Genomic DNA, 72,089 nt, shown 5'->3' on the forward strand with positions numbered 1-72,089 from the left:
CCAACCCAATCGAATCACTAACGATTAAATGCATGGGAAAGCGAACTAAAAACTCCCAATCACAACAACAGGGATAATCAGGGAAACACAGCTCAATTTAAACAACATCATCAGCAATACATCGGATTAATATATTACAAGTCCGCCACGTGGACCTTCCCGATTGCCACCACAAAAGGCAGGGGGTTAACCTAGCTCCTCTATCTACGAGGACAACCTCAACAAATGTATCCTCTCAAAACAGCTAGTTTCCAAGGAACACCGGTCACTACCACTTCGGTTACGACAACCCGAAGCGGACCAAACGTGTACTCATATCCGAGGACCTGAAAAGTGGTTAACAACAACGAATGAGAATAAATCTCAGCGAGTTCACGACCTAAGCCCCGACTAGGAGGTCAACTCATCTTGGATGTACCTAACACATGCAACGATACATTGACGGCAGGCAACTCAATATAGTACATACAGGTACGCTACAATACAATCACAGGCAGCCTTACCTTGCCTTGGCACATGCACACACCCTGCACATTATAACATCATGTACCATAATAATGCAACAAGCATATAATGCAATCAGAATACACAGCAACCTTCCCATGCACAATGCATTCACATGAGTCCCAATTATAAGGTGAAACCACTTCGGCCCGTCCCATACTGTGCCTCATAATTTCATTCCATAATCAAACGCAATGCCACTATAATCTTTCACGCATATTCCGATTACTACAGCCACACTTAGGGCACGGTACAACCCGCGATATTCGCATCAGGTTGGCGGTCTTCCGGTATAACCGGGCATCGTCTCGCCCCATCGGGCACGGCATCATCTCACCCTACCACAATAACGGCATATCCCATAAATGGGTTCATTCCGAATTTGATTCGCGAATGACTACGTCTCCCCTGCTACCAACGACGGCTTCCAATTACCAAATTGGGGACACCCATTAGAGCCACGACCAAACCCTAGGTTGGCGGTCATCCGGTATAACCGGGCACAAAGGAACCTTTAGGTGATCATGCACACATAGCAACCACTCAAGTTCCATCATTATATTTATCAATAGCCAATGCAAACATGATCCGTGCTAATACGTTGAAATATTACAACTTCCACACGTAAAAATGCACGAAAATAATCACACGTGATCATGCACATTTTATTAAATCACCAAACTTGGCATACTTCCATATTCAATCATCCACAACATATTTATCTCATAAAACTCAGCAAATAAACCCGACACCTCAGGGTTTATTAATTAAATTCCCACAATTCTATATTTAATAATACTTAATCAATTCAATTCAACATACAAACCAATATATAAGGCAAAATTCCATCTTAGGCATCACAATTTAAGCCTAAAATAACCACAATTTAATTTCGGAATTTCCACAAAAATATTAATATTTTAATTCCTAAAATTCATTTAATTAATAATTAAATATTTATTATAAAAATAATCCGATAGCTTATCGTCCAAGCCTCGATAGCTTATCACATTTTTCCGATAGCCTATCACCGAATATCTCGATAGCTTATCGCATAATTACCGATAACCTATCACATTTCTTGATAACCTATCAAGTCTACTTTTCACTTAACATGATAGCTTATCAACTAATCCCTAATTAATTAATACTAAATATACTTAACTTAATCTAATCCATCCTAAGCAAGTTTAACATACTAATCGAAGGATTAGTGCGAAAACTCACTCGTAGCAATTCCGATTACACGGACGCGATGGCGGCGGCAAGGACTATGCGTTGCACGGTCTGAAAACGACACGGAAAGACAACGGCGGCTGGGTCTCGGCTGGACAGCAGCTTTGGGGTGGCTATTTTGCCTCGGCGAGGCCCGGTTAACGGCGGAAATGGCTTAGATGAGCGGCGTTCGGCTCCGGGGCGGTCACGGCTTGTCACGGGGCTCGGCGGTTGGCTCCACGGCAGGAAAAATAGCAGCCTAGGGGTTGTTCTTGCTGCTCCAGCCGAACCAAAGAAAGAGGAGGGAGAGTTGGACGTGACTGAGGGGGGAGGAAAGAGAGAGAGAGAGAGAGAGAGAGAGAGAGAGAGAGAGAGAGAGAGAGAGAGAGAGTGGCCGGTTGGGGAGGGGGGGAAGAGAGAGAGAAATGAGAGATATTTTCTCTCATTAAAGCATGTCTCAAAGTCTTCTTTCATGATCTAAAAATGCACAAAAGTCCTCTCTCTTAAATGCTTTTGTTTCTTTGTCTTAAAAGCAAGAGGGTAATTTGGTAATTTCACAAAGTATAAAAATACTTATACACGTATACGAGTTGGAATTTTGTACGGACTCGTATAAATCAAGTTTGGGCTCAAACGGATTAGGAATGGGCTTGAAAATGCTAATGGGCTCAAACTTGGGCTTGAATTGCAATTGGGCTGAATTGGGCCCACTTGGGCTTGCCTTGGGCCCAAATGGCCCAATGTGCCTTCGTCCGGCCCACTTCCTTCATGGGCTCCAAATCTCGGCCCGTTAATTCCTTTTCCGAGAATTTCGAGCAAACCGATGAATGAGTAAATCAATGAGGCGATGTCCAATATTTTAGTCTTGAAATCCTCGAAGATTCGACACCCAAATTCGGATTCTAATTCGTGGTAAAAATCAATCAATTGCAACTTTAGTATATTTCAAACTAACGGGCGGCTTTTAGAAGTTATGCGTATTCGACCCGTGGTTGATTCGGTATCAAACCACGTTTAAGTTTTCTCGAGCCATGGATGATCCCAATTGTCATGTAATTGCGAGGGGTCAATCGCTAATTCCGAAGTACACGATCATTAGGAATTAGTTTAGGGTTGTTCGCAACACATACAACGGTCAAGTAGAATCACCTGCGATCCTATTGTATATTATTAGTGAAATATTCTATAACCGTTTCATGATCGGTCTATAATGGCTCAAAATTGTCCCTCGTCAATCCTTATGGTCGAATTGTCAATCCTTGGTCGAGTTTTCGGATCGTGCGAACTTAATTCCTTAATAGCCTTTCCCTATCGGTTAGTCTCTCATGAGTGATCAATTCAGAGGGAGATAAAACTAACAGTGCATTGATTAATATCATCATTTCATTACATCTGAATAGGGTCGAAATTGAGGATGTCACACTAGTGATGGGATGTATGTGGGACGTTTGAGCGAAAAATCCGTATCGGACCCTAGCAGCCCATTCGGGGACAGTTTCCCCATTCGTGACAAGTGGAAGTACCTCCTTAGCGTGTCAAAAGCGCAGCGCGACACTGACATTTCATTGGTCGACAATGGCATAGACCTGTTGGTGGATTGGTCCGATTCAAGCTCTTTCATCTGTCTCTCCATCCTGCTCTGGAGGAAGAAGGCCAGTTGTTAGGACAATGCAAGACTAATAGAGTAGCTATTCAGCATAAGGACTATGTTTGCCATTGTGGGTTTATCCATTGGATCTTCCTGAACACATAGTAAACCAATGTGGAGGCATCTAAGAACTTCATTCCTGGAATACGGGTCTCCAATAGCTGAATCTAACACTTCCAATGGCATATTGTCTCTCCAATTTTTCCAAGCCTAAAAAACAATTCATTCGAAGAAAATATTTCAGTATGTCGAGTTTGCTTTGTTTAATAATATTCTTATTAGTTATAGTCAATTTGTGCAACTTACATAGCTAGCGAGAACTTCGCCCCATCTGCTTGGTAGAAGAAACTATTCTTTTTACCACTAATGTAACAGCCTGAATTTCGATGTAATTCCGGGATCAATAAATTAACCATATTTCGCATTTCATTTTAGTAAGTCTCGCCCAGAGCTGATCACTTTCGGGATACTAATCAATGGGGTATGGCTAACTAGGAAAATGGTACGTGGACCAGGGACTCAATCGTGAATTGGGCACCGATCTCGAGAAATGACGAGAGAATATTATGAACCAGTATGGACCGATCTTAGGAAAGGTAACGGATCTGGTTTGGCCAAGGCCAACGATGTATCATCGGATCGCAAGTGATTCTGCAAGACCGAAAGTACACGTGGCCAACCAGTCTTGAACTTGAACCGAGCAATCGTGACCTCTGGAACTAATGATAATTTCTCATTCTCTCAATGATCGAGACCATTACGATATGGATAGCCCTAGGTCGATACGCATAACTCCTAAACAGCCGCCCGTTAGTGAGAGACCCTGAAATTGAAAGTTTAGCGAGTTTTGTTCACGGAATTGAGCCCGGATTTCGAGGTCGATTTTCGAAGGCTTAAGAGACTATTTTTGGGAATTTGACGTCATATTACGCTGGCCACACACGTTTGGGGTTAGTACGAGTGAAAATTGGAATTTCGGTCCAGGGGTGAGAAATTACGGTTTTGCCCCTGTGGGCACCGAGGCCGGATTCGGAGGCCGTTTGAGGTTATTTTTAGTGGCCAATGTCATTTTGGGGTGGCCATGCACATTTAGAGTGGTTTTGGCCAAAAAGTGGAATATCGACAAAAATTGGAAAAATAATATTATTTTATTCCCGAAACTTTGCAGTCAGTTTTCGAGGACTTAAAAAGTGAATTTTGCGATTCCGACGCCATATTATGTTGGCCACCCACATATGGAACGCGGGTGTGCGAAAATTGGAATTTTGACCCGGGACCGAAAAATTACCAAAATGCCCTTGGACCCATTTTTGGTAATTCCGAATTTTGGATTTAATTAGGGGACTAACCAAGGTGAGTTAGGGCTAAACCAGGTCTGGTCAGCTTGGGTTAAGGATCAATGACCATTTTACCCCTAAATAATTGGATAAGAAGGAATTATAGCCATTGGATCAAGGGCAAAATTGTCCAATAGCCCTAGATCTTGACACTTGGAATCCACTCACCCATTGTTGACTCACTTGGACCAGACCATTTCTCTCTCTCGTGAGATTCATTCGGTCATTTCCCCAGAAAATCTTCTTCTTCTCTTCCGTTTCTGGTTCTGCAGTTCACGTTCTGCATTTTCTGGTACTGTTCACGCCGGAACAGTACCAGCCGGAGCTGCTGGCCACCTACCACCGCATGCCACAGTACCCTTGGACCTTCCTCTCACCTGTTCGGCCATCCACAGTCCCATTTCCAGCCCAAACAGAACAAAACCAGCAGCAAATCGCCTCCGCCGGTGTCGCCGCGGACCGCCGGCTTGCACCCGGAACGCCGCCGTCGATCCTTACCGCGCGTCGGTGATCGACCGCCCGTTCCCGTCGTCCCGAGTCGTTAATAGGCGAGTATAAACCCCTAAACCCTTAATTAGTTTAATTGTGCATTTTTAGGGGTTAATTAGGCCTAATTGAGGGTTAATTAGGTTTAATTGTGCGTGTGATGTTTTGTATGGGTCATTAGGATCTAATGAGATGTTTTAATGGTGGATTAAGGCCCAAAACAGCCCCTGTTCTGGTACTGTTCACTGAGTACCGAAATTGTGTATTTTTGTCTAAGTTTTGTACTAATTGAGTTCAATGGTTAATGACTTAGAATTGGACATTTTAGGGGCTAATTAAGCTTATTTGAAGCTTAAGTAAGTGTATTTGGTAGTTGGGTGATTAGGGTATGTGATTAGGCCTTAATGTGATTGTTTAAGTGTGAACTAGTGACTAAGGCTTAATCTGCCCTGGTACTGTTCATTAGTACCGAAATTGCACAAATTTGTCTAAGTGTGGCACTAATTGAGTTCAATGATTCAAGACTTGAAATTAGGCAATTCAAGTGTTATTTGGACTTAATTGAGGCCTAATTAAGTGTATTTGGTTGTTGGGTGATTGGAGTTTGAGATTAGAGCCTAATGAGGGTGTTTAATTGTGGTTTAGTGGACAAAATGTGTCCTCCCCTGGTACTGTTCATTGAGTACCGAATTTGTGCAATTTGTCCAAGTTGAGTACTTAGTTGAGTCATTGGTTGATGGCAAGGAATTAGGCATTTTTAGGGGTTATTTAGGACTTAGATAAATCCTATCTATTGACCCCGTACCAATGAGAATGAGGACTAAGTCTAATTTGCCAAGGCGGGCCTTAGGCGCATTACATTGAATTGTAATAAATGTGCGGAATCAATGTTGAATGGGTTGGGTGAGAACGGAAATAAATTGATTGTATTGAGGATGAGTTGAATGCGTCTAAATCGAGCATGAGTATGTTTGGTATATTAGTGTGGGAGATCGACCTTGAGTGCCTTGGCTTGTATTCATCTCTCGTGACATTGTGTGGCTGATTTTGTGGAGTGCGATTGGCCAATGATTGGTTTGAAATATGTGTTTGAATTGTGAATCGCACGTTGGGCCACACGGTATTAATTGGGCCAATTGAGCACGTGCTGTGATATTGAGTGATTGGATTTCATTGGCGCTCATGGTACATTGCATTGCATAACATGGACACGCATTGTGTATGCCAAGACTGTGGCATGTGGTGAAATTGTGCGAGAATGCGTGTCTGCCATGAGCATGTGATCACCTAAAATACCCTGAAGCGTTATACGCTGGGTTCAGATAATAATAAGTTGTGTGATCACCTAAGGACCTTCGGGTCGATACTATCCTCATGCACTTTGAAGCAGGACGATGCCCGGTACGTCCGGAAGGCGACCATCCTCATGCACTTTGAAGCAGGCTCTGGTTCGCAAGGAGACAGTGTTGCACCTCATGCACTTTGAAGCAGGCTAGAGACACTGGGCCAGATCGGTTGCTGCGCCTCATGCACTTTAAAGCAGGCTAGACGCACCGGGCCGTGAAAAATTGATGACTCGAGTCGTAATAATAATGAATTGGGCAAGTGTGCCAGCGTGGGCCAGTGGGCCAGAGAAATACGCATGACATGTCGACGACATTTGCATACATCAACATCCATAGACTGGCATACAAAGGTGTGAGAATCAGTGCATGAGCATGTAATTGACATACGGGTGATCATGCGTGCCACGTATGTGCCGTGATTATTATATGTTGATCTGTCTAACCTGCAGGGTCTGAGAATGGTTTGATTATTGTCGTGTTGTGATTATAAATATTTGTTTCCGGTCAGGAGATTGCATGCTAGCCTAGCCTAGGTTTAGGGGTTGAACTCGCTGAGATTCGTCTCACGGTTGTGTAAACCGAAACATTTTCAGACCCCCAACCGTAGGATGCCGAGGACACCACCACTTTTTGGGATGTTGCATTTCATCCGGCGGTCGTTGAGCGTGCACCCCTGTGGAGACGGAGCAGAACGGAGAAGTGGCTGTTTGGGTTATTCCCAGCTGTTGGTGTTTCCTTTTTGGTTGTCGTGAACACTGTAAAAAGAGTTTTAAAATAGTAATATAAGTATGTACATATTTTCTGCGTTGATCGTTGTTTATTGGATGGCTATCCTTGGCTCATATTGTAATTGTCTGGGTTTGTTTATTTTATACTTCCGCTTGTGCTTGATCTCTGTATGGGCGTGGGTCGGCGACGCTTCCTGGGACGTCGCAATTTATCGACCGAAGGTGGGATGCTCACGCTTCGTGGGGGTACGGGGCGTGACAACTAATGAGCTCAAGAAGTAGGACACCAAAACTATAGACATCGGACTTCACAGAGAACTGCCCATGCACTCCATACTCGGGTGCCATGTAACCACTGTAAATGTAATACATCAGAAATATATGTATATACAAGCATAAAAAGTAGATAACAAAGCATAACAATTCTTACAAAGTCCCCACAATTTTATTGGTGTTTGCCTGACTTTGATCGACTCCGAAAATCCTTGCCATGGCAAAATCTGCAATCTTTGGGTTCATTTCACTGTCCAACAAGATATTGCTCGCTTTTAAATCGCGATGAATGATACTAAGTTGAGATTCCCCATGTAAATAGAGTATTCATCGAGCAATTCCATATACTATTTTGTAACGTCTCGACCAATCCAATTGCCGACTCTTTTCAGGGTCTGCATGTATGCACAATTTAGATGCGGGTATCTTCACTTAATACATCCTCTTGAATAGATTTTATGCAAACCAACATTCTACATAATTATGGGGCTAATCACATACTCCCTCAACAGGGAAAGCAACAGCTTTGGAATATATTGAAACACAATGTACCAAATAAAATGTAGTCGAGACTTTTGTTCAGCACAAACTCAAAGACAAGCAGTTTTTCTTCACCCTCCAAGCAGAATCCGAGCAGCCGTACAAGGTTTTGATGTTGAAGCTTCACCACCAGTATGACTTCGTTCTTAAATTTTTCAGCACCCTGTCCCAAGCCTTGAGATAGTCTCTTCACGGCTATTTGTAGTCCATTAGGAAGCCTACCCTGGAAGGTCAGCATTTTGATGTCTAATACACATGAATAGCTCTTGATGACAACTTTTCAAGATTACCAAATAAAAGATCTTCAAATCTTTTCACACTAAAGATCTTTCAAGTATATTTAAGCCATTCCCAATCTAGTTTCTGACTAACCATACCTGGAAAACTTCACCGAATCCGCCCTCGCCCAACTTGTTTTGATGAGAGAAATTGTCTGTGGCGGCTTGTATGGTGGCTAAATCATACTGCAAGGACTCGGCGTTTGTAATGTCACTTAGGCCTACACGGCGAAACAACATGAGATGGTCCTTTCACCAAAAGCGTACAACAGTACACCCTGCATATACGGTTTCATCATCCTAGCCAAGTATATTGCACAGGTACATATTTCATACCGCTTTGACATCCTTGGACGACTTCGTACGTCTTGGTCTCTTTCTTCCGCTTGATAAAACAAGCAAGGAAGAGAAGCACCACGCCTACGCCAACAGGAACGGCAATGGCGACGATTATCACCATAGTTTTATTGTTTTTTCCTACATATGTGCAACCATATGTCAATAGCATCAGTATGTGTTTGTGACTGTATGAGATTAGAATCTAGAATTGCTACCATTAGCCAAGAGACAAACAAAATGAGAACGCTTATAGAGTAAATGTCCAAAAAAAATTAAGCTGTAATCCATAACTGTCCATCTCTCAAAATTCCATTCTTTTCTTTATTCCCATGTGGGGATTATCACTAATTCAATCCTAAATATATTGTGCAGATGTCAAATTATTCATAAACTTTTCAATTTTGACAATGTAGTCTCAAACCTTTTTCACAAAATTCTAATATAGTTTTTCCAACCAATTACCGTCGGAAATCACTGATATGGCGGTTCACGTAATACATCGTTTTAGAGCACAGTTGTCCAAGTTAGCATGCCATGTGGGATGCCCAACGAGGACTGGTCGTCATGTTAACAATTGGCCAGAAGGATTACATTGGCAAAATTGGAATATCTAGATCTCAATTGGCATCCATTTAATAAGTTTGGTACTAATTCGGTAATCATCCCTCCCATGCGAGTGCATCAATTGTTTGTAGGGGATCAACCATTAATTGATTAAAAGCGACATTTAACCAATTGTTATGTAAAGTCTAACATGAGTGGATGTGGAACCCATTTTTTTTTTTAGGATAGAACCCACCATGTTCAACCGGTATGAGATTGAGATATATAATTTCCCGTGATCGACCTAGGAAATATTTCTCACCTAAATTGCACCACATCTTGACTTTATGGAACGAAAGATATGGATGAAGTATTAGTTTGTCTAACTTTGAGCACTTACTAATAATATCTTTACCACAACCACTCAATAGCTTCTTTAACAAATATTTACAACAAAAACACCTAACTCATCACTCAAAGTGAAGAAAAGGACCGGACCCCACTAAGACCAGAAAATGTGCGAGCCACAAAATTTACAATAGATAAATAAGTTAAAAGTGGAATTTATTCCGAAAGGAAAAATGAATATAAGTAAAATTCAGAAAAAATTCAGAAAACAGAGAAACCAATATTAGAAATTTACATCACCAATCAAATTAAGAGGACAGCGAAGGAGAATGAGACTCAGAAAAGCCCCTAGAATAAATCCCAAAACTTGATTTATCACAGATATGTATGAACCGTTGACAGAACTTCAAGTTTTATTTTTGTTAAAAAAAGTCGAATCTGAGAATTTAAACTATTAAGTAGAATAACTAGTTTACCAAAAAATTAAATAGATCACATACTTCTTGTATAGGAGGAAGACAAATAATAAAATCAAACACTTTACCAAAAAAAAAATAATAATAAAATCAAACACTTACCTTTACGTCTGGTCACGGGAACCGGAGGAGGCAGAAGCTGGGACGGTGGAGGCGCCGGGGCCACCACGGCCGAGGCATTATAAAACGGGTACAGCTCGAACCTGACGCCGCAGTTCATAGTGAACCTCCTCCCACCTTCGTTCTCCTGTGGGAGGCCTGAGATCAGCGTCCGAAGGCACGAGTTGCAGTCCAATGCCGTCAAGCCCGGCGTGCACTGCGTAAGGGTGTACAGTGTCTGCAAGCTTGTGAAATTCACCTCCTTAACCGCGAATTTCTTCCCCGACCCACTGTTGGAAGCCCTTGTGGCGATGTCATCCATGGTCTGTCCCAGGACTTGCGAGAACTGGGTCAGATCGGTGATGTTCGTAGTGTTGGCCATCGTGCGAGTAGGCACCTGTTCCATGGTTGAGAAGAAGGACCTGTTGGCGTAGCTCAACATGCACTTATCGTACCAAATCACAGAGGCTCCCTGGTTCTGGCATTTTCGGAGGATTTCCTGTTTTCCAGTGGCCACGCAGTTGCTGCACGTGGAGGTGCTGACGTCGCCACGGTAGAGAAATAGCCCATAGGCCCAGTCGGGAGGGTTCTGGCCAGCGGTGGCGTTGGCAAAGCCGTTGGTGCTGTTGGTGGCGGCGGGGGAGAGGGAAGAGAGGAGGGCGTTGAGGTTGGACTTGTTAAGATATGAAATCTTTTTAATATCTTTTTGAATTTCAAATTCGCTTATCAATTATAGATGAGTTGGCATTCCTTGATTTTTGCAACTATAGATGAGTTGGCATTCCTTGATTTTTGCTCTACTAAAGATTGTACTTTTTCTTCTCTTTATAAACGTGTACAATATGTAAATGTATAGAAATGAAAATCATTCTTAAACATTGAGCCTTTATATGGTATCAGAGCATTCTGCTCCTAAGAGCCTTTTTGATCCGGCCATTTTGCATTTTTTTTCGGCAACCTTCTGCATCCTCTAGCCATGGAAGTCACCTCAGAATCAGCTCACACTACCTCAAATTCTGGTTCCAATTCCATTGGGACAGCCGCACTTAAAGGTCTGATTTCAATCTCGGCGGCCGTCCAATTGCCATTCAAGCTCTCCACTGCCAATTATCCCTGTTGGCACGCTCAATTTCAAGCGTTGCTCATTGGTTATGATTTAATGGGATTCATTGACGGGACTTCCGTCTGTCCACCTCTCACCGTTTCAGCTGAAAATCAAACGGTGTCAAATCCAGCTGCAACAACCTGGATTCGCCAGGATCAGCTCTTGCTTCATGCAATTTTTGCTTCCGTATCAGAAGCTGTGATTCCTCTCATTGCCTCTTGCAATTCGTCACACACTGCTTGGACAAAACTCATGAATTTATATGCAAATAAATCATGCTCAAGAGTTATGCATCTCAAGGATCAGCTCTCTACCGCTCACCGAAACTCACGTTCTATTTCAGATTTTTTACAGGAACTTAAAGCCCTTGCGGATGAATTAGCAATCATTGACACTCCTCTCTCCGATGATGATTTAGTCATTCATGCACTTCGAGGACTTGGAACCGAATACAAAGAAATGGCAGCAGTGATTAGGGCTCGCGAAAACACAATCAGCTTTGAGGAAATGCATGACAAGTTAGTGGCCTATGAAACCCAACTGAAGTTAGAAGAAATCAGACTTGAAGCAGCACCAGTCACGGCCCACTACAGCAACAAAACCCGTGGTACAGGAAGCAACTCCCGCTGGCCCAACAATCGCAGCAACCGTCATCAAAATTATTCTCGATCTAACCAGCATCGTGGATCCTCACACAGAAGGTATTCTGATCGGGCAGCAGAGAGCCTCGTCCGACATGTCAGTTCTGCGAACAATATGGACACTCAGCCAAATCTTGTTTTCGAATCCGAAACAGTCTCCGCGAGCCTACTGCTTGATGTTGCAACAGCTCCACGTCAAGAAAACGGCTAGTTACTAGACTCGGGAGCATCACACCATGTCACAAGCAACCTCAACAATCTCACCACTCACTCAGAGTAGGAAGGCCCCGACGAGATCGTCATTGGTGATGGCACAGGTTTGCGTATTAGTCACGTTGGTTCTACTCGTTTATCCTACCCGAACCAAACTTTTAAATTGTCCAATGTTTTATGTGCACCTCATAGTGCAAAAAATCTAATTTCCATCTCACAATTTTGCCGCAATAACCACTCATCTATCGAATTTTTTGCCAATTATTTTTTGGTGAAGGACCTTCGCATGGGGGCGACGCTGCTTCGAAGAGGGCTTAGCAATGGTGTGTATCGGATGCCTCTCACAAACACACATCCAAAATTCACAGCTTTTGTTAGTGAGTGGACAAAACCAATGGTTTGGCACAATAGACTAGGTCACCCTTCATTTCATATTCTAAGTCATGTTCTTCATAATTTTCCAACTCATTCGTCTTCTGAGTCAATCGTAGGTTCTAAGTTATCATGTGATGCTTGTCAGTGCAATAAAAGTCACAAACTTCCGTTTGGAGTATCAACTCTTGTGAGTCATTTTCCGCTTGATATTATTTTTTCCGATGTTTGGGGTCCCGTGTCAAGTGCTTCAATTGATGGTTTCCGTTATTATCTTATATTTGTTTATCACTATACGAAATACACTTGGCTTTATCCTATAAGAAAAAAATCGGATGTTACCCAAATTTTTTTACAGTTCAAAAGCTTGGTCGAAAAAGAATTTTCTGTCTCTATTCGAAACTTATACTCGGATGTGGCGGAGAATTTCAAAACCTAAAACCTTTTCTTGCAAAATACGGAATTTCCCATCTAACCACACCGCCACACACACTGGAACACAATGGAACCGCAGAAAGAAAACGCTGACACATAGTTGAAACCGGACTCGCCCTATTACACAAAGCAAACCTACCACCCTCTTTTTGGTCATATGCGTTTCAAACTGCTACATACCTAATTAATCATTTGCCAACACCCGTTCTAGACATGCACTCACCATTTCAAACACTATTCCAAATGGCTCCCAATTATAAAAAACTTCGCACATTTGGTTGTTTATGCTATCCGTGGTTACATCCATACAATACAAATAAACTTATGCCCCCATTCTCGACAATGTATATTCTTAGGGTATTCGTTGTCACAAAGTGCGAACAAATGTTTTGATCCACAAAATAATCGTCTCTATATCTCGCGTCATGTTATGTTCGAAGAAAACACATTCCCGTACCAAACACTTCTCAATTCTAAGAGTGTCTTGTCATCCTCTCAAAGTTCACCTCTTCAACCTACTGTTTCTCTCCCGGTCTTATTGCCAAACACCGAACCACCTACACAAGCGCCCCCTTATAGCAGCATTCTAGCCCGTGCTGTATCCCCGTTGGCTTCCCAAACTTCAGATCAATCTCAACAAATGCCACCTCTTGGAAACCTACCCCATGCATCCACATCTATTGCCCCAAATCAACATGCAACAAACACCCAAAATTTTACTCTTTCCAACTCACCCGAAACCCAACTTGCCACTATCAACAATGACCAAACATCAGAACCCATAAATCCACCTACACGAACTCACAAATTGACCACTAGATCCCAAAATAATATTTTCAAGCCCAAACAAATCAACCATATTTCCACCAAACATCCACTTCCACCGACTATAGAACCAACGGGAATTACACAAGCTATGTGCGATCCTCAATGGCGTGAAGCAATGTCGGCTGAGATCAATGCCCTTATTCGTAACAGGACTTGGGAACTAATACCTTTTGATCCATCTTTGAATGTTGTAGGTTGCAAATGGGTTTATCGGATAAAAAAACGTGCGGACGGCAATATTGAGAGGTACAAGGCACGTCTTGTGGCCAAAGGTTTTCACCAATGACCGGGCCTTGATTACACCGATACATCTAGCCCGTTCATCAAACCAAATACCATTCGGGTGGTCTTATCATTGGCTCTAATGCGTGGATGGACATTGAGACAAATGGATGTTAACAATGCCTTCCTCCAAGGAACTCTCCAGGATGAGGTCTACATGTCGCAACTGCCTGGTTTTAAAGACCCAGAAAAACCAATACACATTTGCAAACTTCGGAAAGCCATATACGGGTTAAAGCAGGCTCCGCGGGCTTGGTACAATAAGCTAAGCTCATTCCTTCTCGCAAATTCATTTGTAAATTCAAAGAATGACAGTTCACTGTTCATTTACTCTCATGGTGGCATTCAAGCTTATTTTCTAGTGTACGTAGATGAACTCATTACCACAGGAAGTGACCAGAATTTTGTTTCGGACTTCATCACTGCTCTCTCTAATCGGTTCTCAATTAAAGAATTGGGGCCACTGAATTTCTTTTTGGGAATTGAAGTCATTCCTACAAAGACCGGCTTACTTCTTTCTCAACATAAATATATCAGAGAGCTACTTGAACGCTTCAAAATGGGAGACGCAAAAGATGTCGGGACACCATTAGCCACGGGTCAGTCTCTTTCAGTCCATGACAAAGAACCACCAGCTGATGCTACAGAATTTCGAAGCCTCATTGGCGCACTTCAATACCTCAACATTACTCGCCCGGACATTGGTTTTGCGGTAAACAAGCTATCTCAATTCATGCATAAGCCAACCACAACCCACTGGGTAGCCGCTTAAACGGCTCTTATGCTATCTTAAGGGAACATTATTCCATGGGTTGCACTTGAGACACAAAACAAAACCTGTGCTTCATGCCTACACTGACGCAGATTGGGCAGGAAACATTGATGATCGCACATCTACTTCGGGTTTTGTCATTTATATTGGGGCCAATCCTATCTCCTGGAGTTCTCGGAAGCAACGATCGGTTGCACGGTCACCTACTGAAGCAGAATACCGAGCCATTGCCACGGCCTCGGCAGAACTCGTTTGGGTAAAATCTTTGTTTCATGAACTTGGCATTCACATGGACACGGCACCAAGCTTGTATTGCGACAATATAGGCACTACTTATGTTTGTGCAAATCCCGTCTTCCATTCCCAAATGAAACACATTGAGATAGATTACCATTTCGTTCAGGAACTTGTTAAAGCCGGCAAGATGCGAGTCTCCTATATTTCCACCCATGATCAACTTGCCGACATTCTCACAAAACCGTTATCAAGGCCGCGGACAATAAAATTACGAGACAAGATGGGCGTTTCTGATGGAACGTCCATCTTGCGGGGGCGTGTTAAGATATGAAATCTTTTTGATATTTTTTTGAATTTCAAATTAGCTTACCAACTATAGATGAGTTGGCATTCCTTGATTTTTGCTCTGCCAAAGATTGTATTTTTTCTTCTCTTTATAAACGTGTACAATCTGTAAATGTATATAAATGAAAATCATTCTCAAACATTGAGCCTTTATAGGACTCATAGGTGGAGTTGGGAGTGAAGAGAAAGACGTTTGGGCAAAAATGATATAGGTAAGTGGGGGCAGCTTGAGTACTGAAATTCTAGACGAAGACGAAGAAGAAGGAGGAGGAGAAGGAGAGGGAGAGGGAGATGGTGAAGCAAGAATTCATTATTTGCTAGGTTGATGAATTGATTGGGCTTGCGCCACTAGAACGGGCAGAAGATTGTAGGAAGAAGAAGAGCATGCGGAGAATCAATTTTGATGAACATCAATTCTTAGGGTACGTGATTGCAGCATGAACAGTACCAGAGAAAAATCAATACACGAGATTTATCCTAGTTCAGCACTTAAATTAGAGCTACATCCAGCAAAGAATTCCACTATAATTAACACATTTTACCTCTTTATTACAACTCTCAATTACAAGAGAAAGAAATTATATATACTCAGTAGTTATTCATGGGTCAAAGCGCAAACTACCAATAAAATACAGGCCCAAACTATAAATTCATTCTGGCGTCATGGAAGCGTTGCCCCCTACTACCCCTTCCGAGGTGGCGCCCCGAATCCCTACCCGCTCACCATGGAGCGAAACTCTCATATCTTCCTATCGATGAGAAGTATGAACCACACCCAACATCGTTCTCTTAAATTAATAAAGGGGCACAATTGCAAATCAAAATTTGAGGATATGAGTTTTGAAAATTATAAATTTGAAATATTATTCCTCATGACATATTTAGGAGTTCTGGAACATTTAAATTGATATCTAAAATCATGAAAGGCTGTTATATTATATAGTTTTTTGCTAGGTAAAGCGGGGTTTTTGATGAGTCAAGACAAACTGGTGTGAGATTTTCCTTAAAGTAAAAGAACATTGAAGTATGATCCCCACCCCCCCACCCCCCCCAAAAAAAAACATTAAAGTCCATTCAGTGATGTTAGTTAGGTGGGCAGGGGAACGAATGGACGGTGAGGATGGAAGACAGCATTTGCCGTCGTACGAGGCCGTTGACCTAAGTCAATTCCGTGACTTGCGTTGTAATTTGAAAATTGATTCGCATAATTTGATGCGACCCCGAAAGGAAGAATCCAACCCCTCCAAAACGTTCCGTTTGAGTTACGCCTCTTTATTTGGGAGAGAAAATGCAATTGACTGTGTAACACTCTATCCCAATTGACTTGAGATGTTGCCCTAATTAATCTATCGTATACTAACTCTTTCTATAAGGCTACTAGACTTAATTGCGCTTTCAATTAGTCACATTTAATATTGTAGTTTCCTTCTAACCAAAGAAAAAATATTGTAGTTTCCAATGCTAAATTGTATCATTTCTTCAAAAGGTACATCTTACAGATTAGATTTGAATTCATATACATTGTCCGGAGACACTATCACCTCCTCCGTGGGCGAGTTCATTTATTCTTACCTCCATTGCCATTCTAGAAGTCTAGCGAAGAAATTATTATACATACAATTCAATTCGCAAGGGGTGAGCTCACAAGAGAGCTATCGGATCTAACAGTCCATATATATATACGCACACTAAGTTTTATGAATGATTTTGTTCACATGAGCGTTGACATCGATGCTCACTTGACTCGTGTCATGGATTGAATTGGACGCAATTCTAGCAACGTTGCCGTGGGTTTGCGAAAGCTGAATGATGTTGAGTGAGTTTGGACTGTTTCGTCCTCAACTCAAGCGGAGACTTGGAAAAAAAAGTCGAGGAGGATGTGGACGTAACTGAAGGTTAGAGAGAGAGAGAGAGATGGAAGACATTCATGCTACTTTCAAACATAATAGTCAATTTACATAAGTTTTCATCAACGTAAATAAGGATGCTCAAAGAAAATGAATTCTCTACGTTGAGTTCCATGTCATTAGAAATTACTACATTGAATTATGGGATAAGTGTACTGAAAATTCTAAAATTTATCACGAAAGTATAACTGAATCCTAAAACTTATCTCGAAAGTGCAATTAAGAAAGTGCAATCGGGTCCTAAAACTTTCAAAAGGTGCATTCAAGTTCTAAAACTTGTCACAAAAGTGCAATTAAGTTAAAACTTTCAAAAAGTACAATCAACGGAAGGACTTGATGACGTAGGCTAGCGATATCACCTAAAGGGGGTGAATACGTAATTTAACAATTCTTGACAAATTTAAAGTGGAAGTAAAGAGGTCAAGATAAGTGTTGCCAAATTTGAGTGAAATAAGAATATGAACAAATAAGAATATGAACAATAATAGTGGTTTGATGAAATTCATTATAGCTCAAAAGTCAAAGTCTGAATGGAGATCAGATACAATATATCAATGTGCAAAGTAATCAATAAGAGTTAGGGGATAAAAGAATTTGCACATAAAATTTATAGTAGTTTGGCTTAGAGCAAGCCTACGTTCACTCTCTCACGCTGATTGTGACATTCCGAAATTTCGCTCATTTGGGATTTATGAAATGAATTATTTTATTAATGTACTTGTAACTAGTTCTCACCCGGAACTGATCATTCCTGCGATACTAACCAGTAGGGAAAGGCTAATTAGGGATTTAAAATTCGTACGACTAAAGATAATTCAATCGTGAATGGAATTTCGACCATAAAATCGTCGAGGTGATATTTTGAGCAACTGTTGGCCGATCCAAGGATAGTTAGGGGTCAGCTCGCCACTGTCATAGTAGTGGATCGCGGGTGATTCCGCTGGACGGCGAAATGACTTGACGAATGATCCTGAACCTATACCAAACGATCATGCCCCTCGGATTTAGCAATTGATCCTCGCGATTTTAATGACAACCGAAGTCATTACGATCTGAATAAATTGTACGTGACTCGATTTAGTATCAGTCACGGGTTGTATAGACGAATTTCCCAAAAGCCACCCGTTAGTCTGAGAAACGCTCGAGTTACGTTATGAATATATAATTGGAATATTGAGTAGAGACCAAACCGAGCGTTAGAAAATTCGGAAAATCACGGCAGGGCCTTTGGACGACGTTGTAATTGGAACGTGCAACTCTGGATTTCTTCGGATTTTTCAGAAAAGTTCGATTTCGGCGAGAAACGGAGAAAGTGACCATTTTACCGTTGGGATTTATTAAAGGGTTAGTTATAAAGGGCAAGGGCATTTTGGTAATTTTGCCCTAAAAGTTGGAAAAGACAATTTTGCCCTTAGACTTTTTGAGAAATTACAAGATTGCCCTTGGATATTTTTGATAAGATTCGATCTGGGCCGTCGGTTTCAAGATAAGATCGAATCTGGACCGTCGGATGAAAAAATTAGAGAGGGGCATTTTGGTAATTAGCCAAAATTGGGTCAATTTCACTATTTATGTCTAGAAGACCCTCTCTCTCTCTCTCTCTCTCTCTTCTCTCTCTCCCTCACGGCAATTTCCCCCCCCCCCCCCCACCGTGAGCATCCCTTCGACCGCCTCCCCCTCCCGCCGTCGCCTCCGCACGATCGCCGCCGTCCGTACGCCCGCCGGCCCGCCGCCGTGCTGCGCCGTCCTCGCCGCCGTGCCACCGCTAGCCCCACGCCGTCCGTCTCTCTCTCTCCTCTCCTCCCCGTGTGGCCGTGGGTCTCGGCCAAGGGAACCGCGCCGCCGCACGCCGCCGATCATCGCGAGCCGTGTCGCCGTTCGCCGCCGTTCCCGATTAAGTGCCGCCGCTTTCTGTTCTAGCTGCGTGAGTCTAAAACCCGGTAAGTCGCGCCCTAAACCCGACTTAGGATATTGGGTATCGACGGGTAATTTGGTTGGAATCGGGTTTAGTTGGGGTGCGGATTCGTATGGATTATGAGTAAAATAGATTGGCGGGCCTAGGATTGAATTCGGGAAATTTTTAATGGAGAATTCGAGAACAACAGTGGGCTGTGAGTGGCTGAACAGTGGGCTGTGATGGGCCGATCGGGACGCAAATTGGATTTTTAGAACCGGCAATTAATTGTGAGAAAGTGTCGTGAAGGGCCGGAATTGATTTGACGCCATTTGGTTGGAGAAAAATGGCAAATTGTGCGTTTATGTGTGTTGAACTGTGATTTCATTGTGGTGATGAATTTGAGTACATGGTTGTGTAATTGAATGGTTGACATATGCCTGTCAGGTGCACGCTTGGGCCAGATTAATTTAATTGTAAAAATTGGCCATGTCAAATGCTCAGTGAGCATGTATTATGTGTGAATTGATGCGTGCACGGGCCACGTGTGATTGGCCAGTTGAGTGTGGTAAATGCTTGTTGAGCATGTGCATAAATGAAAAGTAGATGTGATATGACACGAGTTCGTGGAAATTGTGCCGTCCTGAGGCGTGTACGTTTACGCGGGACGATGCCCGGTATTACCGGAAGACTGCCAGCCTGAGGCGTGTACTTCAACGCGGGTTGTGCTATAGGTGGTAGGTGTTGAGCCTGAGGCGTGTACGTTTACGCGGGCAAGAAACATGGCCTGAGGCGTGTACGTTTACGCGGGCCCGGAAGTGTTGTGAAAAGTTAGTCGCAATGTACCTGAGGCGTGTACTTCAACGCGGGTCACTGGCGAGGTATGTGGAAAGGATATGATATGAACAGAATGAGTGCACGATATGAGATTGGTACATGCATGTGATCGTATATAATGTGACTGCTGTGTGATGAATTAGTGCGTGTGATTGTGTTTGTGAAATTGTCTGGAGGTACGTGGTAGCCTAGGTGGGGTTTAGAGGTGAACTTGCTGAGATATGATCTCATGGTTGTCTCAACCAATATTTTCAGAACCCCGACCTGAGCCATGAACCCACCGCCACCGCCACCAGAACGTTTTGGGGTACCAGTGCACACCGAAAATGAAGTTACAGAGTTTCCGATGGGTGATGGAATGACCTGGATTAAGCATACCACGACCGTTTTCGTAGAAGTAGGATTACCTCTTTGGGAGACCCACGTTTATACTGCATGGTTCTTCCGGGATGCGGACGGGGCTGAGTTCGGGCCCGTTAGAGGTTTTGATGTTCCGTTTGATCTAGTTGGGGATTGGGACCCGACTGCCATACCTCCGATTGATAGAGAGTTGACCAGTACGGAGGTTAGCGTAGCGCAATCTGGGATGCATCCAGCACCCGCCGCTCAGGGATCTTCGGAGGCTGAGCATGAACCTGAGCCTGAAGCATCGCAAGCTGAGGATGACCCGATGGACATAGACTTAGAACCAATCCTCGAAGAGGAACCAGAGAAAGAGGAACCAGAGGAGGAGGAACTAGAAGAGGTGGAGCCCGAGGTAGAGCCAAATGACTAGTCTGAGGAGTCGGAAGAGCCTGTAGGAGACCCGGAGTATATACTCCCGTTTGAGGAATACATAGATCTCAATTACGTGTCTGAGATTAATTTCTTTGATTTTCTAGCTGAGGAGTACCAGAACGCTATTCCAGCTGAGTCAGGTGACATTGATCATCTGATTGAGATCGAGGCGGAGCCGAAGTCTTCGGAGGAGCAAACGGATCGAGGGAGTTCAGACTCCGGTGATGATGAGTCAGATTCTGAATGGACGCCGAGTAAGGGGCGTAGAGACTAGTGTTGGGGGTTCAGAATCGTAGATTTTAGGAAAGTACCATTTTTGAGGTCTGGATGCCAGGTTATCGATCTTTTTGTATATCAGTAGTTTGTAATACGGTGTGCAAGGATTTATGGTGGCTGTAAATTACGGTGGTTGTAAGTGCTGTGAATGTTGTATAAGATTGTTAATGAAAATGTCAATGTATATTCTCCCTGACGTTTCCCCAGTTTATATTGTCCGGGTTAATTGTGGTTTCCGTCGTGCGTTATATCCCTGACGATTGTATTTGTGGTCGGCGATAATTCCTGGGGTGTCGCATAAATCGACCAGTGGCGGATGTCGCGAGCTCGATAAGGTTCGGGGCGTGACATCCCCGTTTGAATTTGTATCAGAGCAAGGTCAGCTCGATCTAGACTGGTCAAAGTTTGGAGTGATAAGGAGCAGAAACCCTGGGGTAGTATTTAGGGAGACTTTAGTGAGTTGTAAGGCGGAATAAGCTACACGTGCCTCCGGATTGTTTGTTATGATTGATTGGGTGAATTGTATGTTGTGATGATGGAAATGCAGGTGCGTCTGGACCTGAGGTAAGTGTTCGGACCTTTGTGATTGTGATCTCGTGATTGGTAGTGAGGGGTTGCCTGTTGAGTGAATTGTTGTGCTAATTCACTGTTTAGAATCAGATTAATCTAGTAGGCCTAGAGTGCTAATTCCTAAATGGAATTGTAGCAGGTAGGAGAGTGGTAGAATTGCGATAATGAGCAGTGAAGGAAGAGGCGTAGGAAGAGTCCCACGTAGGGGCGCAGGTAGAGGAACAAGGGGTAGAGGTCGTGCTCGAGCCAGAGCCATAGAGGACCTGGGTATGGGTGCAGGAGCGATAGAAAATCTTGGGGTCGATGCTGGAGCTGTAGCGGAACCCAGAGTGGAACCTAGACCTGATGAAGATCCTAGAATGGAAGCCGTTATGAGGACCTTAGAACAGATCGGAAATCTGTTAGGACAGCAGACTCAGGAAAGAGCTGCTGCGGATGCCCAAGCTGCCGAGGTCGTTGTGGCCGCTGTTGCTGTTGATGATAATGAGAACCAAGGGCAGGGGCATGTGATTGTAAATAGACCGATGCATCAACTGGTAGAGCAGTTTATAAAGTTAAAACCGCCTAAGTTCTCTGGGAAAGGTGACCCTGAGGCTGCACCTCAGTGGGTAGAGGAACTCGAGAAGGCTTTTGAGGTGTTAGAGTGCAATGATCATGAGAAGGTAACTCTGGCGGTATATCAATTGCAGGATAATGCGAACGATTGGTGGAAGGCCACCAGAGATAGGGTTTTTCCGGAAGGTACAGCCCGGACTTGGGCTGCTTTTACTGAGAGCTTTTATGAGAAGTATTTTTCGGCTAGTGCCAGGGAAAGAAAGTTAGCCGAATTTTTGAGACTCTGCCAGGGCCAGATGACAGTAGATCAGTATGAGGCGGAATTTGCGAGGTTATCTAAGTTTGCGCCAAGAATGGTGGAACATCCTGATGACAAGGCGCGAAGATTTCGGGACGGATTGAAGGCTGATATTCGCAGCCAGTTGTTATTGGTAAATCTGAGGACGTACGAGGAAATATTCGATAGGGCCCTGATTCTCGAGCGAGATCAAGTGGATAGGGCCGCCGCTTCTGGATCGAGATTCGTCCAGGGAAGGGATAATCGTAATCTGGGAAAAAGGCCGATGATGGATAATAGGCGCTTTACCCCTTCTGTTAAAAGGAATATTGGGAAACCAGTCAGGAATTTTAATGGTCCGTGTAGAATTTGTGGAGGTAGACACGGAAGTGGACCTTGTCCAACCAGGGGTGAAGCATGTTTTGGATGTGGGGGTTCGGTCATCACATAAGGAATTGCCCCAATCCTAGACAGAATAGGCCGCCTGCATTGCCGCCACCTCAGAATGGGAATCAGGCTGGAGCGGCCCAGACAGCAAACCAGAATAGGCCTCAAGCGCAAGGACGAGTGTATGCTATGGCCAGACGAGAGGCTGAGAACGCACCAGGGGTTGTCACAGGTACGATTTCTCTGTGCAACCATGCTGCGTATGCTTTGTTTGACCCTGGGGCGTCACATTCTTTCGTATCAAAACAGTTTGTTGATTTAATTGGTTTGGAACCGCAATTGCTTGACGTGGTATTATGTGTGACAACTCCCTTGAATGATAAACTGCTGGTTTCGTTGGGTTGTCCAAACTGTAAGATTGTGATTGGGGATAGGGAGGAAATGATTGATTTAGCGGTTCTAGATATGTACAACTTCAATGTGATAGTGGGCATGGATTGGCTGTCTAAGCAGAGGGCCGTAATGGATTGTGGTAGTAGGGTGATCCAATTTAATCCCGTTGGACATCCGGAATTTAAATTTGTGGGAAGTCGAGGAGGACCCTCGATTCCATGGATTTCGTCGCTTGAAATGACGAAGTTGCCGAGTGAAGGTTGTCAAGGGTTCCTAGCGGCAGTAGTTGATTCAACGGCTGAAGAGCCGAGGCTTGAGGATATAGCTGTGGTGTGCGAGTATCCCGATGTGTTCCCTCAGGAATTGTCGGGACTGCCACCAGCGAGGGAGGTAGAATTTGTAATCGAATTGGCACCTGGAACCGAGCCAATTTCGAAAGCACCTTATAGAATGTCATTGTCGAAGTTAAAAGAGCTAAAGGTGCAGATGCAGGAATTGTTGGATAATGGATTTATTCGTCCGAGTGCGTCTTCGTGGGGAGCGCCGATATTATTCGTGAGAAAGAAAGATGGATCATTGAGGTTATGCATCGATTATAGGCAGCTAAATCAGGTAACGATTAAAAATAAATATTCCTTACCGAGGATTGATGATTGGTTTGATCACTTGCAAGGGGCTTCGGTGTTCTCTAAAATCGACTTGAGAACGGGATATCATCAGTTGAGGATTAGGACGGAGGATATCCCGAAGACGGCATTCAGAACGAGGTATGGACATTATGAGTTTACTGTAATGCCGTTTGGATTGACAAACGCCCCCGCTGCCTTTATGGATCTGATGAATCGGGTGTTTAAGGAATTTTTAGATCAATTTGTGATTGTGTTCATAGACGATATATTGGTTTACTCGAAGAGCCTAGAGGAAAATGAATTTCACTTGAATCGAGTGTTGCAGACTTTAAGGGAGAATGCGCTATATGCTAAGTTTAGCAAATGCGAATTCTGGCTCAGTCGAGTAGCTTTTCTCGATCATGTAATCTTTGGGGAAGGAATCTCAGTTGACCCAATGAAGATCGAAGCTGTGATGAAGTGGCCTAGACCAACGACGGTAACCGAGGTTCGGAGTTTTCTGGGTTTGGCTGGATACTATCGTCGTTTTGTGGAAGGATTTTCGGCAATAGCAACGCCGTTGACCCATTTGCTGAAAAAGGAAACGAGATTTGAATGGACAGATAAATGTGAGCGGAGTTTTCAGGAATTGAAGTGTAGATTGACAACGGCACCGGTGTTGACTATTCCATCAGGACCCGAAGGATATGAGATATATAGTGACGCGTCGTTGAAAGGATTGGGATGTGTACTCATGCAAAATGGGCGAGTAGTAGCTTATGCGTCAAGGCAGTTAAGACCGCATGAGTTAAACTATCCGACGCATGACTTGGAATTGGCCGCAATTGTATTCGCCCTGAAGATTTGGCGACATTATTTATGCGGAGAGAAATTTCAGATTTATACAGACCATCAGAGCCTTAAGTATTTGTTTTCCCAAAAGGAGTTAAACATGAGGCAGCGTCGGTGGATGGAGTTGTTGAAGGATTTCGACTGCGAAATTTTATATCATCCCGGGAAGGCTAATCGGGTAGCTACTGCTTTGAGTCGTAAGTCGAGTATAACACATTTGATGGTCAAGGAGTGGACACCGTTGGAAAAAGTACGAGACTCGGAGTTCAGATTTGAAGTGAGTCAAGTCTCGAGCTTGCTGGCTACGTTTAGGATTGAACCGGAAATTCAGGCTAAGATCAAGATGTTGTAATCTTCGGATCAGGAAATTCAAAAGATTGTAGAAATGGAAGATGCCAAGAGAAAGCCAGATTTTCAAGTGTCTGAAGACGGGATATTAAAGTTTCGTGGACGGTTATGTGTGCCGGACGATGCAGGACTTTAGGAAGAGATTTTGTCTGAAGCGCATCGTAGCAGTTACAGTATTCATCCGGGTGGTACTAAAATGTATCGAAATTTAAGGCAATACTACTGGTGGAACGGTATGAAGGGAGATATAGCCAGACATGTAGCCAAATGTCTGACGTGTCGACAGGTGAAGGCACAACATTGTAAGCCCGGGGGATTATTGCGACCTTTGGAAATTCCAGAATGGAAGTGGGAGCACATAACTATGGATTTTGTGTCAGGATTACCTAGAAGCCAAAGAGGCCATGACACTATTTTGGGTGATTGTCGACAGATTGATCAAGTCGGCACACTTTTTGGCTGTGCGAAAGGACTTCGCATTAGATCGATATGCTGAGTTGTACGTACAGCAGATAGTTCGATTGCATGGGGTACCCGTGTCGATAACATCATATCGTGATCCTAGATTTACCGACGATTTTGGAAAAGTCTGCAGACTGCGTTAGGATCCAAGTTGCAGTTCAGTACAACTTACCATCCTTAGACAGATGGCCGGTCTGAGAGGACGATTCAGACTCTAGAGGATATGCTCAGGGCGTGTGTGCTAGATTTCCAGGGTAAGTGGGAAGAACAACTACTCTTAGTAGAGTTTGCTTATAATAATAGTTTCCAGCAGAGCATTGGAATGGCGCCTTTTGAAGCACTATATGGTAGAGCTTGTAGAACGCCCGTGTGTTGGGACGAAGTGGGAGAAAAGACTATAACCGGGCCAGAGTTAGTGGAGCAGTCGATTGAGGCGGTTAAGATTATACGCGAAAGACTGAAGACAGTGCAGAGCCGTCAAAAGAGTTATGCAGACAGAAGACGAAGACCTTTGGAGTTTCAAGTAGGGGATCACGTGTTTCTTAAGGTATCGCCCATGAGAGGACTATCCAGGTTCGGTAAGAAGGGTAAGTTGAGTCCAAGGTACGTGGGACCTTTCGAAGTTTTAGAAAGGATCGGGGATTTGGCATATCGTCTTGCACTTCCGCCAAATCTATCGCAGGTGCATAATGTGTTCCACGTATCGATGTTAAGGAAATATGAACCGGATCTGACGCATGTGTTGAAATATGAGGAGATCGAAGTTGATGACAAAGTGTCTTATGTCGAGAGACCGGTAAGAATCGAAGATCGTAAGGAGAGAGTTTTGAGGATCAAGACAATCCCGATGGTCAAAGTTATTTGGGAGCACCATGGAACTGAAGGCGCAACTTGGGAAAGTGAAGAGATGATGCAACGTCAATGCCCCCAGTTGTTTGAGCAGTAGTAAGATTTGTAAATATTGGGTAGTGGTGAGATTTGTAAATTTCGAGAACGAAATTTTTGTAAGGGGGGAAGATTGTGACATTCCGAAATTTCGCTCATTTGGGATTTATGAAATAAATTATTTTATTAATGTATTTGTAGCTAGTTCTCACCCGGAACTGATCATTCCTGGGATACTAACCAGTAGGGAAAGGCTAATTAGGGATTTAAAATTCGTACGACTAAAGATAATTCAATCGTGAATGGACTTTCGACCATAAAATCGTCGAGGTGATATTTTGAGCCACTGTTGGCCGATCCAAGGATAGTTAGGGGTCAGCTCGCCACTATCATAGTAGTGGATCGCGGGTGATTCCATTGGACCGCGAAAAGACTTGACGAATGATCCTGAACCTATACCAAACGATCGTGCCCCTCGGATTTAGCGATTGATCCTCGCGATTTTAATGACAACCGAAGTCATTACGGTCTAAATAAATTGTACGTGACTCGATTTAGTATCAGTCACGGGTCGTATAGACGAATTTCCCAAAAGCCACCCGTTAGTCTGAGAAACGCTCGAGTTACGTTATGAATATATAATTGGAATATTGAGTAGAGACCAAACCGAGCGTTAGAAAATTCGAAAAATCACGGCAGGGCCTTTGGACGACGTTGTAATTGGAACGTGCAACTCTGGATTTCTTCGGATTTTTCAGAAAAGTTCGATTTCGGCGAGAAACAGAGAAAGTGACATTTTACCCTTGGGATTTATTAAAGGGTTAGTTATAAAGGGCAAGGGCATTTTGGTAATTTTACCCTAAAAGTTGGAAAAGACAATTTTGCCCTTGGACTTTTTGAGAAATTACAAGATTGTCCTTGGATATTTTTCGTAAGATTCGATCTAGGCCGTCGGTTTCAAGATAAGATCGAATCTGGACTGTCGGATGAAAAGATTAGAGAGGAGCATTTTGGTAATTAGCCAAAATTGGGTCAATTTCACTATTTAAGTCTAGAAGACCCTCTCTCTCTCTCTCTCTTCTCTCTCTCCCTCACGGCAATTTCCCCCCCCCCCCACCGTGAGCTTCCCTTCGGCCGCCTCCCCCTCCCGCCGTCGCCGCCGCACGATCGCCGCCGTCCGTACGCCCGCCAGCCCGCCGTCGTGCTGCGCCGTCCTCGCCGCCACGCCACCGCCAGCCCCACGCCGTCTGTCTCTCTCTCTCCTCTCCTCCCCATGTGGTCGTGGGTCTCGGCCAAGGGAGCCGCGCCGCCGCACGCCGCCGATCACCGCGAGCCGTGTCGCCGTTCGCCGCCGTTCCCGATTAAGTGCCGCCTACTTTCCGTTCTAGCCGTGTGAGTCTAGAACCCGGTAAGTCGCGCCCTAAACCCGACTTAGGATATTGGGTATCGACGGGTAATTTGGTTGGAATCGGGTTTAGTTGGGGTGCGGATTCGTATGGATTATGAGTAAAATAGATTGGCGGGCCTAGGATTGAATTCGGGAAATTTTTAATGGAGAATTCGAGAACAACAGTGGGCTGTGAGTGGCTGAACAGTGGGCTGTGATGGGCCGATCGGGACGCAAATTGGATTTTTAGAACCGGCAATTAATTGTGAGAAAGTGTCGTGAAGGGCCGGAATTGATTTGACGCCATTTGGTCGGAGAAAAATGGCAAATTGTGCTTTTATGTGTGTTGAACTGTGATTTCATTGTGGTGATAAATTTGAGTGCATGGTTGTGTAATTGAATGGTTGACATACGCCTGTCAGGTGCACGCTTGGGCCAGATTAATTTAATTGTTAAAATTGGCAATGTCAAATGCTGAGTGAGCATGTATTATGTGTGAATTGATGCGTGCACGGGCCACGTGTGATTGACCAGTTGAGTGTGGTAAATGCTTGTTAAGCATGTGCATAAATGAAAAGTGGATGTGATATGACACGAGTTCGTGGAAATTGTGCCGTCCTGAGGCGTGTACGTTTACGGGGGACGATGTCCGGTATTACCGGAAGACTGCCAGCCTGAGGCGTGTACTTCAACGGGGTTTGCGTAGTAGGTGGTAGGTGTTGAGCCTGAGGCGTGTACGTTTACGCGGGCAAGAAACATGGCCTGAGGCGTGTACGTTTACGTGGGCCCGGAAGTGTTGTGAAAAGTTAGTTGCAGTGTACCTGAGGCGTGTACTTCAACGCGGGTCACTGGCGAGGAATGTGTAAAGGATATGATGTGAACAGAATGAGTGCAGGACATGAGATTGGTACATGCGTGTGATCGTATATAATGTGACTGCTGTGTGATGAATTAGTGCGTGTGATTGTGTTTGTGAAATTGTCTGGAGGTACGTGGTAGCCTAGGTGGGGTTTAGGGGTGAACTTGCTGAGATGTGATCTCATGGTTGTCTCAACCAATATTTTCAGAACCCCGACCTAAGCCATAAACCCACCGCCACCGCCACCAGAACGTTTTGGGGTACCAGTGCACACCGAAAATGAAGTTACAGAGTTTCCGATGGGTGATGGAATGACCTGGATTAAGCATACCACGACCGTTTTCGTAGAAGTAGGATTACCTCTTTGGGAGACCCACGTTTATACTGCCTGGTTCTTCCGGGATGCGGACGGGGCTGAGTTCGGGCCCATTAGAGGTTTTGATGTTCCGTTTGATCTAGTTGGGGATTGGGACCCGACTGCCGTACTCCCGATTGATGGAGAGTTGACCAGTACGGAGGTTAGCGTAGCGCAATCTGGGATGCATCCAGCACCCGCCGCTCAGGGATCTTCGGAGGCTGAGCATGAACCTGAGCCTGAAGCATCGCAAGCTGAGGATGACCCGATGGACATAGACTTAGAACCAATCCTCGAAAAGGAACCAGAGGAAGAGGAACCAGATGAGGAGGAACCAAAAGAGGTGGAGCCCGAGGTAGAGCCAGATGACGAGTCTGAGGAGTTGGAAGAGCCTGTAGGAGACCCGGAGTATATACTCCCGTTTGAGGAATACATGGATCCCAATTACGTGCCTGAGATTAATTTCTTTGATTTTCTAGCTGAGGAGTACCAGAACGCTATTCCAGCTGAGTCAGGTGACATTGATCATCCGATTGAGATCGAGGCGGAGCCGGAGTCTTCGGAGGAGCAAACGGATCGGGGGAGTTCAGACTCCGGTGATGATGAGTCAGATTTTGAATGGACGCCGAGTAAAGGGCGTAGAGACTAGTGTTGGGGGTTCAGAATCGTAGATTTTAGGAAAGTACCATTTTTGAGGTCTGGATGCTAGGTTACCGATCTTTTTGTATATCGGTAGTTTGTAATACGGTGTGCAAGGGTTTATGGTGGCTGTAAATTACGGTGGTTGTAAGTGCTGTGAATGTTGTATAAGATTGTTAATGAAAATGTCAATGTTTATTCTCCCTGACGTTTCCCCAGTTTATATTGTCCGGGTTAATTGTGGTTTCCGTCGTGCGTTATATCCCTGACGATTGTATTTGAGGTCGGCGATAATTCCTGGGATGTCTCGCATAAATCGACCAGTGGCGGATGTCGCGAGCTCGATAGGGTTCGGGGCGTGACACTGATAGTCTACTGGCTGGATTTCACTAATAGATCAATAAGAGGCTATAAAATATGAGTGTTCACTTCTCAAGTGTGTGTGATTGATCTTAGGATCTCACACTATCGCTCTTTACAATTCCTCTCAAAGATAACAATTTTAGCTCACAAAAGACAAGCATGAAGTTCTCTTGCCTTCGATGTCGTCTATATTCTTCTCAATACATCGATCTCCTTTTATACTCCTCCATTTCCAAACTTCCGGTAGCACAATATTCAGAGGATCATTTTCCAATTTACCCGTTAGACAGTACTATATCAAAAAGATTACGTAGCCATTGAGGGACTTAAATCTAAATCTCTGTTTATTCTGGTCGCCCATACAACCAAAATCACCAGCTTCCATAAGTAGAGATCTTTAATTATGGAATGTTTCTTGTCTCGTGATTGATGCCAATTAATCAAGATGTCTTGCATATTAAACCGTTGCGAAACAATCTTTAAGGATAAGAGTCAATCAAATTTTCTTAAGAAGGAAATCCAAATCCAATTACTAACTATTGTGGGTCTTGAATTTGTGTCTGAATAGGATCATAAGTAGCATCGAGAATATAAAGTCTTTCTTCAATGTAAAGTCTTAGCAGCTTTCTCGGATTAAAGAAACTCGGTTTGTAGTCTTTAAGTCTGAATACATTTGGAGATATCCATGCATAATTATTTCGATATTCATTTGTTACTTGATGATGTTCAAACATTATCTTCAATAACATCCTCAAAGTAATAGTCCATATAATATCTAGATAAACGTAGATTTGAGTCTGAACCAAGTCTCATAGAAAATCATTTGCTGTATCACCAAAAACTTCAAGACATTTATCAAACTTAAAACCAACACATAAATAGTTTTGTCAACTTCAAAACTCATTAGGAGGTTTTCTCAACAATTTCTCCCTTTTTTATGGTGATAAATTTAAAATGTGATCAAAATAGATAAATATGATAATATTAAAGCTATGATAAGGAAGATAACTACTACAGATTTTTGGATATGATGTCCATGCATTTGCAGTATAGGTACAACCTACAGTATAATACTGTATTTCTTCAATATATTCCCTGTATAATATTTCTCTCCCTTTTTGTCAGCAAAAAAATTATATATCCATAATAAACCATATTATATGACAAACATAACCAAATAAATTATCCAAAGATAGTCAAAGTTTGAATAATTAAAAAAAATTCAAAAACTTAATAACACATTAGAACTTAAAAGAAAATCATTTGGAGGATGAAGGCTAGTTTGGATCAGGGGTCTGAACAGTGCTGTCAACGGATGAGACTATGTTAAATGTTATGCGCACAAGCTGAAAATATTCCAGTTTCTTCAGGTTGTCCTCCAATTTGGTCATGCATCGATCAAAAGCCTTGTCAATTGCTGTCAAATGTTGTTCTGCTTGATGGTTGACATGCTGCATCTGATTTTCCGCCATTGCTTTTAAAAACTCTATGTCTTTCTCCATTGCAGTCTGTTTTCCCTTAATATCATTGAGCAGCTGAAATATGATGGCAAGGGTTTGATCATTGGAGTGTCACCGATAGGGGCTTGAGTCTTTTGAACCTGTAGAGTCTGAATGTCAACAGGTCTGAAACTCTCTATTTTGTTTGAAGCTCCCTCGCAATCTAAGCACCCTTAGGAAAATTTTCCATCGTCTTTTTAAAAACATCATCTTTAGCAAATGAAGATTTGCTTTCCTGGGTAGCAGCCTGAGAGTTTGTTGAAGCAATTCCCATTTCCATGGGTGTTGCCTCTTCCCTTTTATCCAAAAGTCCTGCTCATAGTTCATCAAGCATTCATTCTCAAACCTTCTTCATTCTTCTTCTTGGTCAAGTTATTCTTCAGAATCAACTTCCATATTCTCATCTCCTTCCTTCTCCTTAGCCTCTTCATCCTTCTCAACCTCTGTATCAAAAAACTTTTATGGGTCACTTTCTTCTTCTTCTTCTTCTTCTTCTTCTTCTTCTTCAGGTTTTTTTTTCTAAAGTTTTTTCCTCTTCCAACCTTTAGATAAGTGCCCTGACAGTTGATTGCCTTTTGGAAGATTGAGCTTCAGAGATAGGTGATTTACCTTTTCTCTTCTTGGATGACTTGTCCAAACCATCCATGATTTCAGTCTGAGTAAGTTGAACTTTCACAAGCTGTCCTTTGTTGTTTGTCCAACCTTCCTCAGTATATCCAAACCTCATTTTTGTAATCATTCTTTCACCAACAATTATGACAAGAAGAGATTTGGTACTGATCTTTGAAGGAATGTTGATTTTTAAATGTTCAAAGATTTTAGTAACCAAGGAGCCATAAGGTAGTCGACCTTTGCTCTTAAGAATAGTCCTATACATGTGGAGAATGATAGCGTGTTGAAGAAAGAAGAGAACATCATTCATAATAGCCCAAATGAGCTTAGCTTTGTACCTAGAAACATCAGTCTTTGAAGAAGCCTAGGGCCTGAGATAGTTTATGATAATTTTGTGTGTATATATGTTTTTCAAAGGCAAACTAGAATAAGAAATGCGAGACTTTGAAGCACGAGAAAAATCAGGATTCCCAGTCAGTACTGCGAATATTGATGGGAGTGACAATCAAGTTTTCAACACCAATAATTTCAGCAAGTATGGAGACATTTAGATCATAATCATTGTCAATTACATTGAATTTCAATAAGTTTGGAGATAAGAAAAACAAATTTGAGTAGAAATATGTAGTAAGATCAGGATAAGTGGGAGAAGAAGTTGAACAAAAGTTTTTCATTTTAAGTCCAGCAAAGTGATGCTGAACAGGAACGTCGGTATTATTAAGGAATAAGAAATCGACAGTTCTGTCTGCTCTTTGTCCTGTTTGCTTCTGAAAAGATTTCCCTTTGGTTTTCCATCAATACCAAACCCAATCTTTCTTGTGAAACTGTTAGAACAATTTCTCATAATCATCTTCTCTCTTTCCATCCCATTCAGAAACATCTCTAGAAACAGGGATTTTGCCTTTCGAGCAGACTTAGAAACAATTGATTCACCCATCTTCTCCTTGTGTTTTGCTAGAAGCACTAAACTTACTTTTCTCAGCAACAGTTTCTAGAGCTGAAACTTGAAGAGCCTCAGTTGTAAAAGCCAAGAGAAAATCTTCCTCACATCTAAACCCATTTTCCTTAAAAAATTGATTCATAAGGGTTTCGGAAGCATTACCCCTTTTAAGAAGTCCATAGGTTTTCCACACAAACTTTTGAATCATTAAATTTGAGACTTCTTGAAGGCACATATTTAGGTTTACCAGATGATTGAGGATTACCAGATGCCTGAGTTGATTGCTTCTCAAATTCTCCTTTAGATGAGCCGCTAATCTCAAAGTGATTGATTTCTTCTGTATTACGCGGTCCCATGCTTGCAATTCGAGAAGAACAACGAGCATTCAAAGAGTTTGAAGCAATTTTGGGTGCCATTTGGTTTTAGAACGATTGAAGATGAAAAACTTTTGATCTTGAATCGAAGGAGAGAACGGTTTGTATTTTTTGTTGAAGAAATGTCAAGAGTCGCGAAAAAAATAAAGGAGAAAACCAGAAAATGGCAGTTTTGGATTTTTGAAAATCAACTCCTAAAATTAAGGAATAACTGTAAGTAGACGGTTTCTAGAAAATAATTTTAAGTGAAATTATTCAATCAAATCAATCAATGTGAAAGTTATTGGGCATACATGTTCGTAAAATTCTAAATGCAAATGAATGTGTCGAACATGTAGTATAATAATGAGAAAAATATCGTCTCACAGAGATTGATGATTAATAAACCATTTAAATATTAAAAATTAAATAATTCTAAAATTTATTTAACAGGTCAAAATAAAATTGAGATAAATGAAAATTGACAATCTTAGAAACAAAATTTCAGAACTAAATGCAGTTAATCAATCAAATAAATATGGTAGAGCATCCGATTTCACCGTAACCACTAGATATGAATTTCAGATCATTATGCATACAAGAACACTATCAAACATGTGTTACCGAAATTTTTTAGTCTATTTACTATCCTATACAAACCTACTCAGTTTATCAATTCACTATATCTCTATGTGAATTTAAATTAACATAAGTGCATTAAAATCTTTGAATATCCCCGATTTATAATGAATCTTTTGGACCACCTTATCACCGAAAGCCACAAAAATAACATAGTATACCTCTATCCACATTTAATTTATGATTATATATTATAAGGAGCAATTGTATATTATCACTTTTCAGTCTTAAATATGCACATCAGATCATTCAAATTGTGGACAGTCACTTGAAGGCATTAAGTGCAATAATATCTAACTCACATAAATAAAATCACTTGCAGAACATTAAAAGCATGAAATTCATATCATCATGATCAGGCTACATCGTAGCCTTAACAAAAAGAAACTAGAACATAATAGAAGAAGAAACAAAAATATAAATTAAACTATATATCTTGAATCAAAGAACAAGAATTACGTCACCACTTTTTGTTTTCTCTTCAAAATACTTGAAAAACTATAAGACAAATGAAAAAAAGAATGATAAAAAAAAATGGCCGACCCCCTATGCTCTCAATGTTATCATAGTTATAGGATAACATCCAAGACTCCTAACACAAGGCAATTGCTTATTTTTTGCATAAAATTAGGAAAAAAATCACAGAATTCTCATTTCCTTTCCTTCTTTTTGCCATATTTTCCTTATTTTCTTCATGTCTCATTATGCTTTATAAATAAGGAAAATTTGAGTAAATAGAAGGAAATCCAAATGTTTTCTCGCAAATATTGGATTATTTGTTGCCTAAAAGAGGTAAAATAACTCTATTTTAATAGAGTTATCAAACCCTCAAACTTAACATTTTGCTAGTCCTCGAGCAAAAGCAAGATAAATACATACTTAAGTTAACAACGCCCTCCATGACATCCTTCCATAATTGCTCGAAATCAAAAGACAAAGAAAAACACAAATTTCATCCAAACAATGAAATTGATCAATAAGTTAAGATCAATTCTAACTATGTGATCCAAATGTGTGTGTCTTCATCTTTTCGAATTATATGCAATCTAGATAAGTTCACACTGGTATGCAACCTCTCAAAAACTCTCTATAATTATGATCAAATCTCATATATTTGCTTTTCATTTCTCTCTCCACTAATGTAAGCTAATCATCCAACTAAAAATCAATAGGACTTTCCTTAGTTTGCAATGTAAGGCTGGGCTAATGCTAACTTTAAGCTCAAATCACCCATGAACACCTTGATTTCTAGGATCTAATTAGAGCCCATGGCACTATCCCCAATTTCACTCATTCAAGATAATCTTTCTGCCACCACTTATCATCATTCATTCTTTCTTCTTCTTCCTTTTTTTTTCATTGCTTTATGTTGGAGTTCCTCCCTAAGTCTCTTCTAATATAACATAAACATTTTCAACCCATTGAGTATCCAAAAGGCTCACTCAATTGAAAGCTGGATAAGGAACCCTAAAAGCAATTTCTTTTTTTTTCTTTTTTTTTAAATGATACACCCCAAACAACCGTAGCAATCAAATTATTTCCATGCTCTGTCCTTCCTCCCAAATTGCTATTATACTCAAATAAAATTTTATCCTTAAAAATCAACATATTCATGAACCTTGGGACAAGGATATAATTTGGTGAAAGGTAAGATAAAAATATGTGGGTGTCAATGAAATATTAGATAAGAATTAAGGCTCAACGGGGTGACTAGGGATAAATAAACAGGGTTAGCTTGAAAGGCTCAATAGATCAAAAAATGGCCTAAATCATTTACTCAGTTAGATGCAGTCCAGGATTTCGCCTCAAGAGAAAATCAAACAAATTCTAAGATTTGTGTGAGATATAAGAAAAACACATACTTCACATTAATGTTCTCTAGATGTACACACAACTCAAAAATTAACGACTTTTAGTGCTTAGTAAGTGGATCAACATAATCAGAATCAAAATTAACTCACACATATGTTGCAAGTTTGAACAAAATTTAAAGTTTCCTAAGAATCGCAAAAATTCACAAAAAGGAATGCAATCATGACAATTTTTTTTTTCATATTTAGCAAAAATTTTGTCTCCCCTCCATACTTGAATGAAGCATTGTCCTCAATGCGGAAAAAAAAGAAAAACAAAAATAAGAGAATTCCCCTTGTTGTAGGATGTGTCCATAGATGGCCTTGATGACTGAACTCTAAAAAAGTAATCCCTCAATATGAAAATTAACCTGGATAACACAAAGAAAAATTAATCCTATTTTTTTTAAACGAACTTAAAAATTAATGAAGAAACATATTGAAAAATGCTTGGGTTGCCTCTCAAGAAGCTCATGCTTTATAGTTTTCAGCTAAACTATCTCATATGTTGCTATTTTGGAGGACGAAGTTCAATGGTGGTCTTCTGCTTGTTGTGACCACCTTTGAAGTAGAGCTTGAGACATTGACCATTTACCTTAAATGTGCATTTGGTGTCATGTGCAACTTCAACCGTTCCGTATGGGAATACATGTGTGACTGTGAAAGGACCAAACCATCGAGACCGTACCTTTCCTAGAAAAAGTTTAAGAAAAGAGTTATAAAGTAAAACTTTTTGGCTAATTCTGGACTTCCAATACACTTACCCTTTTATAGGATTTTTGCAAAATATCCCAAACTCCATGCTCAGTCTCAACACTTGATATTTTTCAAATATCGTTTCCTTTACGGCTTGAAAGATCACATACAATGCTTTCTGATCTTTCTAAGGTACTCCACCAAAGAACTTTCTCCTCCTTTCTTAAGGCCTCAAATGCTTCAACATCGGCCACTTCGGTGTAGCTATTTTCCACCAGATTCCACAAATTTTGCAACTTGAAGAGAATCTTCATCTGGACAAACCAGTTTTTGAAATTTCTTCTATTCAACTTTAGAAGTTGCAATTAAATGGAACTGGTGGATGTCATTTCTAGCTCTAATACCAAATGTTGGATACAAAAAGAACAATGACAATTTTTGGACATTTGAACAGGGCACAAATAAAGACCGGAGGGAGAACTTATTGAAATGCAAATGCTTTTCGTTTCAGTGTAACTACAAATCTGAAGTTCACAACCTTTTATAGTGGTTGGAGATGTACATAACTTGACAAACATTAAATGAAAAAAAAACCATAAATGCACACAAACAAAGTCAGATAAAAGTCACAATAAATGCATTAGCGTGGAGAACTCTTCAATGGTCTTTGTTAGCTTTCTTTGTCTTCATGCTGCAAAAGCTTTTCATCATTAAATATTTTGTAAGTTTTTTGTCTTTAATCTTCTTCAAGCGTCTACCATAAATCATGCTTCACCGATTCATTTTCATTTTTCTTTTGACACCCACCAAAAATCAAGGCATTCTTTGAAGAATACTAACAACCAAATCTGAGCTCAACAGCCAACGTGCTCAATCTTCAACCATCAATTTTGTACTATTCTAACAAGGGATGTGTGAGTCACGATGGAGGTGAAGAGAGAGAGAGAGAGAGAGAGAGAGAGAGAGAGAGAGAGAGAGAGAGAGAGAGGCATGGGCTTTTAAGATTTTGTGTTGTTGCTGTATTGATCGATCGAAAAACTTTGGAGGATAATTGTCACTTGTTAAAACTTTGGGACTTAGAATGTGTCATAAATACGAAAGCCAAACACTTGCACTTCGGACGTTCAAATGATCTATGCTCACGCTCTATTATTGGTTAGGCCATCAAAACTCAGGTGGGGAAAGAGAAAAAGATGAACGGGAACCATTGATAAGGTGAATTGCGTGAGTTGCATTCTCTTGTTGAATGAAGACTTGACTAACAAAAGTCAAGAAATATGTAACTCATGTATCTCAATGACAAGTGATGACGTTAAGTAGATTTTACGTGAGACTCATATAATCCAATTGTATTAATCGAAATAGGTTCCCGTGAACTGAGTTCGTGGAATCATACATTATTTTGTACGCCAACCCTCCATAGGATGTTAAAACATTAATGCATGTTCATCTAATTTAGACTTGTCCGATCATCGGCCTAATATCTTGCACTCTCCCTCCCTCCCTCCCCATCATTCCGTTTTGCTACTCAACGCTAGAATCATTTGAGCCCTTGCCATCCATAGAGAACCTCGTTGACTAGCTCCGCCCCTTGTAGGCCATGGCTAAGTTCTCGGATTGAGAGAGACATACAAATGATGGCAGCGAAAGAGCTAATCAGTCATGGAGTTTGGCTGAAGTGGCTCCGGCATCGGTGGACTTGTGGCTGTGTATAGATCGGGAAGAGAGAGAGAGATGTTTATTCTTGTGTACACATGAGGAAATATATGGACGAAAGGATCCGCGCAAAGTTGCGAGTCGTTCCATCATAAGCAACCACCAACCATTATAATCGAGTAACTAGGCAGGTCATAGAAAGGAATGTATGTGGAGGTGAGGTTTATGGCTTCGATTTCTAATAAACGTGACAGAAAATAAAGCGGTGTGAATTACGTACAAACCAATATATCTCCTCATATATCATGAAAAGAATCGTAAAAAAAGATAGTTAATAAAACTCTAGTCGTTTCAATTAATTATTTCTTCAGATAAGGAAGAACTTATATTCCATGATCCAATAAGACCACACACACATATATATCTTAATGTAAACAGCCTACCGTGCCTAGTGGGTCAAAGCATGATTCGCCTCAAAGAAAGTACACTTTGTACCATTAGATGTACGGGACAGAGGTGTTTGCTCATTGTTTACTAATGATCTCAGTGGAGTGCCAAGGCTCTTATGATCGAGGTCTCTGTGAGACTATCATGAAGAAAGATTTCCACTCACATTACCATTTAGCGGGGGTAAATTTCGGTGACCGACATTTCATTGGTTGACAATGGCATAGACCTGTTGGTGGATTGGTCTGATTCAAGCTCTTTCATCTGTCTCTCTGTCCTGCTCTGGAGGAAGAAGGCCGGTTGTTGGGGCAATGCAAGAGTAACAGAGTAGCTGTTCAGCATAAGAACTATGTTTGCCATTGTGGGTCTATCCATTGGATCTTCCTAAACACATAGTAAACCAATGTGGAGGCAGAACTTCATTCCTTGAATACGAGTCTCTAATAGCTGGATCTAACACTTCCAATGGCATATTGTCTCTCCAATTTTTCCAGGCCTACAAAACAATTCATTTGAAGAAAATATTTCAGTATGTCGAGTCTGCTTTGTTTAATATATTCTTATTAGTTATAGTCAATTTGTGCAACTTACATAGCTAGCGAGAACTTTGCCCTCATCTGCTTGGTAGAAGAAACTATTCTTTTTACCACCAATGAGCTCAAGAAGTAGGACACCGAAACTATAGACATCGGACTTCATGGAGAACTGCCCATGCATTCCATACTCGGGTGCGATGTAACCACTGCAAATCGTAATACATCAGCAATATATGTATATATAAGCATAAAAAGTAGAGAACAAAGCATAACAATACTTACAAAGTCCCCACAATTTTATTAGTGTTTGCCTGTGTTTGATCGACTCCGAAAATACTTGCCATGCTGAAATCTGCAATCTTTGGGTTCATTTCACCGTCCAACAAGATATTGCTCGCTTTTAACTCGCGATGAATGATCCGAAATTGAGATTCCCCATGTCAATAGATCATTCCTCAAGCAATTCCATGCACTATTTTGTAACGTCTCGACCATTCCAATTGTCGAATATTTTCAGGATCTGAATGTATGCACAATTCGAATGCGGGTATCTTCGCTTAGTATATCCTCTTGAATAGATTTTATGCAAACCAACTTTCTACATAATTATGGGGCTAATCACATACTCTCTCAACAGGGAAAGCAACAGCTTTGGAATATATTGAAACACAACATACCAAATAAAATGTAGTCAAGACTTTTGTTCGGCACAAACTCATAGACGAGCAGTTTTTCTTCACCCTTCAAGCAGAACCCAAGCAGCCGCACAAGGTTTCGATGTTGAAGCTTCGCCACCAGTATGACTTCGTTCTTAAATTCTTCAGCACCTTGTCCCAAGCCTTGAGATAGTCTCTTCATGGCTATTTGTAGCCCATTTGGAAGCCTACCCTGGAAGGTTAGCATTTTGATGTCTAATACACATGAATAGCTCTTGACGACAACTATTCAAAATTACCAAATCTTTTCACACTAAAGATCTTTCAAGTATATTTAAGCCATTCCCAATCTAGTTTCTGACTAACCATACTGGGAAAACTCACTACAAAAAAAGTTGGTTTTAGCGACGAATTTTGCCACGAAAAATTTGGCAAAATTCGTCGCTAAACGAATTTGCGACAAAATTAGTGACGGAAAAATATTTGTCGCTAATAGGCCGTCGCAAAATTTTGCGACAGAAAATTTCAATTTTCGTCGCTAATTATTCGTGGCAAATTTGCGACGAAAAAAAATTCATCGTAAAATTCATTACTAATTATTCGTGGCAAAATTCGTGGCTAATTTGCCACGAACTATATTCGTGGCTAATTTGCCACGAACATTATTCGTGGCAAAATTCATCGCTAATTATTCGTGGCAAAATTCGTTGCTAAATATTCATGGTAAAATTCGTCGCTAATTTGCCACGAACTGTATTCGTGGCAAAAGTCGTCGCTATTTTTTTCAAATTTTTTTTTTTGTTGGTCGCTAAATTGCGACGAAATATTTTCGTGGCAAAATTTATCGCTAATTTGCGACGAACACATTTTGTGGCAAAATTCGTGGCTAATTTGCGACAAATTTTTTTTTTTCAGTTTTTTGCGACGAACTTATTCGTGGCAAAATTCGTGGGTAATTTGCCACGACCATATTTCGTGGCTAATTTGCCACCAAAATTTTTTTTTAAGTTTTTTGCGACGAACTTATTCATGGCAAAATTCGTGGCTAATTTGCAACCATATATTTTTTTTTGTCAGTTTTTTGCAACGAACTTATTCGTGGCAAAATTCGTAGCTAATTTGCCACCAAATTTTTTTTTTGGTCAGTATTTTGCCATGAAAAATTTTGACTTTTGCCACGAATTTGGGGACGAATTTTAATGAATAATTTAGCGACGAAGTCTACGACGAATGTTGTTTAGGGACGATTTCGATTTGAAATCTAATTAACAACAATTATAGAGTATATATTTAACATTGATAGAATCACAGTCAAGACAAGAACAAACACAAAAAAGAAAGAAATGGAACAAAGCACTAAATTAGCCAGTTCGCTCTCTTGTGGCAAACTGTTGATCTTGCCAAGAAGTTCTTTCACGTAGTCACGTAGTCTATAGTGTTCTCCAAGAATCGAAGTCCTGTCCATCTGCAGCGGAAACATCACAATATCAAACTCCTAACCCCTCTTAATTTTTCACATCTATTCAACAGCAAAAGCATAAAGAATGATAGAATTACCTCTTGGAAATTTTAACTAGCAAGGATCATCATCATCAGCAGCATCATCATCAGCAATCTCATTATCATCATCATTGTGCCCATCACCTACTGGATTAGTGGGAGGTACAGGAGGAACGTCATCGTGATCGAGGTTGAGGTGTCGCATGATCAATTGCAAATGTTGTTTCACTCCTCTTATTTCTTCGTCCTTCTGTACAAGTAAATGTTTCAGTTGGTTCAATTCTTGGGTCATTTGCTCCTCGTGTTGTGTCCTCCTTAAAAAAGCCGCACTGGAGGATGAAGTTGCAGCAGCCGGCGTTGTGTATAACCTTGACAAGGATCCCATCCCAAATATTTGACCTCTTCTCATTCCACCCGATGCCTCCACCCATAATGCCATACTGTCAACCGATGGCTTGGACGCAGCAACACCATCACCATCACCATCACTATCACCACTAGCAGCAGCAGTGCTCATTACAAGTTTATCATATTTGTCCTACATTAACAATATAGATGAAAATAAAAAAAAACTTCACATATATAAATACAAAATATAACCTTACATACCTTAATAGCTTTTGCTCAATTGCCAGTCCATGTCTTATCTTTTTTCTCAAATGTGCGTTCAAATATAGCTATAAATGTCAGTTCCGTCCCCAATTCATCTGCCTACAAAATATAAACATAAATGAGTAATCATTGAATTAACTTACAACATGTTTAACAAACTTACCATTCTTTTTCTATGCTCCCCAATGTTGATAGAGCCCTCAGCATATGTGGCAGACCCTTCACTAGAACTAGAAGCTCGATTCTTCTTATTTATTTCACTGATTTGCTTATACTTTTCGGTGTCCCAAGTTCTCTTAATTTCCGCCCAATTATCAGCTGTAATAAAATCCGGCTTTTCTTGACTTCTCCTTGCTCTATTCATCACATTTCGCATGTGATCACCGGCTTTCTTCTTAAAAATTCTTCTAACTTCTTTCTCTTCCGCTTCATCCCACCTGAACTTCCGCTACAAGCAATCAATAGAAAAATAATTGTACACTAAGTATGCTAAATCGAACTTAGTTTGTGAGAAAATAGAAGGACAAAACTTACCTTGAACTCATTCCACCATAATTCCTTTACTTCTTTTGGAGCGGTGGTCCAACTACTATATTGCCCCATCCAACAGTTATTGATTATTTTATTAAGTTTCCTCACAGCATACGTAGCATCCGTGAATCTGCAAACGGGTTATAACGATATGGATAATGAAGCATACGGACAATTCGGTTGACATCCATAATAAAATAATATACATATACTTAAAAAAATGAAGTACTTACGAATCTCCCAATGGGGATATCATGAATCGGCTATCTTCTTCATCATTTGAGTGTTGCATTGAAGAAGAAGGTGGAACCGAAGGCAATGGAACTGAAGTAAATTCAGTTCGCATTTGAGGGTCGGAGGAAGGGCCATTGTGTCCATCATCAGCATGTACTGGTTGAGGGTTAGATGAAAGAGTAAGGGAAGAGGAAAGGGACGGGGACGAGGACGAGGAAGGGGAAGGGCCTGGTCTTCTTTGTGAAGCTATACCGCGACGCATGTGACCTCCACGTTTGTACTAAAAAGTTGGAAGGTTAGACAAAAATGTTAAAAAATATGAACATGTATTAGGGACACATAATGACGTACGTCATGAAGCTTACCATTTTGTTTTTGAGAGCAAGAGAGAAACTTGGCCCCTGATAAAAAGCAAGCTGTCCGGAAATGTCTACGAGCTTAATTTTTGGTCGTACAACTGCAATAACAGGCAGTATTCCGGAAAATGATCAATGATGTTGACAGCCAAAATAGGCAACAGAACAAATAGGAAGCTTATTATGCAGATACGATATCACTTACATGCTATTCCAGTTTTCTTTTTTTATATTTACAATTTTTTTCACTAAAATGAAGAAATCAATCTAAAATCGATAAGTAACAACTAAGCACACTTACAGCACACCAAAAGAAACATCAATAGAACAAAGCCCCCAGCCATATACACCATTCCACGTTTATAACCACATATGAAAAATGACTTGACAAGACTCCCCTACATGTATTCAATAGAATTGATTGAACCAATAGGTAGAGACTCCAGAATGAACTAGATTCCAAATGGGTGTTTACTAACTGAAATTGCACGTGTCTATAGTCCGATCAAAATTTTAAATGATGACTAGGTAACTAAGCTCTGGAGAATAGATTAATAGCACAGAAATTACGACCACTTGCTAAAATGGAACTGAAAGTAAACTTTGAGCAGAAAATAGCTATTGACATTCACGTAGAGTATAGTATGAAAAAGCTGAGAAAGGGATCAGAGAGATTACCTTTACGAACAATTCTGCATTCTCTACAAAATTCTGTAATCAGTTCCTCGGATGAACTATAGTCTCGTGCCCAAACAGGACTGGACTAATAGTAAATTTTGCATGAGATTCTAGCTCATTGTGATATTTCACAACTGAAAGCATGCCAAACAAAAACAAAAGCATAGTGGTAGGCGAAAGCATACTCTGTTGAGGTTCTCAGAAGCGCATATACCATATCCGTCTGCATGTATGGAATTTCGAAATAGAAAGAAAATTATGAGACAAATTGTTTTCATAGAAAACTCCATGAAATTGAGGGGGAAAGTTATTACCTAGAAGACATTTGGCAAATTCAGTCTCTGAGCAAGCTGTGTTGCAATGGTAGATTTACCAACACAGGCAGTCCCACACACTAAGATAACTAAAGGCACTCTTTGATGATGAAATCTGGAAAGAGGATTAATCCCAGGTTTAGAATGAACTCCATGACACCTCCTGACATTTCTCTTTGAGCAATTTACCCTTATTTTACAATTCCGTGGAGCAACATCTTCTTAAATAAGCTTGCTTTCACTATGACGAAATATTTAACCAGAAACAACTCACAGAAACAAGAAATAGGATATTTTAACCTTCAAAGTTCGTTATTGTCAATTATCAGAAGCTAAATACACATAAAACAAAATAAGAGAAAGAAAGTGAGAGGCACAAGGAAAATAACGCCAAAAAAAACTAAAACCGAATCGAAAACACTGTTAATCCAGAATGGTTTTTTATCAAAAACCCATGTAAACGACTCCGAAATGCCAAAAAATGACTTGCGTCATGGCCAAAGGCCGTGTTTTTGGATCAGCGGGGCGTTTCCACTTGACCGACCAAATTCCAGCTCATTCCGACCACATTTCACCTCATTCCAACCAAATTTCAAACGAATTTCAACCAAATTTCAACCAAATTTCAACCAAATTTCACCCCAAATTCGATCAAATTTCAGCTCATTCCAACTAAATTTCAACCTAAATCCGACCAAATTTCAGCTCGTTTCCACTCGGCCACGAACAGAATGAAATTCGTGGGCGAAACAGAACCATTTTGTTTCGGCCACAAACAGAATGAAATTCGTGGGCGAAACAGAACCATTCTGTTTCGGCCACGAACAGAATGAAATTCGTGGGCAAAACAGAATGGTTCTGTTTCGCCCACGAACAGAATGAAATTCGTGGGTGAAACAGACCCAATCTGTTTCGCCTACGAACAGAATAAAATTCGTGGGCGAAACAGAACCATTCTGTTTCGCCCACGAACCATTCTGTTTCGCCCACGAACAGAATGAAATTCGTGGGCGAAACAGACCCAATATGTTTCGCCCAACGTCCAACAGCAGACCCAACACAATGGTTCTGTTGTCCAACAGCAGACCCAACGTCAAACAACAGAAGCAGAAGAACGCCCAACAGAAGCAAACCCAGTAGAAGCAGAAGAACGCCCAACAGAAGCAAACCCAGTAGAAGCAGAAGAACGCCCAACAGAAGCAAACCCAACAGAAGCAAAAACATCTATCCCAACACAAACAACGTCCAACAACGTCCAACAGCAAACCCAAGCAAAGTCGTCCAACAGAAGCAAAAACATCTATCCCAACACAAACAACAGAAGCAGAAGCAGAAGCAATTCGTGGCTAAAAAATTTAGAGAACGTACCTCTAAAACGCCGAGAACGTACCACTAAAGCAATTCGGACGACGATCCTCGCGCTGGGTGTCCTCGCGCTTCCCAGCGTCCGCCGCCAAAGAACGCCGAAGGTCGCCGAGAATCGTTTCGATCAAGAGAGAGAGAGACAGAGACAGAGACATAGACACTTATGAGGGAGAATAGGAAGGGGCGAAACCCCTAAATGGGTCGATCGAGACAGAGAAGAAACCCTAAATTCTACCTGCAAATGAAGATGACGCCGTTTTGCTAATTTCCGCCGAAATTAGCCACGGATAAAAATTCGTGGCTAATATCGTGGCAAATTAGCCACGGATTCAAATTCGTGGCTAATTCCGTGGTAAATTAGCCACGAACTTTAATCCGTGGATACCTTACCAAAAAAAAAACTTTAATCCGTGGCTAATTTGCCATGATATTAGCCACGAATTTTAAATTATCGCGGCAAATTCGAATCGAAATATAAAACTGTCGTGGCAAACCATAATATTTTTTCCGTGGCTAAATCCGTGGCAAATTTGCCACGGATTTAGCCACGAATTTAATTTCTACTAGCCTATTTATCAAATTCGTGGCAAAATCCGTGGCAAATTTGCCACGGATTTAGCCACGAATTTCATAAAAAATGCCCACACACGCCTAAGTCATTTTTTTTTAAAATTCGTGGCAAAATCCGTGGCAAATTTACCACGGATTTAGCCACAAATTTCATAAAAAAAATGCCCGCAATTCATTTTTTTTTAAATTTGTGGCTAAATCCGTGGCAAATTTGCCACGAATTTTAAAAGAAAATGACTTAGGCGTGTGTGGGCATTTTTTATGAAATTCGTGGCTAAATCCATGGCAAATTTGCCACGGATTTAGTCACGAATTTCATAAAAAACGAATTAGGGGCATTTTTTAAAAAATTCGTGGCAAATTTGCCACGGATTTTGCCATAAATTTCATAAAAAACGAATTGGGGGCATTTTTTTAAAAATTCGCTGCAAAATCTGTGCCACGGATTTAGCCACGAATTTCATAAAAAATGAATTGCGGGCATTTTTTTGAAAATCCGTGGCAAATTTGCCACGGATTTAGCCACGAATTTCATAAAAAAGGAATTGTGGGCATTTTTTTAAAAATTCGTGGCAAAATCCGTGGCAAATTTGCCACGGATTTAGCCACGAATTTCATAAAAAAATGAATTGCGGGCATTTTTTTGAAAATTCGTGGTTAAATTCGTGGCAAATTTGCCACGGATTTTGCCACGAATTTTAAAAGAAAATGACTTAGGCGTGTGTGGACACTTTTTATGAAATTCGTGGCTAAATCCGTGGTAAATTTGCCACGGATTTAGCCACGAATTTCATAAAAAACAAATTATGGGCATTTTTTTATGAAATTCGTGGCTAAATCCGTGGCAAATTATGCCCACACACGCCTAAGTCGTTTTCTTTTAAAATTCGTGGCAAAATCAGTGGCAAATTTGCCACGGATTTCGCCACGAATTTCATAAAAAATGCCCGCAATTCATTTTTTATGAAATTCGTGGCTAAATCCATGGCAAATTTGCCACTGATTTTGCCACGAATTTTAAAAAAATGCCCCCAATTCGTTTTTTATGAAATTCGTGGCTAAATCCGTGGCAAATTTGCCACGGATTTTGCCACGATTTTTAAAAAAAAATGACTTAGGCGTGTGTGGGCATTTTTTTTGAAATTCGTGGCTAAATCCGTGGCAAATTTGCCACGGATTTTGCCACGAATTTCATTTCTACTAGCCCACACACGCCTAATTCATTTTTTTTACCGACAATAACGTTTCAGTAACAATAATAGCAATAATAATAATCAACAACAACAACAATAATAATAATAATAATAATAATAAGAACAACAACAACAACAATACTAATAATTACGACAACGACAATAATAATAAATATGACAACAACAATAAACTCTTGTCATAATAATAATAATAATAATAATAATTACGACATAATTAGTAAAAAGTCTCAAAAATCTAATAATAATAAACTCTTGTCATCTTCACCTTCGTCTTCATCTTGATCTTCATCTTCTTCTTGAGCATCATCATCATCATCATCATCATCATCATCATCATCATCCTCATCATCCTCTGTCTCAAAATCAGATTCTGCAACACCTTCTAAATTTGATTTGCGAATTTCAGTTAGATCTACATCATCATTGCTCCACATGGATCTCGTAGAGTTGAAATGTTATATTCCTCAGTTTGAACCGTGTTACAAACTTTCTCTTGTTGATATGCTGTATCCTTCCAGTGTTCCCCAATTTTTCTTCGTGCTTTGGTTTTACATACAGCCCACCAATCAGCTTTGTCACGTTTCAAGCTAGGATATGATGCATAATATACTTGAATTGCTTATTGTGCCAACACAAATGGTTCATATTTCATATACATTTTCTTGTGAATTATTTCAACCAAATTAAACTTCGTATGCACATTCATTCCTTTGACGGGGTCGAACCACATGCACTTAAATAACACAACCTGCATTAATGGTCCGGGGTACTCTATCTCCATGATTTCATCCAACAAGCCATAAAAATCATCTTTTGAACTGCCACCATTGGATGACCGAACACACACACCACTATTCATTGTGGCTTTTCCCATTCCATATTCTTGAGTGTGAAAGTTATACCCGTTTATGAAATATGCTGGCCAAGTTTATACTCTTGACTTTGGACCCCATGACAGATAATATAGCAATCCTTGCTCTTCAACTTGATCACAATTACTATGAACCTAAGGTCACACATGCAAAGTCAATAATATATATTTAAATGATGTATAAAATATTAATAACTTGGTTTTGGTCTATAGACAACTTACATATGTTTTGAACCATGCTGCAGATTGTTCATCGCACAAACGGTCAAACTCATTTGGTGGTAGTCCATACATTGAATTTTGAAAAATCCTCTTAACAATTTACATTTATATATTAGTAAATATTTGACATGCAATACATATATTTGCAAATATATACTTACTCGAAGTATGGCTCCACTTCTGGACAGTTCAGTAAAATATATGTATGGGCTGCCTGCCGTTCTTCGCCTGTTAAGCAACGAAACTTACATGCGCCGCTTGGTCGACCGAGATAATTGAAAATAGAGAATGATTTGCAATTGGGATCAATGGGACCCTCATCATTTCTTCCTGCTCTCCGCCTCTTGCACTGCACGTGCGGCTCAAAATAGTATGATGCAAATGTTGTCACTTCTTCCACAATATATGCATTACAAATTAAAGCTTCAACACATGCATTATTCTTCACTTTTTTCTTCAAATGATATAAGAACCTAGTTGCAATAGAAAGAATTTTATCAGAACATAATATATAATGAAGTTTTTTGAAATTTATTTTGAAAAAATTTTTACCTCTCAAATGGATACATCTATCGAAATTGGACGGGACCTACAACTTTGGCCTCATAAGGTAAGTGAACTAAGAGATGCTCCATTGAATCAAAAAACGATAGAGGAAATATCCTTTCTAAGTTGCAAAGAATAATTGGAATGTCTCTCTCCAGTTTCTTCATGTGTGATGCTTTTAACACTGTTGAGCAAATATCATAAAGGAAATTACTTAACTCTGTAATGGCGCCCCAAACAAAGTTTGGTAGAAGTTCCTTGAAAGCTATTGGAATTAGTCTTTTCATAAATATGTGACAATCATGACTCTTTAATCCTGTCAACTTGCATTCGTTCAAATCAACACATCTCCCGATGTTCGAAGCATATCCATCGGAAACCGCATGATTTCAACCATTGACAAACGACTCGTCTCTGCTCCTTATCCAATGTATAAACTGCTTTTGGTTTTGGTCCCCTGCTGCTTGCATCCACATCTAATGTTGGTCGATCACAAATATCTCTCATATCTTTTCTTGCATTCAAGTTATCTTTTGCTTTTCCTATAACATCCATCACGGTATTTATGACATTGTCGAAAACATTCTTTTCAATGTGCATGATGTCAAGATTATGATGAATAAGATGGGCCTTCCAATATGGTAGATCCCAAAATATACTGCGTTTAGTCCACTTATGTGTACTTCCGTACGCAATAGTTGTGCCATGAGGGTTTTCAACAACAGTTGGAAAGTCCTGCACTCGCTCCCAAATTTGATCACCAGTCAACCCAATGGTGGAGGTGTTCTTTCAATCATATTCTTGATGAACTCTTTTTTATTCCTTCTGAATGTATGTTTCGTCGGCAAAAATTTTCTATGACAGTCAAAATAGCTGGGCTTCTTACCATGTCTTAATCTAAATGACTTCGATCTCTCCAAACATATCGGACATCCTAAGATCCCAGCTGTACTCCATCCAGATAACATTTCATAAGCTGGAAAGTCATTTATCGTCCAAAGAAGAGCAGCCTTCATTACAAATGTTTGATCAGTAGAAACATCATACGTAACGACACATTCATCCCATAGCCGTTGTAACTCTTCAATCAATGATTGCATATAAACATCTATCAACCTTTTCGGATTTTGCGGGTCAGTCACGATCAATGTCAAAAACATATAAGGTGTCTTCATGCACATACCGGGTGGAAGATTATACGGAGTTAAGATAACTTGCCAACATGAATAACTTTTCCCTGATTTCCCAAATGGGGCAAATACATCAGCACAGAGACCTAACCTGATGTTTCGAGGCTCTATCGCAAACTCAGGATATGTTCTATCAAAATGTTTCCATACCTCTGCATTTAAAGGATGACACATTAGACGCTCTTCTGTTTCATGATTTGCATGCCAAGTCATGTGTTCAGCAGTGGCTTGAGACGCATAAAGCCTTTGCAATCTGGGGATTAAGGGCAGATAAAACATTTGCTTGCATGGTCTACGCTTCTGATTACGACCCTGTCTCCTGTTAATCTTGGACCTAGGTTGGCTACAGAATTTGCAAGATTCTGCATTTTCATCATCTCTCCAATATAACATACAACCCCTACTACATATATCAATCCTTTCAACTGGAAGACTTAAGTTATCCACTAACTTCTTCATATCGTAAAAATCACTTGGCATGATGTTATCACGAGGCATTATTTCTCGCATTACTTCAACAAAAGAGTTGAAGCAATTCTCAGACACATTATGCTCTGCCTTGATATTTAACAATCTTGCTATCACTGATAACTGAGTATGGTTGTCATAACCTGCCCATAAAGGTTCATCTGCTGCTTTTAACACTTCCCAGAACTGATTATATGGAAACGTTTCATTACACACATTCTCATCAAAACCTGTTACTCCTATCTTTTCCAATTGTTCAAGTGTAGGAGTAAAACTAGCACTTGCATGGTTCGAATCTAAAACAACATTTTGACCAGCTACATCAATCACCATCCTCTGGTATGGGTTCAATTGGTCATAATAGCTACATTCTTCCCTAACTGAAAATTGGTTACTTAATCGATATCCTTCATCAGATATAAATTGTTCATCATGGCAAGTCCAATTATAGTAGTTCGGAGTAAACCCAAATCTACAAAGATGTTCTCTAACTTTATCACACACATTAAATTTACCATGACTGCACTTGTTACACGGATACCGTAACTTATTTCCATCCATAAACTCATATTTACTACTAGTAAAGTCCAAAAATAGTTCCAACCCAGTACGAAACTCATCGGTCAATCCTTGACGTCCAGGTAAGTTCTTATTATACGTCCAAGCCCCGTCTCTTTGCATTGTGTCTATATAAAAATAACAAAATCTCGTAAAATATTAAAACCATAAAATTTTCTTAATTAAAACCATAAAATTCTAAAAATTAAAATTTTGTTTTTGACGAAACAATTACTTTGAAATTGAAAAAAATAAAACAATTACCATGTCAAGAAGACTTACCCAAGTATTTGACTAAAATCTTTGTAGTAGAAAGTGCTCAATTTGATGAGAATTGCAACGTTCACTTCATCTGTGAGACTTTCAAATGGACACGTACCTAAAAAAAAAAATTGACTTCAGATTTTTTTTTTAAATAATTTTTTTTCGAAATTTTTTTTTTCAAATTTTTTTTCTAGATATTTTTCGCCGATCGCCGGACCGGCCGTCGAGGTCCCGGCCGGCGAGTTGGACCTCGCCGGCCATGGGCGAGGTCGAGCGGCGGCCTCGCCATGGCCGCTCGACCTCGCCGCCCAGATCTAGGCGCCGTTGGACCTCGCCCAGATCTGGGCGAGGCCGAACGGCCATGGCCGCCGCTCGACCTCGCCGCCCAGACCTGGGCACCGTTGGACCTCGCCGCGAGGTCCAACGGCGGCCATGGCGAGGCCACCGCTCGACCTTGCTGCGCAGATCTGGCCACCGTTGGACCTCTCCGCGAGGTCGAGCGGCGGCCATGGGCGACGCCGATGGACCTCGCCCAGATCTGGGCGAGGACGAGCGGCCATGGGCGACGCCGATGGACCTCGCCCAGATCTGGGCGAGGACGATCGGCCATGAGCGACGCCGCTAGACCTCGCCCAGATCTGGGCGAAGACGAGCGGCCGCCATGGTGAGGCCGCTCGGCCTCGCCCAGATCTGGGCGAGGTCCAGCGGCCTCGCCCATGGCCGGCGACGAAGTTAGGAAAAAAAAGAGAAAAAAAAACTCAATAAAATAAAAAAAATTCGAATCTAGCAATGAATAGTTTTGCAACGAACCGTCTTCGTCGCAAATTAGCCACACCACTTACCGGCAGAAAAGCTTTACCGAGACTGATTTGCGCGCGCGCAAAGAAGTTTATCGAGAGAAATGAAAGAGGGAGAGCGAGGGACAACAGCGAAGAGGGATATGAGGAATTAGCAAGGAGAGAGAGAAATTGGGGGTAGGGGTATATTACTAGTAGAGAGGGGGACAATTAGCGACGGATTTATTTTCCGCCGCAAATTAGCGACGAATTTATTTTTCATTGCAAATTACGTCGCAAAATTAGCGACGAAAAAAAATAAGTCGCTAACTCCGTAGATCGAAGATATATCAGCAACTGATTGTGTCTGGATGAGCGCCCCAAGTGTTGCGCCTCTACCGGTATCCACACACACAAACGGAATTCTCCAACGATCCACGTGCTAGCGAAAGATCTTGAAGTTCCTTTTCTTGAACGCCTTTTGATTTTCGATACTCTATCGAAAAAAAAACCCTAGACAGAGAACGATTCTCTATCTATTTATACAGCCTCATTATCTAGCGGAATTAAAAGAAGGTGGACGGTAGATAATGAGGCTATTTGGGCCCGCCAAACCGTCCACCTTCAATCGTACATTTAATCGTTATCTCATAACGCGCACAACCGCATAGATAATTTAAATAGGAGAATAAATTAAAATCTACTTCTTAAGTAGATCAAGGCGCACAGACAATATTAAGTCCGTTCGCTATTGTATGCGACCCTGTAGGTTCACTAAACATTAGCAGTGTGCCCAAAACTCTTTTGGCCCATAAGTCATAAGCGGTCTCTAGCAAGACATTATGACTACCTAAGTATAGTGAAGATCGGTTTTCCGACACAACCTAATCCACAACTAATATTAGAATATCAATCTTGATTGATTCTTAGGGCAGACCACTAACACCAAGTATATGGCACAGGTACATATTTCATACCGCTTTGATATCCTTGGACGACTTCGTACGTCTTGGTTGCTTTCCTCCACTTGATAAAACAAGCAAGGAAGAGAAGCACCACGCCTACGCCAACAGGAACGGCAACGGCGACGATTATCACAGTAGTTTTATTTCTTTTGCCTACATATGTGTAACCATATGTCAATAGCATCAGTATGTGTTTGTGACTGTATGAGATTAGAATCTGGAATTGCTACCATTAACCAAGAGACAAACAAAATGAGTACGCTTAAAGAGCAAATGTCCAGAAGATATTAAGCTGTAATCCATAACTGTCCATCTCTCAAAATTCCATTCTTTTCCTTATTCCCATGTGGGGATTATCACTACTAAATCTATTGTGCAAATGTCAATTTAGTCATAAACTTTCCAACTTTGACAATGTAGTCTCAAACTTTTGGACAAAATTCCAATATAGTTTTTCCAACCAATTACCGTCGGAAATAACTGACACTGCGGTTCACATAATACATCGTTTTTAGAGTAAAGTTCTCCATGTTGGCATGCCATGTAAGATGCCTAACAATAAGTGGTCGTCATGTTAGCAATTTGCCAGAAGGACTACATTGGTAAAATTGGAATATCTAAATTTGAATTGGCATCCATATAATAGGTTTGGTACTAATTCGGTAATTATCCTTCCCATGCGAGTGTACCAATTGTTTGTAGGGGATTAACCATTAATTGATTAAAACCGATATTGAACCAATTGTTATGTAAAGTCTAATCTCATGAGTGGATGTAGAACCCACCATTTGTTTTTAGGATAGAACCCACTGTGTTCAACTGGTATGAGATTGAGATATATAATTGCCCGTGATCCACCTAGGAAATATTTCTCACCTAAAATGTACCACATCTTGACTTTATGGAACGAAAGACATGGATGAAGTATTAATTTGTCTAAATTTGAGCACTTACTAATAATATCTTTACCACAACCACTCAATAGCTTCTTTAACAAAAATTTACAACGAAAACACCTAACTCATCACTCGAAGTGAAAAAAAAGGACGTAACCCCACTAAGACCAGAAAATGTGCGAGCCACAAAATTTACAATAGATAAATAAGTCAAAAGTAGAATTTATGCCAAAAGGAAAAATGAACATAAGTAAAATTCAAAAAACAAAGAAACCAATTGTCGCAACCTGCCCTTCGAGGGTCATGCCCTCTTAGATGGGTTCAGAGATAATTATTTATGAGATGATCCGAATGGTATGTACAAGTAACGGTCTCGGATAGACTATCACTTTATAACACCACAAGCGGGCCATTGATCACAAACGCGGACTCTTCCTAAGCCCATACCTCACATGACACAAGTGTTAAGAATAATGGCACAAATCAAGGAATCAAGATCAAATCAAATCACACAAGAACTAAAGTCAAGGAAGAATCTCACATAACAAGCAAGTGCTAAGATCAAGGGATTGTAAATTCAATTTGATTGATTCTAATGGCTTGTAATCTCTTGTATAAATACATGTACTCAGCGCATGGAAAATGTATCAGTTGCATAAAATCTTTTTCTCAGAATTCTCTCGATTCTCTTAAACATTACGTGGTATCATAGCTGGAGGTCCTGAATTCGAATCTTTCCAGGCTCCGTGTGCCTCTCCAATTAAATATATCAACGCTTAATACTAGGCAAAAAGACCGGACTAAGCGTGAGGGGGAGTGTTAGAATAATTAAATATTAAACCACGCCTTCATCTAACAACCTAAGCTTTTAAAACAGTTGTTTGTGGTCCCACAAAATATTACATGGTATCAGAGTTTTTTCGCTCAACCGAGCCTTCGATCCCACCATGTCGAGTTCAACCAGTGACAACACCAACTCTTCCGCAAGCGGTCTCATCACCATCGACAACACTGTCCAGCTTCCCGTGAAGCTCACAGCAGGCAACTTTCCCTCTCGGCGAGCACAACTTCAAGCCATTTTAATCGGGCATGATCTGCTCAGATTTGTTGACGGTACACACCCTTGTCCGTCACTTGATTCGTCCGGATCAGCCAGTCCAGCACGCACATTGTGGATCCGCTAGGACCAGTTGTTGTTATCCGCCATTTTCAGGTCTGTTTCTGAATCTATTTTGCCGCTAATTGCATTCAGCAAAACCCTCTCAAGAGGCACTAAAAAAGCTCACCAACCTTTATGCCAACAAATCATGTTCTCGGGTAATGTTTCTCAAGGACCAGTTGTCCACAATCCAGCGTCAATTGAGGTTAGTTTCCGAATATCTTCAAGAATTAAAGGGTATTGCCGATGAACTCTCCATTATTGATACACACCTTCAAGATGATGATATTGTTATTCATGCCTTACGTGGAATTGGTCCTGAATTTAAAGAATTAGCGGCTGCAATTCGCGCTAAAGAAAATCCTATTTCATTTGAGGAATTACACAACAAACTTGTCGCTTATGAAACTTACCTTAAGCATGAAGAAAAAGCTGCAGAATTCATTCATGTCACAGCTCAGTATACTTCTAAATCACGCTCTAGTTCGTTCGCTGCTCGCTAGAACGGTGCCCAAAACAGATGCGGTGCTTCTCATGGCGTCCAAATCAAGCCTTGCAGGATTGCAAATGGCGACATGCCACATCCGAGGAGTTTAATGCGCTGCTGCGCAATGGAACATGGGAACTCACCCCTAACACAAATTCCAACAATGTTGTTGGTTGCAGGTGGATCTTCTGGATTAAACACCGACCTGACTGCAGTATTGAGCGCTACAAAGCACGTCTCGTTACCAAAGACTTCCAACAACGCCCCGGGATTGACTACAAGGATACCTTTAGTCCCATTGTCAAACCAACCACCATTCGTGTTGTGCTTTCTATTGCATTGAACCAAGGATGGTCACTTCGGCAACTTGATGTCAACAATGCGTTCCTACAAGGGGATCTCACGAATGAAGTATACATGACTCAACCTCCGGGGTTTATTGATTCGACTCGACCGAACCATGTATGCAAATTGAGGAAAGCTATTTACAGATTAAAACAAGCACCAAGGGCATGGTACACCGCATTAAGTAAATTCCTACACACTCACGACTTTCGCAGCTCCTGCTCCGATCCATCCTTGTTCATTTACACCATGGGTCCAATTACAACATTTTTTTTCTTGTCTACGTTGACGATCTCGTCATCACAGGCAATGGCACCTCTTTCATCGCCAAATTTATTGAAGCACTGTCTACGCATTTCTCTGTGAAAGATTTGGGAACACTTCATTACTTCCTTGGCATTGAAGTGATCCCAACCAAGACGGGTATACTTCTCTCTCAACATAAGTATATCCGTGAGATTCTACAAAAACACAAAATGGATGAAACCAAGGAAGTAGGCACTCCATTGGCAGTGGGAATCAACTTATCTGCCAATGATCCAGTCGAGGCAACCAATGCAAGTGAGTATCGAAGTCTTATTGAGGCCCTTCAATATCTCACTATCACGAGACCCGACATCGCATTCTCCATCAACAAATTATCTCAATTCATGCAACATCCCACTATCACACATTAGGCTGCTACTAAGCGACTTCTCTGGTACTTAAAAGGAAGCATATTTCATGGGTTACATCTAACACGCTCCACGACATCGATTCTTCACGAGTTCTTCGATGCTGATTGGGCAGGTAATGCAGATGACTGATCATCCACCTCTGCCTTTGTCATCTATCCCGGCCCTAATCCAGTGTCTTGGAGTGCGCGGAAACAATGCACAATTGCCTGGGCTTCAATCGAAGCCAGGTACCAAGCCATTGCCACCACCACAGCAGAACTATAATGGGTCCGAAATTTGCTGTCCGAACTTGGCATCCAACCAATCACCACTCCAACTCTGTATTGTGACAACATCGACGCCACATATGTATGTGCAAATCCGGTATTTCACTCCCGAATGAAGCACATTGCCATAGATTACCAGTTTGTTCATGATCTAGTTGCAAGTGGAGCTCTCCGCGTCTCTCACATCTCAACCACGGATCAACTTGTAGATGCCCTCACAAAACCATTATCCAAACCTCGGTTAAGTTATTTGCGACCCAAGATTGGCGTCTTCGATGGAAGCGCCATCATGCAGGGGTGTGTTAAGGATAATGGCACAAATCAAAGAATCAAGATCAAATCAAATCACACAAGTACTAAAGTCAATGAAGAATCTCACATAACAAGCAAGTGCTAAGATCAAGGGATTGTAAATTCAATTTGATTGATTCTAACGGCTTGTAATCTCTTGTATAAATACATGTACTCAGCGCATGGAAAATGTATCAGTTGCATAATATCTTTTTCTCAGAATTCTCTTGATTCTGTTAAACATTACATGGTATCAGAACTGGAGGTCCTGAGTTCGAATCTTTCCAGGTCCTGTTTGCCTCCCCAATTAAATATATCCACGCTTATTACTAGGCAAAAAGACCGGACTAAGCGTGAGGAAAAGTGTTAGAATAATTAATTATTAAACCATGCCTTCATCTAACAGCTTAAGCTTTTAGAACAGTTAGCTGTGGTCCCACAAAATCTTACAACAGATCACTTTTAAAATCTTAAACAACCTATATATTTTCTTGGAGTCGCCACTATCCATTGTTAAGCTAAGCTAGCACACCCAATCGGAATGCGAAAATTTCATTATGATTCCTACGCAACTAGAGATTCTAAGTTCGGGGACTTGTTTACGCTAACATTTCTATTAGCACATTTTCAGTACCACTAACTTGAAAGAGTGTATCTAAGGTGGTCATAAAATCTTGATTATCAGTTATGAGCCTAAAAGATCAAAACCGCTAAGTGATCATGCAACATGTTTTTGTAGGGTTATTTTCATGAAACTCTAAAATAGTCCTACCCTATTCTAGGAAAGCAATAAACAACCAATTTATTGAAAGACAATGTAGTAAGTAAAAACCCAAGTATTGAAATGACTTCAAAGTAAATGCGGAAAAGAAAACTTGATACAAGTCCGGCAAAAAATATACATGACTTTGTTATAAGTCCCGGGACAGCAACCTCCATAAGCTTGACATTAAAGATAAATCCCAAAAGTTGGGCTAGACTATGGTGAGCCTAATTCTACTCATTTTATTCTATGATTAGACTAACCTAAGCCGAATTAACCATTATCCTAAAAGAGTGATTCTGAGTCTTATCTGACTTTTTGTTGTTTAGAGTCTAATCTAATTAAGACCTAAAATTATGACAAGCTAGTCTAACTATCCTAAGCTACAGTTACCTTGGACCACCATGGATGTCAGTTCTTGTCCTTGCATTCACCATCAATCAAAACATGCCATCAGTCAAAGCAAACAATCAACAAAGTTCATTCAATCACTAATTGCCTCGAGATCGGCTTTAAAGTTAAACATGCATTTCGATTTTTCCAAGCACCCTCTTGATTAACTAGGGATTTATTGATTAAAGTTAATGATTATTAGCCCCCACTTGCATTCACAAGGCAGTGGACTAACGTCATCAACCCCTACTTAAACTCTAATTACCCTCCTAATATGCCCGCAGAACGGCATGAATCGAAGTCCTAACATTCATCTAGGCATTGTCGAGTAAGATATGCAATAGGCACATAAAACAACCAACGTGCAAATAAGCAAGGGTACTAATTGCACTAAAAGACAAGAAAAAGGCATTTCCAACCTAATTCCTGATTTGTTAAGTTTGGAAAATTTTAAATTGTTTATCATTTTTAATTTTGGAAATTGGACTTCGGATCGGGTCAAGAGATCCGGTTCGACTCGGCAGTCTGACGTGGACCTTATCGATCCGAGTTGGGTCTAAATTCGGGCCAGCCTTAAAGCCCGGTCCGAATTAATTTGGATTTGGCTCAAGTGAAATTCAATTCAATTTGCATACCCGCCCCAGTTAATTGAGCTGATGACACCTTAGTCCAAACCATTGAACCCTTTGATCTAGCCTAACCTTCAAGCCATCTCTCTTGGCGATGTCATTGTAGCCTCGGGAGGTAAACTTCCTTCCCTCTACGGCTGAGAAGTTTACTTAAAGTCTTAAAACTTTTCATAAAAGTACAATTGGTCTTAAAACTTGGGGAAAATTCCAAATAAGGACCCAAAGTGGGGTCAAATTCTCAAAAAATGGTCCAATGTGGACATAGTGTCAAATGAGGGCCTGAAGTGCCCAATCAGTCTCAAATAAGGGCTCGAAGTCCCAATTAGTCTCAAGTAAAGGCCTAGGTTCGCCGGCCAGTCAAATATTCACCGGCCGACAAGCACGTTACTGTTCCAATCGTCGAAACAGTAATTTTTTTAAATTTTTCAAATTTTTTTTCTTTTTTTTTCCTTTTTCTGTTTTTTTTTCCTTTTCCTTTTCCTTTTCTTTTATTTTTTCCTCTCTTCCCTCCTCCGGCCATAGCAAGGGCCGACGGAGGTCGCCGGCCTTAGCCGGAGGCTGCCCTCGCAGGCGTCGGGCGAGGGCCACCCAACGCCTGGGCTGGCGAGGGTCGCCCTCACCGGCGTCAGGCGAGGGTCACCCTCGTCTGGGCTGGGCGGGCGAGGGCGACCCTCGCCAGATCCAGTGAGGGCGGCCTTCGCTTGACGCCGGCGAGGGTGACCCTCGCCAAATCCGGTGAGAGCTGCCCTCGCCCGCCCCCGCCCGACTCAGGCGAGGGCGACCCTCACCCGACCTTGGGTCGCCCTCACCGGCGTCGGGCGAGGGCCGCCCTCGCCTGGGCTGGGTGGGCGAGGGCGACCCTCGCCAAATCCGGCGAGAATTGCCCTCGCCGGATCTGGCGAGGGTCGCCCTCGCCCGCCCAGCCTAGGCGAGGGTGGCCCTCCACTTGAGGTCAACGACCTCCGTCGGCCCCGGCTATGGCCGGCAGAGGGAAGAGAGGAAAAAATAAAAGAAAAGGTAAAGGAAAATAAAAAAACATAAAAAGGAAAAAAAAAGAAAAAAATTTAAAAATTACTGTTTCGGCGATCGGAATAGTAACGTGCTTGCCGGCCGGTGAACATTTGACCGGCCTACAAACACAGGCCCTTACTTGAGACTAATTGGGACTTCGGGCCCTTATTTGAAACTGATTGGACACTTCATGCCCTTATTTGACACTAAGTCCACTTTGGACCCTTTTTTAAGAATTTGACCTCACTTTGGGTCCTTAATTGGAATTTTCCCTAAAACTTGCAAAGTGCAATCAATTCCCAAAATTTGTCAAATAAGTTCAATCAAGTCTTAAAATTAACACCGTCTAATTTACAATTGGAAAACGCCGATGTGTCTCATTTTATTATTTTTTTAAGACACATGACGATGATGTGGCGCCCACCAAATGCCACATCAGAAAAAATATTTAAAAAATAAAAAATTACAAAGTACATTAGATTAAAACATAAAAAAGCTAAAAAAATTTAAAAAAATAAAAACAAAACAAACTCACCCACGGTTTAGCCAAACCCTCGCTAATGGCCGTCGCCACAGCCGCCTAGTAGGGCCAGCGGAGGTCGCTTGGTCCTTTCTGAATACCAACGACCCTTGTCAGCCCCTGGCGAGGGCCTACTGGCCCGGATCTAGGGGAGGGCACAGCCCTTGACCCAAATCTGAGCGAGGCGAGGGCCAGCTAGAGCTGGCTAGGCCTCGCCAAAGGTCGACCGAGCGCCCTCCCCCAGATCCGGGTCACCAAGCCCTCGCCAAGGGTTGCCAAGGCCTCGCCCGAGGCCAGCAATTGGGAAGGCCTAGGCGACCTCCGCCAACCCTTCCCAGTGGCTATGGCAGCAACCCTTCACAATGAGTTTGTTTTGTTTTTTTATTTAAATTTTAGCTTTTTTAAAACTAATTTAGTGTGTATTTTTTTTGTTTTTTAAATATTTTTCTAACGTGGCGCTTGGTGGACGCCACATCATCGCCACTTGTCTTGCAAAAAATAATAAAATAAGACACGTCAGCATTTTCTGTTAGTAAATTAGGCAGTGTTAACTTCAGGACTCGATTAAACCTATTTGACAGGTTTTAGGACTCGATTGTACTTTTTGCAAGTTTTACGACTCAAATTTCATTTTCGGGATAAATTCTAGGACTTATAGTGTATATATCCCAAAACATTTCAAACAAAACAACAAAACAAATGCATACAACGCATGGACGACGAAAAGATCCACAACAACACACCGAACATCCTATACATAAACGCAAATTGGTTCAGGCATTTCGTTGAACGTGTGGGGTATATGGACCGATGAACAGATAAAGGCTCAACCGGGTCGTGAAACAAGCACCAGGGCCGATAGCAATCAACTGAAAAAAGATTCAGAGGCAACAAGACACATCATCACCAGGGTTGGAACTCACGTGAACCGGAGAACTGTAAGCTCTGATTTGGCGAGACCAAGACGGGAGAAAAGAGTGCGGTGAGTGCTCAACTGTGGAGGTCCCTACCTGGCTCAGTGACGGCGAATAAAGAGCGAACTCAAGATGAATCGGACTGGGTCCAGTCACCTCGCAACATCTCCGAGCCAGGATCCTCGGGAAAGACCTAAGTTAAATGAACAAGCGGAACTTACCGGGAGGCGGGAGTAAGTGTGAGGAGTTGGTGTCCTGAAATCACTGGTCGGAGTGTGTTCCTGAGTTACGATGGGATTGAGAGTGCGGGAAGGTGATGGGGTTATTAGTGAGAGTGCGTCATCTTGGTCTTTAAAGGCGGAGGTGAGGAATAAGCAAGTGCGATCTTTTTTTGACATTTTGACTTTCTGATGGGCGGTTGTGGATTCTTGGCTGACCAACCTGGCATTGCCAACTGTCACGTTGCGTGGGGCTTTGTCCGATTTGTTTTGTAGGGTTTTGACCTTTTGACCGTGTGGGCACGGCAGGTTCTGTCCGAACTCATGGACTAAAAAAAACGTTATTGAATGTTTGACCCTTTTATATTTATATTGATCTAATTAGACTTTGGACACATTAAAAAAAAAGTATACTCGATCTAGACATTTTACTCGATGAATTTGTTTGAAACGAACAATTTTTGCCGTATTAAACCTTCATAATACAAAGGGCAACACAGTAAATTCATAAATGAGAACTTACTTGCAATTTTTAATAATTTCATCAAACCTAACTTGTGTGTTCATGCATATTAATCTCGAATATGCACGTGGTTTATTAGGTTTTTGAATTTTTTTTACTGTTTGAAAGAAGTTATGGTATGGGCGTGGTCCAACAACGAGGCTTTATTTTTTGAGATGCAGGCATTATGCTTTTCATTTTCAAATGTTAGATCTAATTCAAGAATCGAATATGTCTTGCATTTTTTCCGGCTTTATTATGTTATTGTTATCATAAGTCAAAGATGGTATATCAAGTTCTGTCAAATCAAAATCCCATTTGGCTGGCTTCCCTGTCTCAATTCGTCTTTAAGTAGAGTTTTATTAGATGGTGTAGAGCTTTGACATTAGATGAGATAGCAAATAAGACAATTAATTAGACATCAAATTCCAACTCCATTCCCTTGACTAATTAATTAGGAATTGTCCATTTATAATAATATCGCATTTGCTATAGGGACATCACTGCGATGGCGTCACATTGTGTTGTGTCTCGTGATGGAGAACTAGATTCGGATCAAATGTGGCCCTGTAATCGCACCTAAATCAATGTGATTTTGGTTGAAGTTTGGTCCTAAAATTTCGGGTGTTTGATTAGCGCCACATTAATGTCGTCATCTTTTTTTTTTTTTTTTGTAAAAGTTTGGTAAACACTATGCAATTGAGAGAAATTGGTCCAACCAACCTTGAGGTACCACCGCTTTAAGATATATATTGTCTAATGCTCGAAATAGGACAACGTATCCATCGTATCAGTCATACCGTAGGGAGAAGGCGGCCAATAAAGACTCTAGAGCTTCAAAAATCAAATAACAAGAATTGATTAGGATGAGTACCATGTGTGTAATGTTATATTGTGGTTACTTCACATTAACGGTGTAGCCTATGCATAAAATATTTTTTCACGGGATAGAGTGCTTGACATATACAACATAACACCGCACATTACATCTTTCTTTTTATTTATTTTTTTCGTTAATCTACGGAGCAGACAATACATCTATAATTATACCAGATAATGCCGTTATTTGTCATTAGAAAACTATTGGTCATTCACAAAATACCCTTTCGAAGTCCAATACAATATGGAAAATGAGTCAAAACTTGTAATACGAGCCCTCTACAACCTCAAAGTTTGATATATTCGTTAATAACTCGATAGAAGTTAATTATGATGTAAGATGATGAAGATACATTCATAATGACCGTTTGATAATTATGTATTAAATCAGAGATTTAAAATCTTTGATAACATTAGAACTTCATTTATATAAAAAAGACCAAATATTGTCATTGGCTAGTATGCAATGCCGGTTGAAGGTAGTTCATTTAATTTCTTAATTTTGATAAGTTTTATTTTTGGTCGAATAAGTTTTTTTTTTTGATAAGTTTGTCTGTTATATATTTATCAAAATACATGCGTAAATGTGTATGTGTGCAACACAAGTCTACACTTGTCCAAGAATCGGACATATTGAATTAGAATTCATAACTAGTTACGCAAAGGTACATGAAAAATAAGAATTTTAAAAGAGATGAAAGGATAAAAGGAAAAAACTTATACAAAATGAAAATATTGCTAGATGCTAAAACGTGGAAGTAACAATGAAGTTCGCTGTGAAAAGATAAGATATTTGGTGGATAAGACGAAGGGCAAATTAGAAATTATCTTTATTTAAATAACAATTTAACTCGAGAACAAAATTCTTATTCTCTGGATCGTTGATGGGCGACTAATAATTTGCCACTTAGCACTCTATGCGCTCGCGGATCAGAATTGACACTAATAAACGTTTATTATTATTATTATTATTATTTTTAATATGGGCAGTTATTTTTTAGCTAATGGATATTAGGCGTCTTACAGCCTTAAAAAGGTTGGGCGGCTTTGCAGGTTTATGAAGGGGCTCGATATGAACATGCGTGATATTGTGTGCATTTCACCCCAAAACTGCACGGTTTTCGCTCCCATCCTTCCGTCGACTTGTGCCCGAACATTCGAGTTCCGTTCGGTTGCTGAGACCGCTAGCCAGATATGGCCTGCTCTTGCGGCAACTCCTGATTCGTGCTTCTATATTGGCTTCCTGCACTGGAGTTTGACACTGCCGAGCACGAAGTAAGTTGAATATCTGGCTATTGCACGTTGATTTCGACGCTTATAATTAGGAGAAGAGGAGGAAGATGACGAGGAGTTAGAATTTAGTCGTCAGAACTTGAGAACGGAAGGAACCCCACCTCGCTTTGTCAGAGTTTAAGGAAAAGGGAAAGGAAAATCGTTTTTCCCAATATAAGCTTGTTGTTTTCGGTTCACGAAAAATATTTTTCGTTAATCGATTAGCCTTTCGTCATCCAAGCACCAAAAAATTGAAAAATAATTTTACGAAAAAAATCTTCCTTCAAACAAACCGACTCTAAATAAATGGCAGAATTCCATTATCGGGCGCTCTATAAATCAAAACGGTTTCATGTGTCAATAACATTAAGGTGGATGATACGGTAGATATTTGAATTTTTGCCTGTTTTACAATCGAGTATATAAATTATTATTGATCTTTATCTCAAATTTTCACGTAGGGGTCGATTTGAAACCCCCGCTAAAATAATGGATGGGAAATGCTAAAACGAACGCTAATGTTGTCAAATAGACAGTAATAACCCACATTGACGTGCATAGTAGCCTCTTGAGATGATGTCGTGTAAATAGAGACATATTTGACGGCTAGGATCATCCCAGTTGGTATTATCTCTCTCTTCTCGTAACCCACGTCACCCAATAGCGAGTTGTTTCGGCACAATCGCACGAAATGACTACTTATTCAACGAATATCTCACGTTGAGCCAGATTGAGGAAATTGAGATACTTGATTGAACAAATATAAGTTTGGACACTCAAATAAAAAGGCAGAAGTTCATGTACTTATGGTGTTATTGCTCCTAAAATTTGTGAATCACTGTTAAATTTCAAACAAAGTTGGTCAAAAAACAAAAGATTGCTCGGCAACTGGTTGTCCTAGTCCGTCATTTATAAGTTACAAACGAAATAATAATATTCTCATCATCAACTATTTTCCTATTTTACTAGTAGGTCCGGTTTAGTTGGCGGTAAGTTACCAATCAAACCATCAACTACCACTTTCTAGCTTCTTAGATTTTACAAGATTTACAGCTTTCAAATAACAAAATCGAAGATCGACAATTGTCGGATTTTACGGAACCCGGACCGGGACCATAGGATTTGCCACCCAATTGCTCCTGGCAAATACGATTTGAAAATGAATCTTGCTATTAATGCATTCAACTTCCAAATCTATAAGAAATCTGCATATTCAGAAGGGCTCGCTCTACATGAATCGAGCCCTCAAGAGTTCTTTTTTTTGCCAAACAGCCATACGGCCGTCTGCGGGTGTTTATTAACTAATGAATCACTTTCAGAGAACTAATGGCCAAGGTCCTGTACAGCCAGAAGTATCGAGCACGGGTCCCATCTGCCGTCGGGGCATGGGCGAGCGAGCTTAGAGCCTCAGGTATCTGGGAGGAGCTGTTCCATCTCCTCCAAGCTCATTTTCCAGGACAGATGGCCGGGAACCACCCACACGATTTCGCCACCATTGGGTTCTTGAACCTGGGCATCTGCTTTGATTACCAATTCTGAGTTAGTATTGGCTCCACATTTGATGATGAATGGAGTCATTGAGTCTGTGTTGAACTGCAGGACGCTCCACTGAGCCACATCCGTGTCTACCGCAGGCCCCGAAACTGCAGCTCCGGAAGCATGCGGCTGTTCCTGCTCATCTTCTTCAGGAATCAACTGCAGCAGCACAACCAAAGAACGAATGACCCAGTAAGAACAAGTCTAATATGTCGTATTAACGAGGAGGTGCAAAATCCTTATCGAATTCTTGTTGCTTGTTTTTGTCCTTCTGAATAATCTTTCATGAATAGTTGTAAGCAATAACGGGTTTACTCTGTGTGACTATTCCCAAATCATCCAACATTTTACTTACTCATCTAATTTTACTAAATACTGACGATCATTGCCAGGTTGTATGAGAGCCTGCACGGTTCTTAGAAATACGGTATGGATGCGCACGAATTCCACTACAAACCAAAAAAAAGAATCTGCAGGATTGAGGGTTTTTTGAAGGTTGACAAACCTCGACAGTGCTATGGGCATCAGAGATTTGTTTTTGGGCACAACGATGATCAATGTACAGGAGGGAAGGCATCCGCTCTGCAAGTTCATCTAGAGATGCTAGCATTGCTGCCTTCTTACTTCTGCTCAAGGTGTTGACGGATGATTTTCTAGTTATATCCTGCTCAAAAATCAACCAGCCTCCTTACTTTGTACATAGACTGGACACACACATTGAGAAATAAGTACAGAGAACAGTTTAAAACCTTGACTTGCTTCAATATGCCATCAAGAGAAGTAACAGATGCTAATCTTGCATCGGCAGGCTCACGACCAGGTGAACTTACACCTTCCAGTGTTAATAGGGGCACCTCATTCATCATTTGCCGCAATATCTGATTTTGTTAGAAACATAAGGTGCAAACAGAAAGAACTAAGTCAATCAAGTCAAAGCATCGAAGGATAGAGTTTAATACAGATGTGACGACCATTAAGTCCCATGAACACTGATACATGCATAGATCTGCACCTAATCCTAGGCCAAAATGGAACACAAGACCTCCGCCCGCATATTAACATTATTTACAGATGGACCCTATGTCCATTAAGGAAAGTCATTCAATTACATGTAATAGAGATGAGTAAAAGCACCACTGTCTCTAGTTTATGCATTTATCAAACGAACATAGTTTAAGGATCGACTCCGATACTTTCCTAATTAAGTAAGGTTTTGAGCTTTGGCACACGTTTCTTTGGATGCAAACACACATTTTGTAGTCTACTAACTAAAGTACCTTCAACATAGTTGTCAAATCAAGAAACGTATCGTGAATCAAAATCTTAAATTTACGAATATTGGATTAAGGATCGAATCGAATCGAATCTTATCGCAAGATTCGGTAGAGTTCCTAAAATTAAAATATTGTGTCCGGCATTTTTAAATTTTGTCAACAACATCATAAAATATGAAATGAGTAAGATTTATGATCCATGACATAGAAAACTAAAATTCAAGTACATGTGATGATCCTATGAAGAAGAAGATGATTTTCCACTATTTTATTAACAAAAGGATTACATTCAAATGTAAAATACAATTTTCTATGTCATTTTATTTAGTCTTTTATTGTAAAGTACAAAGTGTACTTTCAATTATTTTGTTACTATCAAAATACTGCCTGCAGATTAAAATGCGAAAGGCTATACATTATTTTATTGGTAAACATACAAAAGAAAAAAGAATCACTTGCCTAGATAAATACGCAGAGAATCGTAGATTCACAGGTGAAGCGATAGATTCACTTGCGATTTAGAAGATAAAAGTTGACCTAATAGATACATATTGCTTAGACCTTGAATCGAATCGAACCATACAATGCAAATCAACAGTCAACCAATTGCAATAACTATTTCAAACACCCATATTTTTAGTTAAGTTAGCTTTTAATGGACCACACCTTAAACACTCTTTCTCCTCTTTTCTCCCAATGACACACACACACACACAAACAGAGACAAGCACTCTGTCACAATCCAAAGACAGTAAGAACAAATTTGTCTCTCTGTATTTTCCCTTTTTTGCTTTTCCTCGTCTGGGTCTCAGTTACTAAAGTCCAACCAAAAGAGCTCTTTTGATTTACATCAATCATGTTTACTTGGCTAACGAGAAGGACTGAGTCACATTGTGCAATGCAGCTTCGCCCCTTTCCCACCGTGTAACTTTCTGAATAAGAAAAGAAAAGATCCACCGACAAGGGCAGAGGAGACCAGCTACAAAAACCATCATTCTATATTTCACCGGGCATAGATGCCCCCCGCCCCTTTCTTTCCATCCCTCTCTGTGGATATTCTTGTTTGAGGGTCCATCTATGGGCCGTTACAGTCCTATTCTTTCCCTCTCTTTTTCTCTTATTTTGTTCATCTTTCCTTGATCTTAAGATAGCCAAGAACTGAAGAACAAACATGTCACATCTGCAACAGTTTCTACCAAAATACTCCTCAATTCCAATTGGTTCTTTTTCTTAACCTTTCTTGGGTGGAGGAAGCCAAATTTCTTCATCTTATGCTCTGAAGAAACACAAACGGAAGGAAACATCATTTTGTAGATGGAAATACGAACATGATGGCTTGAAGACTAGGGAAGGACAGAAAACGAGAGGTGTGACAATTTAAGGCTTGGGCAAATTGTATCTGAAAGGTATTTAGGGTGTTCGGCAAAAAGAAAATGTGCATTTGCAGCCAGAAAGGGAGAGGAAATAGCCGCACCAATCAAGCAATCATAAACATCAATTAATTCTTCCAATAATCAGCTAGAAATCACATAAAACGTCGTATAAATCCAACTGTTCTATTCACAATTTATGGTTTGCAATATTATCAAACCAAAGTGTAATCTAAAATCAGCAAATTTCAAATGTGCATTGAAAAGTTTTTATACTAGTACACCAATATGCATGGCTTCATACGTGACCATGGAAACACCCAAAGTTTTCACGCATTGGAAATATTTACATATATGTGTGTGCGCGCACTAAGATTAACTGCTATTTAAGAGTTCATATATCCATTCATGATCATGTTAAATTAGTATATAGAGGCCCAAGTAGTGATATGGAAGAGGAGTACCTTTCTTCTCTTATAAACGAAGCATTGCTACATGTGCCAAGTCTTCTGCCTCTTCTGTCACCAAGGTTCCAGCAATTTCCTGATGTAAGCCATGGAGATTAACATCATCTTAATAATAAACACAAGCGGTTATTGGTCGAAGTATAAGTTCATTTAGACAACCCAGACATGGCGAGTTTTGTTCTTTCCTGGATTGGACTACTCTCCCTGTAAAGTAACTGGTCATTTGTTTAAGTATAAGTTCCATATCCTCGAAGGGATGGGTTATAGGAAGGTTTCCTTGCCTCACATGGGCACCCCGTGATCGTATCTCTGATGCTAGCAAATCGTGCATCTAAACCCAATTAATGTTTATCAGGAGCTACAACACATGCCTAATGAAATGGGTAGAATGAAAAACACACAGCCGCCCATCAAAGGTCAATCCCTAAAATTGCCAGATAATTTCAGTCATTTGTTCAAAATTATGGCAATTATGCCGCAGTGACATGATAAATGCATCCAATTGATGAAGTCCGCCATTGATCAACACCTACCTTCAGGTGCTGTAATTGAGAAGTATAGACTCTCTTAGTATACTCTGATAGAAGCTGACCGAGAGCATCTGTGTTGGGATGCATAGCAGCACCAAGTCCAGCCATCCAACCATCCATAATGGCAGTGGAGAAGGTTTCTAACTGACTAGTTCCTCCCATTGCATCATCTCCGGTCACAGAGAGGAACACAAAGTTCTTTGCAAGCCAAGATTTAATCTGCCGGTGCAGCTCACCAGCTGGAGTATGCACAAAAAGGGCAGCAAGGGACTTATTTCCAGTAGAAAAGCTTTTAGCCTCTTCAGTTATTTCTCTGAGTTTTCCTTTAGTGACATGTTGCCGCCAAGTTTCCTAAAAAGGGATTATAGATTTCGGTAAAAAAGTGAAAGGTTGAAATACAGAGAAGTCAAGAGCAATATCCCAGATAATAACCATCTATAGGAATAAATATGAGCAAGAAGCTCATGATATAAAGTTAAATGGGGCCAGACTCAAGATGCCCTTCAACATATTTCTGTTCTTATTGTCAGTTTCTATTTCGTTTTAGACTGGTGGCAGGTGTATCTTTCACGTCTTTCAAAAGACTAGCAACACTAGAACAGCGCGAACCTGATCGACACCTCGAAGCTTTAAGACAACTGAAGAAAACTTAGACTTTTTCTCAGGCTTTATGTTGACTTTGAAGCCCTGGATCTGCTCCTCAACATACCGTACAGGTGATCTCCCAGGGCCGTTACCTCGGCTAGAGCTTCTACTCCGTCCAGAATTTGCTTTTTCTAAGAAGCAATCAACAGGCAAAACCTACAGTTGAAAGAGTGACAACAAGCACCAGGGGTAAAATGAAATGTTTCGTCAGATGTAAAAAATTCCAGATAACATGCACATTATAAGATGCTGATGGAAGAAATTGGAGCCTAATGGACGTATCAGAAATTGTTACCTCGATAGACTGCAGCTCTGGTGATCTAGCAAGCAAAGACCGAATATACAATATCCTGGCCTCTGAGACAAGCACGGTATCCAAAGCTCTCCACAGTTCCATTTTACGAATAAACATAGAAAAAGCATCTCTAATTTCAGCAAGAATATCATGCTCTCAGGAAGCACCAGCCTTGACGACAGCAGTCAAAACCTGCACTACCATAATATTGGCAATTAACTATGATTTAATTTAAGACGTTCACCATTATCAAGAGAAATAACCAAATTATGCAGAATGGAATAAATACTAAATTGGATGAACAACATGTCATCAACAGCAGCAGTATCTTTCTATTTTTGAAACATCCATTCACCAGCATGCTGTAATTCTTTCTAAAATAGTAAAAATTATCATTCAAGCCCAATTTGTGGTTTCTATTAAAAAAAAAGCCCAATTTGTGGAGACCGAAAAATTGCATATTCATGAAATATACTGTACTTGCAATTACTTATTTTTAGCTTTTTGTTCATACTTCTGTTTTAGCATTTGAGCTTCGAGTTTTATTTGATATTGAACACATCAAATGTTTAAAGACATAAAATTGGCATTTAGATTTATTTGAATTCATGTGGAATCATTTAAAAATTACAAAAACGTACTATTCAAAAGAGAAAACCAAACGCTACTATTTGGTCTTTCACAAAATGAATGGTAACACATTCAATAAGAAACGCAAATGAACAATTTTGAGATAAAAATTAGAAGATAAAGTAACAAACTATTACCAATCACTAATTTTTCTTTACCAAAGACAAAGCACACCAATTGACAATGATTCAATCATGCAAATACTACCTACAAAAAAGATATAACTTTATACATGTTGAATGACAAACCGGCGATGAAAGATTCATCAGAAGTTTTTTTCCTTTCCACTTAATGAACACGTGATTAAGCCCTCATTATTTTTCAAATGCACAGGAATATCATTAAGTAAACATACCAACATCAAAAGCTTGTTTGCTCTATCAGAACGGGCAGCATAACTGTCATACTGTTCCGGATCAAAGTCATTTAATGCCGCAGTCAGGTATTTTCCCTCTGGCGTAGTTTTAACTTTCTCAGAACTTGTTCTGACCAGAGCAAAAGAACCGGCAGACTTTTCAGCAGTTAATGGCAAAGGAACAACATCAAGAGTACGTCCAACAATGTCGTTGTTTGTCCTGGAAAAACCGACAAAGGAAGAATGGACAATGTGTAGCATGCTGCAGGCTAGAATAACACAAAGCAAGGTTCATCTCAGAAACGTACCAATATGGCATATTTGCTGTTCGTTTTGATAATGGACTTGATGTCTAAAAAGATTGACAAGCATGTCAGAAATCTGAGAAAGTATCCTTACCAAAAGAAACAAGTCAACTGAAGAGCACCTTGCATAGTCACCCAAAAATATAGACAAGCTTAGTCAATGGAGTTGAAGCCTCCAAATATGAAAAGCCAATACAGCCCTTGAAAATAGTAGAGAAAGCAGACAAGTCGAATGCCTTTCACTTTAGCCCACAGACTTAAAAGAGGCCGAGTTGATTCTTGGTCAGTATGGATGAATTCAGATGAAATTTACCGTGTGTT

General features: G+C 40.7%; 1 protein-coding gene and 3 pseudogenes across 2 annotated transcripts; all 4 read right to left on the bottom strand.

Annotated features, from left to right (window-relative positions):
• Nucleotides 1-6,859: 6,859 nt before the first annotated feature.
• LOC115686710 (cysteine-rich receptor-like protein kinase 25) lies at nt 6,860-11,039 on the bottom strand (annotated as a pseudogene).
• Nucleotides 11,040-38,538: 27,499 nt separating this feature from the next.
• On the bottom strand, nt 38,539-40,107 carry LOC115686686 (cysteine-rich receptor-like protein kinase 10; annotated as a pseudogene).
• A 1,887-nt stretch (nt 40,108-41,994) lies between these two features.
• On the bottom strand, nt 41,995-44,252 carry LOC130139325 (uncharacterized). Of its 2 annotated transcripts, none has more exons than XM_056316104.1 (5): nt 44,131-44,252; nt 43,817-43,901; nt 42,552-43,198; nt 42,181-42,465; nt 41,995-42,116 (listed from the first exon to the last, which is right to left on the bottom strand). In XM_056316104.1, exons 3-5 carry the CDS (start codon nt 42,618-42,620, stop codon nt 42,030-42,032), a joined length of 441 nt encoding a protein of 146 aa, XP_056172079.1. In that variant the 5' UTR covers nt 42,621-43,198; nt 43,817-43,901; nt 44,131-44,252; the 3' UTR covers nt 41,995-42,029. The 2 variants fall into 2 exon arrangements, with proteins under 2 accessions (XP_056172079.1, XP_056172078.1); XM_056316103.1 differs by having other exon boundaries at nt 43,817-43,950; nt 44,131-44,242.
• Nucleotides 44,253-65,513: 21,261 nt separating this feature from the next.
• The window catches only part of LOC115686709 (kinesin-like protein KIN-14B), a 16,480-nt pseudogene continuing 9,904 nt past the window's right edge, over nt 65,514-72,089 (bottom strand).

Source organism: Syzygium oleosum, unplaced genomic scaffold (genome assembly GCF_021117445.2).
Source record: "Syzygium oleosum isolate NSW1041296 unplaced genomic scaffold, Sole_v2.1 Sole_v2.11, whole genome shotgun sequence".
NCBI classification, from domain to species: Eukaryota; Viridiplantae; Streptophyta; class Magnoliopsida; order Myrtales; family Myrtaceae; genus Syzygium; species Syzygium oleosum.

Excerpts from the sequence above, each read along its gene's own strand:
- LOC130139325 (XM_056316104.1), bottom strand. The coding sequence starts at position 42,620 with ATGGGGCAATATAGTAGTTGGACCACCGCTCCAAAAGAAGTAAAGGAA. Across the intron at positions 42,466-42,551 it reads TATGGTGGAATGAGTTCAAG|CGGAAGTTCAGGTGGGATGA; the intron begins GTAAGTTTTGTC and ends GATTGCTTGTAG. Across the intron at positions 42,117-42,180 it reads GGGAGCATAGAAAAAGAATG|GCAGATGAATTGGGGACGGA; the intron begins GTAAGTTTGTTA and ends TATATTTTGTAG.